General features: G+C 36.9%; 4 protein-coding genes across 5 annotated transcripts in view; all 4 read right to left on the reverse strand.

The window, feature by feature from the left end:
- The window catches only part of LOC306885011 (uncharacterized protein), a 4,001-nt gene extending 1,224 nt beyond the window's left edge, over positions 1–2,777 (reverse strand). Inside the window, exons 1-6 of the mRNA XM_079441317.1 lie at positions 2,701–2,777; positions 2,176–2,216; positions 1,384–1,800; positions 1,002–1,253; positions 867–908; positions 1–780 (exon numbers count right to left, since the gene is read on the reverse strand). The exon at positions 1–780 is cut by the window's left edge and continues 1,224 nt beyond it. Coding sequence (XP_079297443.1) covers positions 710–780; positions 867–908; positions 1,002–1,253; positions 1,384–1,408 — 390 coding nt within the window. The 5' untranslated portion in view covers positions 1,409–1,800; positions 2,176–2,216; positions 2,701–2,777 and the 3' untranslated portion in view covers positions 1–709. The remainder of the gene's footprint in view (positions 781–866; positions 909–1,001; positions 1,254–1,383; positions 1,801–2,175; positions 2,217–2,700) is intronic.
- A 5,165-nt stretch (positions 2,778–7,942) lies between these two features.
- On the reverse strand, positions 7,943–10,960 carry LOC306885541 (uncharacterized protein). Its single transcript, XM_079442139.1, has 4 exons — positions 10,943–10,960; positions 10,335–10,697; positions 9,445–9,474; positions 7,943–9,358 (listed from the first exon to the last, which is right to left on the reverse strand). The coding sequence occupies exons 2-4, from the start codon at positions 10,663–10,665 to the stop codon at positions 9,174–9,176; spliced, it is 546 nt and encodes a 181-aa protein (XP_079298265.1). The 5' UTR covers positions 10,666–10,697; positions 10,943–10,960; the 3' UTR covers positions 7,943–9,173.
- Positions 10,961–14,399: 3,439 nt separating this feature from the next.
- LOC306885639 (uncharacterized protein) lies at positions 14,400–24,768 on the reverse strand. Of its 2 annotated transcripts, none has more exons than XM_079442302.1 (7): positions 24,328–24,768; positions 20,041–20,182; positions 17,061–17,095; positions 16,686–16,964; positions 16,296–16,541; positions 15,269–15,340; positions 14,400–15,158 (listed from the first exon to the last, which is right to left on the reverse strand). In XM_079442302.1, exons 2-7 carry the CDS (start codon positions 20,064–20,066, stop codon positions 15,037–15,039), a joined length of 780 nt encoding a protein of 259 aa, XP_079298428.1. In that variant the 5' UTR covers positions 20,067–20,182; positions 24,328–24,768; the 3' UTR covers positions 14,400–15,036. The 2 variants fall into 2 exon arrangements, with proteins under 2 accessions (XP_079298428.1, XP_079298429.1); XM_079442303.1 differs by lacking the exon at positions 24,328–24,768 and adding an exon at positions 23,836–23,965.
- An 11,858-nt stretch (positions 24,769–36,626) lies between these two features.
- On the reverse strand, positions 36,627–38,623 carry LOC306885644 (uncharacterized protein). The gene is made up of 3 exons (XM_079442310.1): positions 38,285–38,623; positions 37,850–37,894; positions 36,627–37,741 (listed from the first exon to the last, which is right to left on the reverse strand). The coding sequence occupies exons 1-3, from the start codon at positions 38,586–38,588 to the stop codon at positions 37,575–37,577; spliced, it is 516 nt and encodes a 171-aa protein (XP_079298436.1). The 5' UTR covers positions 38,589–38,623; the 3' UTR covers positions 36,627–37,574.
- Positions 38,624–55,647: the final 17,024 nt, after the last annotated feature.

Genomic DNA, 55,647 nt, shown 5'->3' on the forward strand with positions numbered 1-55,647 from the left:
AGCCTCCGACAAAAATACCAGCATTACCCAGGAAAACACTCACTGCTGTTGCTCGCTGGAGCGTTGTTAAAGTCACCGCTGAATGCACTTTGATATCAGGCAACGAGTGGTTTTTAAAATACAAAAATCTGTTAAATATGACCTGGGGGCCGCCAATCGACTCACCCTGCCGTAACTAATTTATTGTAGCCTTTTCTTTTTTATTCCTATTTATCGTAGTCTATTCATCTAGTATGCACGTCTAATGTCAGCTGCGAGCTCCGGTCAGAAGTCTATGGGAATCCCAGTAAGTTAAAACATGACGCCAAAGGGATCCTGACCAAGCTTCAATATGTGTTGACCAGTTACCATTCATTGCTCGGCAGTGGTAAAAACAGGATTTAAACAATGAATTCTGAATTGATCCCATCTTGTAAACTCATATGTGGATACGGATGGCAATTAAATTACAACATGACTTTAGTGTTGGTAAAAAAAACAGTAGGTAATTCGGACAGGGATTTTTACACAAGTGGTGGGAGAAAAATACAGATATTACAATATGATATTATAATACAGCAATAAAATCACATACCACCATAAATACTGAAAATAACTTACATTTCCATGAGAAATAATTACCTTCTGAATAGGGTGTTAAACTTATAAAATAGTTCTTCATCAAAGTTAGAACCTACTCAGACCTCCATCAATATGTATCTTTGTTTTTTTAAAAGAGGCAGAACCACCAAAAAAACACCCAAAAATACACAGGCAGCCCAGACGGTCCAATCCAGTGCTCTAGAGAGGGAAGGAAGACGTATTTTAGTTTTAAGCTCACTGTATAAATATATTGTAAAGCTCTTAATGTCTCCAGTTTAACTTACTGAGTTGTTTGGATCCATTTGGTACGTTATTTCCTGGGGATTCTGTACAAGATAATAAAATGTTAGTCAGTTCAAAATGAAAAACAATATTGCTTAAAAAAATAATATTTCCATATATCCTGATTTTTTTCTCACCTTCAACAGTCACTGTGATCAAGATCTCTCCTTCAGGGTCCAAAACTCTGTATGTTCCTGCATCACTGGCTGTAAAGTTACTGATAAACAGGTCTCCATCTCTGTCATTCAGCTGATCATTCTGAACACCATGGCCTCTCTTCCAGACCTCCTTCCACTTAGTGCTTCTTCTGCTCTGAAACAGCACTTTATCAGCGTTTGACAACAGAACATCCAACTTCAGCTTCTCACCGATTTTCACATAGATCTTATCTAAGGTGAAACAAAGACATTATTATTATTGTCTCAATTAATCAAGGCCATGAGCACATGTTTAGATTCATGGAACCAGATGCAATCATATAAAAATCAGCCATTGAAAAGCCTATTGGTGACCACTAACCAATATTATTCAGGATGCGTCGCATTCACTGACTCTGATGGTTACAGTCCAGCATGCAATACCACAAAATTAGGAAATCCAGAAAGTGCATGCTGATGGTTTGATCAGTTTTGACTTTACCATAAATATGAAGCTGGTACTTCAGCTCTGTCAGAGCATTTCTGTAATTAAATCTAAAGATGTATTTCCCCGCATCACTGAAGATCAGATCCTTGATGACGATGTCACATGCTTCTTTTTTACATACTCGGGCATGCGCACGTTTATCTTCTTCATTCGGACAAACGGGGATGATAGCAAAGTGGATGCGTTTTCTGTGACGAATTAAACGAATATCTGAAATCTCTCCAGCCTTGTATTCACATGTCAGTGTGGCGTTGCCTCCTCTTTTCCCCGTCACAGGTATAGTGGTGGTTCCTGCAAATACAGATTCATTCAATACAAAGTTTCAGTAATGAAAAATATATGTTTCTGTTCATTCTCTGAAATCAGTGTCACCAGTGTCTTAATGGTCTATCAGAGCAAACAAACAAGCTTCATTCATGACAGCAGATCCTGACCAAACAGTGTTATAATGAACTGGAATGAACTGCATGGATAGATCAATGATGTCATGATGAGTAATGATGACAGTATGCTGGGGAATTTCCAGCATTAATCCACAAACATCAACAAAAGAACTTGACTCAGTGGTGCAACAGAGAAAAATAAAAATAAATAACAACTAGAATAACTCTAGCTGGAACTGAAAATCAAAACAACTGACATTTTATAAACACAAATGACACTGACCGCTATGATAGATGAAGCAAAACAGCAGCAGAAGATTCAGCCTGATGAGAATACAGACAGACAGCTGTTACATACCGTAACACATAATAAAGACATTTACACACGAATGCCTCGCTGAGTGATGAAATGTTATATTAGGTAATTGACCATGCACCATACAGTCGATTACAGCCTTCCGTTTCAATTCTAGATTTAACCAATATGAATATAATATCCGATAAGAAACATCGAACTGTAATCTGAATGTTTGTAAGGCTATAAAAAATTATTTAAGTGTAAACTAATACTTAAAATGATCAACCCAACATAGAAACAATATGCAGTGACCTGCCGCCAAACTATCTTCTCGTCGGAGAAATCAATTGAAAAATGTAGCAATTAGATTAATAACCGCTAGAAATAAAAATCATAATAACCGTTACCATCATAATCTGGCTAAAGGACACATTCATTAATATGTTCACGATCATAAACACAACAAAAAACATACAATTCGGATGAATATTTTAAAACATAAATACTTACATTGTGAAAGTTATATGGCTCTCTTGTTCTGGCGTCAAAATTCCACTCATTTCATTTAGCGAGACTCAAACAAAACTGAAAGTATCGAGCTCAGCTGGAAATATTCGTGTTTCCCACAAAGGAGCAAAATATGATGAGTCATCATTGCCATCTACTGGTTATTCCCACACGGAAATAACCTATATAAACATATATGTTTTAATATAGGTTTTGATATATGTTTTTAATATATGTGACATATATAAAATTGGCCGTTTTCCTATAATATATGTACATATATGTACATATATGCACATATATGTACACATTTATATGCGTACATATATGTACACATATACGTGCATACATGTACCTATATAGGTACATATATGCATGTATATATATGTGTGCATATATGCACCTATATGTTTACCTATATATTAGTAAAATTATTAAAATCCATAGCTGCTAGACAACATAAATAAAAGCCCAAAATGTCGAAATTTACATTTACATGTACATATAGGGCTTATATGTGGCTATAAAGAAGCAATACAGGAGACCTATATGGCCTTTATATGCACATATATGCACCTCAATTTTGCCTATATGTGGCATATATACGCATATATGCAGCATATATGTTATCATATATGCGCATATATCCTCATATAGGTTCTTTCCATGTGGGTTCTTTTAAAGCAGATCAGAATGAATGAGCTTTTTCAGCTAAGGATGCTTGCTAGGAATTTGTCTCGATGACAGAAGTTTCCATTGCATAGAATAACAGCGACTCGACACAGATTAAAATAAATAAAATAAGCGAATACATAAAATACATAACACATGCATGTTACAAATGCAAGGGAATGTGAATAAGAGTTGTGTGCATGCCAAATATAAGAATAAGTAGTGTTGTGTATTGCACATGATTATAAATTTGTTCATAGAAGTGCAACAATACACAACACTGTTCTGGTGTTCAGTGCTAACAACACCAATCAGTTCAAAGATATGGTATCCAAACCAGACCTACCCAACCCCCCCAATTGCATTACCAAATCAATAGATTACTCAAGTTTAGTAGCTTTGATGTTTTTGATAATTTAAAATACTTTCCTGATGTAACTGTAATTTGATTAGAACACATTTAGAATTTAACTGTAACAAAACACACTTTCTCATATTTTATTTTTTAAATAAGCAACGTCACATATATTCTATTAATTACCAACACTGAATATAATGATGCATAAATGTATGAAAAGCCATAATCTATTTATTAGCTTCATGTTTCATATGTGTTAGTTACTGGAAGGTGAGAATTGTGATCATATTGATTGATGGATTTGCAGGGAATAGTCATCACTCCCAAGAGAATGAGGCACTTCTTCCCCTCCCACCTACAAGGAAGGAAATACAACCTCTGTCTGCTACCCAAAAGTGTATTAATAGTCTTCTATCAGCAAAGAAGTTAACAGAGTTTTTTCTGAGGTCAGGTATGCATCTTTTACTCAGATTTATTTTTGAGAATTTTATGTCTTGTATTGGTTATAAAAGTAAAGTTGGTCTGCTTATAGCTTAGTAGTGGTCGTGACCTCTGACTAGAGATAATGTTGCTTTATTCAAGTGTGTACAGATCTAAGGGGACTAAACCAAAGTACTTTTAGAACGAGCAAGCCTCGAGAAATTAACCACTTTTCAACACATCTGGCTTCAAAGCTTCATCTCAACACAACTACCTACCCAGTGGCGGTGACTCCCTGTCTTAGGTTGCCCTCTGCTGGGCAAAAAGATCATTTTACCCTTCATTGAGAAATAATTTCATGCACACTGGTTAAAGCTTGTTGCCAATTTAAAATCTTTAACTTTTTTTTTTTTTTCTTCAACAAACTCAGGTATTTTCTGCAGCTTAGGAGATGTGGACTCAAGAACCATCAGAGCCAGAGGGACTTAAATTATGGTTTTTGGATTTTACATAAAAAATGTATTAAAATCATGGTAAGTGTTGTGATGACTGTGATATTTGTTGTAAAAGCACATTATAGTGTTAAAACCATAGTAAGTTTGGTGGTTATTGAGCTACTACTATACGTATCACAGTAAAACTAAAGTTATGGCAGTAAAAACAAGATAAGCGTTGTAATTATTGTGCTTTTTACCAAAACTACTACAGCAAAACCACAGTTACCGTGGTAAAAGCATGGTAAAGTGTGTCGTGTTTGTGTTTTAACTTCAAATATCACAGTAAAACCACAGTTACTGTGCTAATAGCATGGTAAAATGTGTCATGTCTGTGTTTTAACTTCAAATATCACAGTAAAACCACAGTTACTGTGGTAAATAGCATGGAAGGTATTCTGTTTAATGTGCTTTAACTTCAAATATCACAGTAAAACCACAGCTACGGTGGTAAATAGCATGGTAAAGTGTGTCATGTTTCTGTTTTAACTTCAAATATCACAGCAAAACCACAGTTACTGTGCTAAATCATGGTAAAGTATGTCATGTTTGTGTTTTAACTTCAAATATCACAGTAAAACCACAGCTACTGTGGTTACCATGATTTTAGTACAAATACAACTTATATCTTTGAACCCGATATGAATAATTAACTGATCAAAGATCACGTCACGTGACAGATAGCGTTTAATCACCCTAGTTAGCAGGTGTTCATTTAGTTAAATGCACAATCAGCCTCGGCTGACAGATATAATACAGCGAATAATAAGGTGCTAATGTGATTAATCAAAAGACAATAGATTTTATAACAAACATGTGTTGTACACATAAACTGATGCCAAATATCGCTATGTGTGCTGAATGAGACTTCTTGAATGTGATTTCATAGCGATAAACATCTCATGCCCTTCAGGTCCGAGTTCGTCGATATAGCGACGCCGAGGGGCACCTTTGGCATCTTCACAGTGAGCCTAAAGGCGCTTGACCATGCTTCGGTTTTTGACGCCTAGTGAGTGAGAATGGGTTGTGTATGATGTTCAGCGACTGATATAATCTTGTGAATTATTTATTTAATAATCCACAAATGAATTTAATAATTAACTTATTAAACACTCTGACTTTTATTTTGAAGGAAACACCTGTTTCTCTGCCTGACAGGTCCATGATCATGTGATCTGATGCGCGTTGAAATCTGATCCTAAATCAGCTGTGCTGGATGGGTCATGTGACTGCTGTGAAACTGTAACACAGAATCCGTGTTTGTTCAGAGTTTAAAACATGTCGAATTGATGTTTATATTTTATAATCAGACCACTGTGCAGAGACACTAAACCGCAAAGTCTTCCACTTTTATTCCAGAGCAATGAAAAGCATTGAAAAATAATCTCTATATCAGTACACGTGTTGCTACTTACTGCATCAAACTACTATGTGCAACATATAATTGGAAATTTCTACCATAGAACTGTAATTATGAACTTTGATATTTATCAAACAACACTTAAGCTTTAAAAGTTTCAGTATCATCTGATACAACCCCCTGGCATAAATTATGGAATCACCACACTTAGAAGATGTTAGCCCAATGTTTTTACTTTATAACAAATTAACCAATTACAGATATGACACAAAACATACAGGCAGACCAAGGAAGACATTAAAGAGTCAAGATAGAAAGCTCAATAGAAAATGCACAACAGAACAAATGAAGAAATGGGCAGAAACAGGAGTCAAGGTGTGTGACATAACTGTAAGAAACCAGCTGAATGAAATTAGATTTACATCCAAATGAAAACCAGCATTAACACCTAAACAGAAGACAACAAGGTTATAGTGGGCTAAAGAGAAGCAGTCATGGAGTATGGATGATTGGAAGAAAGCAATATTCAGTGATGAATCACAAATCTGCAAGAGATGATGCTGAAACTTTTGTCGTGTGCCGTTCTAATGAAATGTATAAAGATGACTCCCTGGAGAAAACAACCAAATTTCCCAACTCATTTATAATATGGGGTTGCATGTCAGGTAAATGACAAGGGGAAATGGCTATCCTTACCTCAACAGTCAATTCACAGGTTTACATTGAAACTTTGGACACTTTTCTCATTCCATCAACAGAAAATGACATGGCCAGTAAACAGTCCGGATCTTAATCCGACTGAAAATATATGGTGGAAATTGAAAAAAAACTGGTCCATGACAAGGCTCCATCCTGCAAAGCTGATCTGTCAACCGCTATTCAAGAAAGTTGGAACCAGCTTGATGAAGAATATTGTTTTTTGTTAGTGAAGTCCATGCCCTAAAGAATTCAGGCAGTCATAAATGCCAAAGGAGGAGCAACAAAGTACTAATTGTGTTTTTTTGTTTAATGATTCCATAATTTTTTCCTGTACTTGATATTGAAAATAATTTTCCATTAATTAAAAGAGTTTAATCTAATTTGTTTGAGGTATGTTTCACATAGCCAGAATGTTGAATTATTAAACAAAATTTATTTTGTGTCATATCTGTGATTCGTTTATTTGCTTTGAAGTAAAACATTTGGGTAAACAACATCTAAGTGCAGTGATTCCATCATTTTTGCCAGGAGTTATATATCGCTTATCTCGACACACAGGAATGTTTCATAATTTTTCAATTCTGTGCTAAAAGAATTAAATCGGCCAATGTTTCCATTTAATACTTGCAATAATACACTAATAATGCATCATTCTGTACATACTAAACATCTCTAAATATATTATAGTGTAGCTGTAAATACACACTGTTCTGAAGAGGAGCATCTTCCTCCATCTTTCCATATATTCAGTGATAAACTCTTACTAATGTTTTTCTTCTATTATACTTGTTTAAATGATTTTTTTTAGAATGAATAATACTCTTCTTTTGTCAGTGATACTCAGTTTGTTTTCACCTTATATTTCTGTGGTTTTAGTTGCATGATCTTATTACAGTCAGTCAGGAAATCAAGATTATTCATTGTACAACTGATTGTTTTTCTGAAACTGTGAGAACAGATCTGACATCATTGCATATATACAGTTGTGTTATATATATATAATACGTAAATATACAGTCTAATGATATTCAAGCATATATTTGCTGTTATGTTTGAGCTTATTCTCTAAATATAAATCTGCAGTTGTCTAAAACATACTACTGTAACTTTAAGTTTGAATACTGATTATGTATGTTAAATTTCATAAATGCTGCATTAAAGAAAGTGACCGTAGCAACACTTGCTGTTTATCTGAATATCGCTGATAAGCACAAATGAACTGCACAAACCTGAATACACACAGACATTAATCACAATTTATTTTTCTTTTCTTTTTTTCATGTACATTTCATTTATAGGTGCTTTACATGACACTCAAGGAACCTTACAATGAAACAATCAACGTTAAACAATAATAATCATTATTACAGCCGGGACAGACCTGATACAAGCATACAAGCAATCTCATAAAAGCCTGCCTAAAAAGCTGGGCCTTAAGGTGAGATTTAAAAACACTAACATATTCAGTGTTTCGCACATCCTGTGGTGTTGAGTTCTGTAAAAAAGGAGCTGCATGACTGAAGGCTCAGAAGTGAGTACTGTCAAAGATGACACCCACAGGTTTAACCTGTTTAGAAACAGACACTGGAAAATTACCAATGTTCACTGAGGAACATTTAAACTTGGCCAGATAGTTGTTTTGAGCCAACAAGAAAAATTTCAGTCTTACTACTGTTATTTTAGGAAGATTTGATGTAAAGCACTCTTTCATCTCAGCTACACAATCCGAGAGGATAGATGGAGGAAGAGTGGAGTTGAGTTTGGAGGATAGGTAAAGTTGGGTGTCATCAGCATAGCAGTGGAATTGAATATCAAACTACTTAAAAATATTACCAAGAGGTTGAAGATAAATAATAAACAAGAGTGAACCCAGAACTGAGCCCTGCAGAACCCCAGTAGTAACATACAGTAATAAGGCTTTGTTAACTGCTTCAGCTGTACAAACTGACTCCAAGAACAACATAGATTGAGCTTGTATACAGGTAAATGAGCATTAAAGGACATCAGTATATGATCTGATTTGGACACATCAAAAATAGTGCAATTATAAGGAAATAAACCTGAACAACACACGCGATCCAGCGTATGACCTTTTAAATGGGTAGGAGAATGTATAAATTGTTTTAAACCAAAGCTGTCCAGGCTTGATAAAAAAAATCTCTTGTAGATACACTACCTGCATTATCAATATGAATATTAAAATCCCCAAGCAAGATCACATTAGGTGACAATGAACAAAGATAACTTAAAAATGCTTAAAATTCAAAACAGAAAAACTGAATTTTTAAGATTTAATTTTCACTGGTGCTGAAAAAGTTGACATCTCAGCTTTTCTAAAGTGAAAGTAGATCTGGTCAACAGGAAAAGATATTTGAGCAACAGGCTTCTATTTTAATTTGTGGTAACCTACAGCAATGCTGATTTTACTGGCAGTGCAAAGTTCAGGGACTTTAAATTAAAGCACATAAATGTGTCATTTAGCTGATTTGTGATGATGAACTGAGCGTAGATGAGATGAGCGTCTGGCTGCAGCCCATCCTTTCTGCCTACCGTGATAGTGAATGATTCCTCCTGCAACGACTGTAGCCACAAAAAACACAGCAATAGCAAGTCCAACACCACCGAACATCAGCACCTTCTCCGTCAGTGTCACCCCGTCTAAAGACAGACAGGAGAATTACTGTACAGGTCAGTTACAACATGAAAAATGAACTAAACAAACAATATAACACTCAAAATGTTACCTGTGTTGTCAATGTCTTCTACTGGCAGTTCTGTTACAAAAAGACATGTAAATATGCCACTTTATCACAAACACAGAAAGCCATCAAAACAGAGGTCTTAAAAAGTCTTAATTCACCCTCCCACAAATTAAGGCCTTAAATTGGAGTACAAATTCAATGCTGCATGTACTGAAAAGAGAATATTTATGTCAGTATTTTTGTGCAAAATGAAGATATAAAGTGATGTCTTTTGAAAAATCAAAATTGAGTAAAAAAAAAAAAAAAGTTCAAATCCAAAACAAAATTGAGTTTATGCTTAAAGCAAGAACAAATATCTGCCAGTGGGGAATGAAAACTTAAGCTGATTTTTCTGAGCCGATTGGCAAATTTGTCTCTCCCAAGGTTTTTTTTTCTCCATTTTTGTCACCATTGGAGTTTTGGTTCCTTGCCACTGTCGCATTAGTTGGTGATGCTTAATTTCTGGCAATATCGTCGACTTGTTTGCACAGACACTATTTGCTCAGAAATGGGGCCAGCTGCATAACCACTATGTTAAGACTGTGTCTTAAGAACTAGTTTGACCAACTAGTAGTTAGCCAAAGTAATTTGCCAAGGACTTACTTTTTGGATTCAAATTGGACCATTCTCCCTTTTATAACTGACTTTAAAAATTTATGACCAGTCTTAAATATTTTTTTTTTTAGATGATTAACTTTTTAAGACTAGTCTAAGTAGTTTATGCAACCGCGACATTTTGAATAGTGTATGCTTGTGATCTGACAATTTACACTATGTGCAAAAAAATAAAAAATACAAATCTCATCCTGGCTGGCTTATCTTACATACTGTATTCCTCCCTTCACTAACAACTCAATGAGGGTGTAAATGAAAGTCAGAATGAAATCTTTTACCAGTACACTGATCCTCAGCATGTCGACCCTCGATCTCTAGGCTGATGGGTTTGTCGAAGAACATCTGTGGTGTGTTAGACTTTGTTCCACAGAAATAAAGACCCACATCTGACTCTGTTACTCCAGAAATAACCAGTGCGGTTCTGGTAATCCATGTGTCTGCAATAATATTCAGACGAGTAGGATTTTGATTGTAAGTGGTCAGAAATTGTTTCCCAGTAATGTCTGTCTGTGCAGAAATCAACAGATTGAATCGTTTAGATCTGAGGTGATACCAGGCGACTTCATGTCGGTTTCTCATGCTGCAGTTCAGACTGATGCGTTCTCCCATCTGAACCCTTAACAGATCAGAAGATGATGCATCTGAAGAGACATTGATAAGAATTACTATCTAGCCTATGGTTTAAAATAATAAATGTTTTCATATGTTTAAAATAATTATAATTCAAATAATTACAAGTTTTATTATTTACCACTGGATTTAATTAGCATATTTCCAAACCAAAGTACACAGAAGAAAATGATTTTTTTCATGTCTCGTAAGGGTTCTGCACAAAGTGCAAAGCCTTAAACCACACTGCTGTTCATTTCCTTTAAGTAGCTTCTACCTGCTGCTTTTCCGGTGGGGTTGTGAAAACATCTGCGTGCAGCGCCATCATAAAATGTGTTGTTTTCTCAGTACAGGTCTCGTCAGTTGTGGTTTGCGTCAGATACACTTAAAGCACTACCTGTAAATGCTTATGTAACAGAAAGAATATTTCAAGCTACAGTACACATCGACAACCATTTATCTTTCTCCCATCTCAATTTAGTTTATTTCCATTTACACAATCCAATTTTTTTCGTAATTATATGTACTATTCAAATCCTACACACAAGTCAGAGTTAAGTATTCTCTTCCCCATATTTGACCTTAAAATTGTTAGCTTCAGTCCCTTTACCAGATCCCATCGGAGGATTCATTACTGATCTACTATTTCTTCTTTTTGTTCTGAGACATATTTAGTTAGTATCTCCTCCTAGATCTCAGGCTACAACCATCAAACTCAGGTCAGTCCTTCGGACTGGTCTGACCCTGTTTGCTGTATATTTTTTCTATCTGAACTAACTAATGGTTTTTGTTAACCAGAATTATTAAAAGTCCCATAAGCATTCATAGAGGGGTCAAAACTTTTGTACAGTAGCATAAAGTATATTTAAACACTAGCACCATATCAAAACATGCCAGCAACATGCTAAATCATGTTAGTAGCATTGTTAAAACAAAGTTATTCCAAGTTATTTCACCACCTACACTATCAGCAGACCTAATATAAAGTGTGAATCCAAACTCAAAATAGAAGAAAAATAACAGTCATTTCTCACTATGCACCAATAGCTAAAGCCTGTTGTTAGATTACATCATATCGATGAGTCTCAGAAATAAGATACGGTTTGTCCAAGAAGTCACCAGTTTTGTTGCTAAATTGGCAACACCTCATAAACCAGTTGTGCTCAATTATTTTCTTGGAGATCTACCTTCCTGCAAAGTCCAGCTCCATCCCTTATTAAACGCATCTAAACCAACTAATTAAGATCTTCAGGAGCACCTGATAATTACAGACAGGTGTGCTGGAGCACTGAAGATAGATGTCAGGGCACAGGATTGGGCACACCCCTGAGGTGCCTTAGTGCAAGAAATGGCTATTATTTTTCTACTTACTAGATTACACCTCTTGAAAGGCCTCTGAAGTGAAATATCACATTTCTGTAATGTTTCATATGAGGTGTACATATGGGGTGTCTCCTATAAGAACAGTCCATTCATTTCTTCGATTCATTGTAAGTCTGTATTGGCCTGGGAAGTGGAATAATATCATGTATCATATTGTCTAGTAAATGGAAATAGCTGGCAGTTGTGGCCTAATGGTTAGTCTTTCACTTTGTGTGTGTTTAATATTCAGTTTTATTAGTCTTTTAAAAGAGTTTCTGTGGCTACTGTTGTGCTGTGGAGCGGTGCCCGTGGTACATGCATTATTGGAACATGTCCACTGAAGTCGAGTTGTGATGATGAACCCAAGTGCAGTTTATTTAAACAAGGTGAAATCCAAACATCCAAACAAACGAAGAAAGACTTTACTTGACATGACTACAGAAACAGACTTGGCTTGAGTAGACTTGGCTTGGCATGAAACGGAAACGAACTTGAAGAGAAACAGAGACATGTAGGGATGGGTAGATCGACACCTAGTGTCGACACACGTCTGGAGTTTTCGACATACTAGTGCTTCGAACAGTGTTCTGGAGCATTGCTTGAAATGAGGCTGAGGCTGTTTATTTTTTTATTGCATAACAGGAACAGTAACACAACATACATATATAGAGGATCACATTGTTTTAAACTATTATCACTTACATTCATAATAGCATCAAAGGAACAAAAAAAAAAAAAAAAAAAAAAAAACTACTACAGGGGATAACTTACAAAACAATAATTTAATAATTCTATGTATCCTTTTTTATTTTTTAGATCTTTTAAATCTTCAATGTCATGCTTTAGTTCAATTTTAAATAATGTAATGTTAGGTTTATTGTTAGAACATTTTTGTTTGTGTAGGGGTAATACATTTATAATATTAATATGTAATTTAAAGAAATAGTTTAATTTAGCTCAAAGGGAATCATTTGTGATTTTATAGGGATTTGAACAGAATCAGTGTTACGGCGATTCACTAAACGAGTGAAATCCAAAATATAGTGCAAACACTATTAAACAGCATTGTAACTAGATCGGCAGATTAAGATTCCTTTGTGTTTCCCGACATTTATTTTTAAAATGTGAAATGTGTTTTAAATACGTTTCCTTCAGATAGCACCTAGCAACAAATGTAGCTATTTTTAACATTTTATTTGGTAACTATGACTCAAAATTCCCTCTAAATTACACAAAAAGCAGAAATTAAAGGCGTTTAGCAGTACACGCATCACATGAACTAAGTTACTAGATGCAATTGTTCAATAATAATGGTTCATTTATGAAAACACCTTGTCATTAGTTACCTGCTCTTGCTGAGCAGTTAAAAAATATGTATATAAGTGGAAAAGGTAGGCTACTGGTAAACTTCTGCCAGGACATTATCCCCTAAGTTGCACATTGTGCCCTATTTTACAGACTTTTCTTTAAGTGTATCATACTAACTACTATAACTACCAATACACAGCTTAAACGTATAATTGTTCAGAATGTGTAGTTTATAAGAAAACACATAAAATGTCATTATTCAAAAATATGTAAATGTTCAATAATTTAAAAATAAATGCATGATATATGTATGTATTTGTGATTGATTTGTCGTGTGTGTGTGTGACTGTTTTTTTTTTTTATATATATATATATATATCTTTATGTAAAGCACTGTGGTTAACCTGTGTGGGTTTTTTTATTAGTTCTATATAAATAAAACAAACCATTAATATTTTAATATTATTATATTTCTTATTTAGTTTTAACAAATCTAAAGTAACATTTTAAATCATATTCATAATCTTAACTTTGCTGAGATTTGTGTGATATGATTGTGTATTCAAAGCAGTTATGCGTTGTGATTACAAAATGTAATTTAGCAACTTTCCTTGAACATTTGTGGTGTGTAAACTAGGTGGCCGAGAGAGCTCAGTGTGCTGCAAATAGAAAAAAACACCTGCAAATTAAGAAAACAACTTCATCAATTTGCCCACACGCGCGCTGCAAATGCTCACAACACAACCAAATAAAGAAATGCACTGCAAATAAAATGATTTATTTGGTTGTGTGGCATTTGCAGCACCTGCTGTCAACCTGATGAAGATATTTTCTTGAATTGCTGGTGCTTTTTCTATTTCCAAGTGTTTTCTGAAGTTGAGCTCTCTCGGCCACCGTAGCAAACAGCTTCAGGAATCTGCTTTTGATTAATCATTTTGACCATATTACTAAAAATCTACAATAAAAATTTTACACTAAATTTTAACAAAAAATTTACAATAATTTATTATTTAAAACAAATGTCTGTTCTTGGTTTATCCTGAGTTAAAAGAGTGTATAAAATTGGCTGTGAAATTTGAAAAGCAGCAAGTTTGTTACTGCTTCTGTTTTTAATGCAACAATTCAATATCAGTACACACTATTTAAAGCACACATGTTAAGCAAGTGACATTATTACTTTAGTCAGAAGTCAGAAAGAGCTTTATTGCCAAGTATGTTCACACACACAAGGAATCTGACTTGGCAACAGGAGATTCCAGTGCAGAAGAAAGTGCAAACGTACATGAAAGTGCAGACATACATCAGTAGAAATCAAATATAACAATAAATTAAGAGAAACAGAAAAGTTCAATAATGCACTGTATACAGAAGTAGAAATATAGAGAAAATATTAAATTGTTAAAATGGATGTACAGATATATTATTTACAAGTGTGCGGTTTACAAATGTACAAATTTACGATGCTATGAATAAATGTGTCAGTTACTGATTGAGCTGATGTCCTCATTCAACGGTTTCTGAACAGCCAATATGAGCAAACATATCATTACACCAGCAGGACTCATATTACAAATGTGTCTGGCTTGACCAGTAGATGGAGACATTTAATCGACTGCTTCGGTCAGGAATGATGTGCTAACAGGATCCTCTGCAGATCTGTTGGCACTGAAGGCACTCTAGTACAGGCCCCTGCTCAGTTTCTTACATTGGGACCCCTTTGTAGGAACGGTGTTCCTCGTTCTTTTTCCAACATTGACGTTTCATGATGACAGCAAACACAATCAGAACCACCAGAACCCCAATCACCATCCAAAGCCAAACATCTGGAGAGGGAAAGTGGGAAGAGAGCACATTTTTATTTAAAATGTTTTTCTTTTTTAAACTCACTGCTGAAAGAGTTTGTAAAGCTCTCAAATCCTCTTGTTTTACTTACGAACTCGTTCAGTGTCATGAGTTTCGTCCTCGTGTGTGCTGTCCAGTTTGTCCTTCGAGCCTGTACTAGATTCTGTAGAGAATGTTGAAAGGTCAGTCACACAGTTTAGTATTAATTTGCTGCTCAAGTCATGATAATTAAACCTCACCTGTCCACTTTATAATTAAAGGGGTCATATGGCGTTGCTAAAAAGAACATTATTTTGTGTAATGCAATGTGTTTGTGGTTTAAAGTTAAAAAAACACATTATTTGCCCCATACTGTACATTATTGTTGCTCCTCTATGCCCCGCCTTTCTGAAACGTGCCAATTTTTACAAAGCTCATCGTTCTGAGAAGCGAGGCGTGCTCTGATTGGCCAGCTATCCAGTGCGTTGTGATTGGCCGAATACCTCAAGCGTGAGACATACATGTAGCATAAACGTACTTACAGGCTGCGAGTCAGAAGCACCAGACTGTCCTTGCAAAGTTGGAATTGCCCCACTTTATAGAAACAGCCTTTGTGCGAGCCAACATTGTATAGCTTCCAAGTTCAGGAAACAGTCCTCTGTAAAATGCGCTGCACACACTCTAATATTTGGGTTGAACTGTTCTGGAACAGTGATGTAAATACAACTTAACCACTGATTTCTAGTTGTGTCCTCCTTTGGAAGCCCAAACAAAGTAGTTTCTCTTTCATAACGAAACACAGCGTCTCCAGGACATGGCAACACTACACTACAGCGACAATAATAGTTCCACCTTCTTTCATTGCGTATACATTTGGGCGGTGTTATGAAAATCTCCCCAAATTCGTGACGTAGACATGTGGGGGCATGTTTTAATGAGCCATTTTAGGGGGCGTGGCAGAGTCTTAACTTTTATAAAGAATATCTGTTTATAAAAAAGACTTTAGACTTTAGTCTCTGCAACTTCAGGGATCTTATCTATCCACAAACAGCTTGAAACACTCCAAAGAGAAAAGAAAACTTGAAATTGCATCATATGACCCCTTTAATATTTCTAAACATCCATCAAATTTCTCTCACCTGTGACCATCATGGTGACGAGGTCTTCTCCTGATGAGGTTAGAGCGGTGTAAGTTCCTTCATCACTGGATGTAAAATTTACAATGGTCAGGCGGCCATTCTTGTCGGTCAGTTGATCGGTCAGGACACCCCGTTCTCTCCTCCACACCTCTTTCCTGCCTGTGTTTGTAAAATGCTCAACACTCTCAGCCTCACGCGGCAGATCATCAAACATCAGCTCTTCATCTTTCAGTCCTGTTAAATTAACTGAAGAGAAATAAAACAAGAGCATAATTGTGACATTGAGCTTTTATAATATTGGCGTGTGGAGTAACACAATATGAAATAAACACTGGTACTAAATGAAAGCAACAAAGCTCAAATCAATATTTAAACCAGTTTTAACCTTACCATTAACATGGACATCATAAGTGTAGTTGGAAATAAAAACACGAATGGCATAAACTTTTGAAACATATCTTCCAGCATCAGTGGTCTTCAAGTTTTGCAGATTGAGGTCACAACTCCCACTCTTGTGCACACGGGCCTTGAAATGTTCATCCTGATTGAAACCATAAGCTGTTTTGGACCCAAATGTCAGAACAGTGGTTAAATCCTCTTTGTTGCTCAAACTACACGGCAGGGTAATATTGTCGCCCTTTTGTCCCGACACGATTAGAGAAACAGCACCTACAAATAAAAAAAGTGTTGAAATCACAACACAATATTGACACTATTTATTAATCTTATTAATGTCACCAATTTTTCTTTGTTACACATACTCACCAGGCAAGACAAACAGTAGAAAAATAGTCAGGCACCTGATAAAAAAGAAAGAAGACAGGGTGGTTATATGGTACTCAAATCTCACCAAAAGTAAAGAAAATAAGTGCAGAAAAAAACCCAGCTTATTTAAAAAGGTAAAAGCACTGACCACAACGCAACTCTAAACTCAATTGTTTCTTGTTTTATTTTTATTCAGCACTTCTTCAAACCATTAGAAGAAACTGCACACATTTTGTCTGCCATCAATGTCGGTTTAAATATTGAAAGTGAAGCAGATTTCTCCCCTTATAACATGCCTCACAATGCCTGTGAACAACTTCCTGTTCCAAACAAGCCAGATCAGTCATGAAGGCCAGTCAGAATGGCTTTATGATCCTTTTAGCTCCACACAGAAACAAAACAGCGTTCCTCCAGGACCATTGTGCTATGTAACACTGGATAATTAAAACTAAAATCTACATAATCAAATTATATTAAATAGACTAAACAAAAGAGTTGTATATAAGCTAAAAATAAGAACATTTATACACAGCCTACATAAAGGGCATGTGTGCATACTCGAGAATTTTACATAAAAACAGGTCAAGTCAAGTCACCTTTATTTATATAGCGCTTTTAATAATACAGATTGTGTCAGTATTACAGAATTAAGTAGGAAAATAGTGTCAATAATGCAAAAACTAAAAACTAAAAGTAATAGAGACAAGGCACAGTAGTGTTTTTTCCCCTGAGTGTTTACAACTTTATGTTCAGGTGCTGATTATTTTAAAGTGGATGCATGTGTATGAGTGCAGGTGTTGTCAGGCCAGTCCCATGGAGTTGAGGAGTCTGAGAGCTTGGGGTAAGAAAATGTCACTGTGAGGGACGCTGGTGGTGGCCTTGAGGCACACTGGGACGGTGGTGTTGCTCCTGAATGTATTAAAGGGATTCCTGAGTATTAAGACATGCATGGCTTAATATAACGTAAATGATGTCCATTACTGAAATATGTAGTAGAAAACCAGGGGGTGCCATTATTTTACGTGCACAGTACATTCTGCATCGATGACGTCAAAGGGTTGCACTCGGTGAGCTACTGCCGCATTTTACCACAACACAACTCAGAAAACAAAATACTGATGCCACATTGTGGCTTTTGGTTTTCAGTCAAAGTGCAACAAGAAAGTGATGTAAGACTTCACAGCTTTCCTAGCAATAAGAAGAGGAGAAAAGAATGGGAAGATGCCTGAGGACAAATAAAACTTTCTAAAGACAGGCTTCTTTGTTCTCTCCACTTTAGCCCTGATGCCTTTGAGCCTTTTAGTAGACCACAGCTACCGAAAAGAGCTTAAAAACGGCTGAGACAAGAAATGCTTTGTCCTGTTAGGATGTAATGCCGACATCTGTCATAACGCCACCGCCACTGAAGAAGTTTCTCAGTGCAGATTTCCCTCGATATTTGGGGCGTTTAGACTCCTTGTGGGGAAAAATCGATGGTCCGGTATTTGGTTAAAGCATATGCTTATATTCACCTCCACCTGTAAGCTCTTCCAGTAGCTGTAGTCTCATATCAGCATTTTATTTTCTGAGTCGTGTTGTGGTAAAAATAGCAACAGGTAGTGGCAGTAGCTCACCAAGTGCAACCATTTTACATTATCAAAATAATGGTGCCATAATCCAAAATATGTATGAAACGATATAATTATATAAACGATATAAAAGGAGATATAACATACAGTTTCACAAAATCTCATGTTAATCTTGAATACCTATAGAGTAGTATTGCATCCTTCATGTCTCCAAAGAGTCGTCAATTTGATCATATTTGTAAAAGAAGGATACAGCTTTATGATTTTCTCAGAAAACAAGCTCCTGGAGGCGCGCCGTGGGCGGAGTTAAAGAGTGACGGGCACTTAAGCGCCGATAGCCAACAAAACAGACATTTGATGCCGTTTCACTTGCTGCCTCCAGTTCTGAATCATGACCGGGATGTTTTTAATCGCTAGGACCGCTCCATCTCCATCAGTATCAAACGATGTGCAAATCCAGCGTCGAACTGGGCCTGGTTTATAAAACATTCGTCAACAAACACACTTGAGAAACTCTGTTGCTGCCCCAAAAAACAAACTGCATCCACTGTTCACGTAATGGTGGGATCTTTGGGAAGCTGAACAAGGCTATCTTTTTCTCATAACCAAAAACACACTTCTTTGGAGACGTTCTTCTCAAGCGAGTCTTGTGGAGTCATTGTTGCTGTCATTGAGTTGGCAGTGTATTTTCTGGGAGCTTTGCCTTTTTGACGGCCAGAGATAATTTGACCCTTGCTGTTCTTAGTGCTGCCAGAAATCTCTGGCGACAACAAACAGTCCAATAGGATAAATAAAAAGGTCTGCGGTTAACATCTGGAATTCTGTCACTGAGCCACATCTCTGTGGCCAGAGTTTGTTTTAGCCTAGCACTGACTCCCGCTCTCTTTCCATGCGTATGCTTTCCCTTACACCGCTTTCGGTATCCCCTTCCTGTCCCTGGCATCAGGCTACGCCCAAGACTTGGTTCCTGCAGTGAGCCGAGATAACAGTTTCTCCAGCAGGCCGGCTTTTGGATGATTTCTGTGTTTTAGAGTCTGGCGATGATGCACATGAACATCGGTTGCTCAGCTGGTCTAAAAATACAGAAATAGCTGGATCCAGAGCAGCAGCTGCTCTTGAAAAGCTCACATCAAATCACCATCCCACATTAAGCTTCACTTTCACCACAAGCACATAACGACTTACTGAACATCATCTTTGATCATTGGGGGGCAAAGCATGAAAATATAACTTCTGTACTTTCAGTTGGTCAGGACTGACACAAATGATCCTGGCTCTTTGACTATACAATTACTGTCACCAAAAATGCTTGAACACCATTTAACAACTTTAACTTTTACTATAATAATTTGCAATTGTTCATTCTTTACACACAGAATATGATCACTAAGAGAGTGTTGACAGGTACTCACCAATGGAGGTTAATGGTCAGCAACATCCTCAGACTCTACTTGGATTTGTTCTTGTTTTCTCTTCTTCTGGCGTTTCTTCTATCCTCACTGCCTCTTTATGCCATGATAGATGGCATCTCTGACGTTCTTCAGATCCTTCCACCTGTGAATACAATCACAAATGTAGAAAAATGTCAAAAACAACAAGTATATCATAAACATTTGAATTTTTCTTCATCTTTGTCATTAAGGACTACCACATATATTTTTTTTACAATTATTAAATAGATAAATTTTTCCAGATTTACTAATTGTTTAAGGCCATTTTGTGATTTCAATCATCATACAGTAACCAGCAACAACCACCCTTCCTCTTCTCATCGGAGACATGAGATGCAGATCTTACTGATTTTACTGATGTTTGCTATATAGCGCCCGTCACCTACAATAACATTCAACCTGATGAGCATCAACTCTGATCAGCTACGGCAATATGATTTATCAGAGTTCTTATAATTATTATTATAATAAAGTATGTAATAATGCCATGCTAACGGACACAGCCTTCATCACTGCTTAGAAAACTATGAAATATGTTGCGAGCCTTATTTTGTGTAAAAGTCACATCATCTCACAGAAGGATTTATTTCAAACACTCGACTGACGTTATGAAGTGAGTTAGGAGTAAAAACATGTTATTAAATGTGGTATTTTTCTACATGCTTTCTGATGGAGCAGCATTTACTATGCAGAGCCGTAGTTCACTGAGAAGCTACACAAACAACTTTATTATGGCAGTGCCATTTCACAATATCGGTGTATAATTCGCTCTGCGATAATGCGATTTTTTTGACTAGCTTGTCAGTGAATTATGGCTCTGTGTAGTAAATGCTGCTCCATTTGAAAGCACGTGATGGAGATTTATTACTGATTACAGAACCGGCTTTACTGACAAGATGCGCATAACTTTCGCACGTGATTTAATGTGCAGCCCTAGTTTGTAATAAGAGGGATTCCTCATTGAAACACATAAGGTGGGCTTAAATTGTACCACAGTGAGTAATGGTGAAAAAAGACAATGTTTTCCTTTAAAAATGTAAGATATGTTTACAAAACATTGTCGGACATTGGAACATAAATATACATCAGTCATTTTCATTGTGCCCACATTAAGAAGTGTTACGTTTTTTTTCATTCAAGGTTAGCTTGTGTTGGCTATAGTTTTCATGTGTTTTGTGGCACTGTTCCATTTAAGCCCATCTTCAAAAAAAAAAAAAAAAAAAGTTGATTTATTAAAATAATATGCTCTGCATAATTTATGAAGCATTGATTTGTAAATGAATATAAAATGAATAAAAATGTGGGGAGGTGATGGCGCAGTGGATAAGACACATGCCTTTGGTGTGAGAGACCCGGGTTCGAATCCACTGTGAGACACCAATATGTCCCTGAGCAAGACACTTAACCCCTAGTTGCTCCAGAGGCGTGCGACCTCTGACATATATAGCAATTGTAAGTCGCTTTGGATAAAAGCGTCAGCTAAATGAATAAATGTAAATGTAAAAAAAACACAGTGTTTGTAGTTCACATGCTTAATTCGTTGGCAGTCTATCTTTCAGCAAGGCAAATGGTTTGACCTTGAGATTAGCTTTGTGTGCAAGCTAATAAAACTCAACTTTTCATTAAGTGAAGTGAAGTGACATACTGCCAAGTTTGGTGACCCATACTCGGAATTCGTGCTCTGCATTTAACCCATCCGACGTACACACACACACACACACACACACACAGTGAACACACACCCGGAGCAGTGGGCATTTATGCTGCGGCGCCCGGGGAGCAGTTGGGGGTTCGGTGTCTTGCTCAAGGGCACCTCAGTCGTGGTATTGAGGGTGGAGAGAGCGCTGGACATTCACTCCCCCCACCTACAATTCCTGCCGGCCGGAGACTCGAACCCGCAACCTTTGGATTAAGAGCCCGACTTTCTAACCATTAGGCCACGACTTCCCCGACTTCCGATTAAGGAAAATGATAAAACGATAATGTACATACACAAAAAACAATACATTTATCTCTTATAATAAGGAACCTAGATAATGGGTAGGTCGGGGGTGCTGGCCCGAAAAAGGTTGAGAACCACTGTTTTAAATGCTGACAAGAGAAAATGACCATGGCTTGCAACGCCTATAGTTACAATACTGTTTGTGAAATAATAATGTGTGCTCTTATTTCGTGGACAAACTCCCCCAAACGGCACCCCGAGGCAGTATTAACACTGACATGGCATCAGACTCACTGAAGCCATCGGCACATCCGGTGACGCTTCCAGTTTGAACTGAGCAGAGAGTGGCATGTGCCGATACATTATACTCCGGCTGACAGCGGTAGTGTCATGCCCCAACAATGACATGTCCCGCAAGAGTATCACTGAGATGTTTCCATCACCCTGTTTTAATGCGCATTTTGAAATATCTCATCAGAAACAAGTGATGGAAATGCTGAATTTCGAATAAAAATGCCTTAATTCACAAAATGTTTACGCTCGTGTGGTTTTGACTTGTGTGAAACAGGGTTAATGCAAATAATGGGAGATGGAAATGCATTTGCCGAATAAATTCCATTCTGACATGCCTGAGCAAAATCAGTCATCAAAGTATTTCTGTATAACTGTCTTACACGACTGCGTTCCCAAATAGCAGGTATCTGCCTCAGAAAGCAATGACCGAATTGTGTCTGCTTGCTCTGAGCAGTGTTGGGCTAGTTACTCAAAGAATGTAATATATTACTACTTACTCCTTTCAAAAGTAATATTGTTACTTTACTTATTACTTTCTGGCAACAGTAATTACTTACACTAGTTACATTACTTTTTCTTCACACCCCACAGTAGTTGTAACTGTGTATCTTCCACATATAATTTGTCTATAATTCGTCTGTTACTAATAACATATTTCTGCCTCATCATTTGACCAAAATCCACATTGGATCACAGTCAGAAGTGATTACAAACCCTCAATAGTGATTGATAGCGACATTCAAGTGTTGTATTAATCTCATTAATTGTCATGTGTAGCTTGAAGCTATAATTGTAATTTCTCCGTTACATATATACGATTATATTTCATTATGCATTTTATCAAATCACATAAGTTTGTAAGAAACTGTTTAATTTACCGAAAAGATTTTTAATTATAGTTATATAATGTACCGCATGCTGATCAGAGGGATGTAATGCCAGAGTAAAGTAAAGCTACAATTTACACAACAGTGTTCAGATCATCTTTTTTCAATATGCAATATAATGCAATATTTCTATCTGTTGAATGTAAGTTTTTCCATAATCCAAGCTTGCCTGCTGCACTGGGGACATCACATGCATGTGCCAGTCCTGAAAATTATGAAAATAAATCTAGGAATTATTTGATTGTTGGATTTTAAATCAGTGGGGTTGAGGCATGAAAAGTAATTAAACTGTTGGATGGTAACTGAAAAAGTTAATATTATTACAGTAACTACTGTCCAACACTGTAAGTTAATTTATGAACATTGTTATAATCAGTGGCTTCTCCTAGTTTTCTTAGTGATATTTAGTGCCGGTTTTGTTCTCTTTGACTCGTTGGATGGAAACGATGCTTATTCGCAAATGTTTTATGAGATATTACAATTTTGCGCACAGGTTAAATTTCGCAACTTTGGATGGAAACCCCCTGACTCTATCGGCACATGCTACGTGAGCTTTATTAAAACAAGACGTCCGGCTTTGGGGAAAAAGGTGGATATAGCAAACAAGGACGAAAAGTAGGCGAAATGACTTACAATCTGTGCTGAGAAAGAGTTTCCGAAAGGACTACGGTGTATTCCCTTTACAGTGTCATTTAACCACGCACTGAGCGAAGAGGTGTGCTCCGTTTGAAGGAACGATGCGGATCTATCATATCGCGAGAGCGACACATCAAAGTACCGCGAGAACAAGATGTTTTCGAATCGCTCTCGCAGTACCGCATGTCGTCCACACCTAAAGGACTATTTGCCAAATTAAATACCATGAAATATGAAGTGTCTCTGTAATTTGTATGGCCTGTTTCGTGAGACAGATTTGACCATACTGATGTCCGGGTTGTTGCATGTTAACATGATTGTTTGTATATCTCCCCCATTAGCTCTTTTCTGCAAAACCGCGTCTTCACACAACGATCGTGTTATGTTAACGAGTATATTTGCCTCGGATTTAGGGATACATTTACTGTCGGCAGAAGAAAATAAGGGGTAAAATGGTGAAATTGTGCAGCATTGGGTCACATTACTCACCCGTTCATCGCTCGACCGCAGAGCTCCGGTTCCTGCAGCATTCTGTGTTCCGCTGGATCTGCAGCCTCGGAGTCCAGTTCAGTCCCTGCATTATACTTAGGCTACTTCACATTTGCTGTAATTGCTTTCATATGAATAACTACACATATCCGACTAATTTATCCATTGCTTTTTAGATAATGCGTCAAAATCGACCTGGCACCTATCCAAATCTTAATTTTAGTCTTTGATTTTCTTGTCCTTGCATCTTCTTTATTAACTTCTTCCTTTCCTCTGCATAATTTCCACCAATGCTCTAGAAAGTCACCCATTTCGTCCTGTCTTTCTGTTTTTCGGCAGAAGCAGATCAACAATCCCGCCCAGATTTGCACTCGTTTCGCAAGCAGTGCTCAGCACAGAGTCAAATAACATCCAGCTCCACCACAACACCTCCTCCTCTCTGGGTGCGGTTGTGTTTAGCCATGGATTTTCTTTTCTTTTTTCTTTTTAATAGGTTAAAAAGGATAGGATGATTCTGACCATATTACAGAAAAGCTTTTTGCAAAAATTGACAATTATGTCTAATTTAAAACAAAACCTGTTTATCTATTATATCAGCCTCATGTTAACACGTGTAATGTTGAAGTGTTATGGTTGCAGAATGGTGCATATGTTTTATGTTGTCTTTTGAATAAGGATGTCATTTTTTCGAAGGTAATGTAAGACAGGAAGCTATACATTGCAATTTTGAACAAGTCAGCCACTTTGTCTTTCGACACCTTCAGTGATCAAAGGAAAGATTCTTCACATTACCTGAGCAAATCAATGTTAAAAATGAGTGGAATACAACTAAAAGAAAACAAAAAGACCATAAACTTTAAATTACACAATAGTAAACACTGATGAATCAATGATGAAGACCATTGTCTCATTTTTAATTCACTTTTTACAATTTTGTATGGTCATACAAAGTTTGACCCGTATTCAGTCAGTCCTACAATAATCAACATTTCACAGATGTCATACACAAAAAACAATTGGTCTTGCACTCGGTTCTTTGGGGTCGTTGAGGTGCTACACTGCCATATAAAGAACCCATTAAGTCCCTGTATAGTTCTTTAAAGGCTCTCTAACTCTCTTATACCTCTTTTCCACCAAGGCAGTTCCAGTGCTGGTTCGGTGCCTAGTTTCAAACCAGTCCTTTGTCTTTCGACACCCAAAGCACCAGCTCCGAACCAGGAAAAGCAATTCGTAAGCACCAAAACATTGCTGGGCTAGAGGAAGAACCGATTGCGTCAGGCGCTGGGTTACCGTGACCAACAAGATGAACAGAATCTTTTGACCGCCATATGGACGCCAAGATGGATGCAATTAAGCAAAAACAGCAGTGGTCCGAGGAGGAAACAAGCTGTTTTCTTGCAATCTGGTCCTCTGCAGAAGTCCAGAATAAATTAGAGGGTACAAACATACAGTATGAGAGTGGAGTAAAATCTAAAATCTAAGAAGGAGAATGGGGTTCCTCTTATGGTTCTATACCATTTGACAAAGTTCTGTATACACCTTTTAAAGATATAACACTTAACGTGGTTCCCTTATGATTATGAGCCAATGAACCACTGTTAGTGCTATTTAGCACCGTTTTTTAGTGAGAAGAGCTTGATTTGCATTATTCATTCATGACAGCCACAAATATATTTAATGTTTAAAACCTTTACAGTCACAGAGGTAATAAGAAGGAATTTAGATATATTTGATCTGAAATTAATATATTTTTTTTAAATTAACAATAAGTGCATAAAGGCCACCCAACATTGTGCTGCTCAGATTGTAAATAACATTAAAAAGTAACAAAGTAACAAACAACATTATGAAATTCTATATCAAAATACATTATAAAAACAATTAAAATTATTTTATCAAAGGCTAATTTAAACATGCAATTAAGCTTAGTTAAAAAAAAACACATTTTGTGCAGTATCTAATACATATTCATTAATTAATAATACATATTATATTAATACAGGTTTACAAAGAATAATACAATCCTCTAGTAAGCAGTAAAAGGCAACATCAGCATGAAAAAAAACTATAGATGTTTGATATGGGAAAAATATTTAGTCAGGAACACAGACTCAGGTTTGGATGCACTCTTTCTCATGTTGGCATATGTAAACAAATGAATACAAACCATATATATTAATGTGAACAAATTCAGTGCAAATCGATACAGTGTAGTGCTGTTTTCTGTACGTAAACTCTTTTGCACAAATCACTGGTGCTACAGAGGTTGAACATTTTGTAGCATAGTACACAGTACAAACGTTGTGCAGTCCATCATGTGACTGGCAAAGAACATTGTTGCACACAGTTTGAAAAAAGAAAAGTTTGCTTGTCAAAATCAATTTAATTCGTTTCACTTCTATTTCAGGGCTTAATGTAGAATAATTACATCTATAGTACACTGCACTTACAAAGAACATAAATAATGCTATAAGTGTCACGGTCCTGCAGGTGTGCCCTGATTGGCCAGCAGATGTCACTGTGTGTTTGTTTGAGCACATGGCTTGTTGTTTGTGGTTTGTGTCATGTGCTCTCCTGTCTATTGTCTGACCCCGCCCTCCTTGTTATCTCGTTATTGTTTCAGTGACTTCACCTGTGTCCTCCTCGTTTGTCTCCCCATTTATTCTTCTGTGGTCTGCAGTCCTGTGCTGGTTCGTTGTTTAATGTCAGATGTTGGTAGTCGTGTATGGGTATGTTTGCATGTACTGCAGTTCTCTACTGTACTGCAGTCTGTTTTTCCCCCTCTGGGTGGTTTTTGTTCAGTTTTTGTTTCATTTTATTATTAAAAAAACCAACCATTCTCCTGCACTTGAGTCCTCGCCTCATCTCCCTTCCGGAGCCATGACAATAAGATGACTGTTTAAAATTTTGAAAATATAAATTTGAAATGATTTTGGGAAAAAATTAAATGCTATGATGAATATAAAACTAAAAGGACCAGTAGATGGACATACATCACTTTTTACAGCATCATTAAATCATTAATTCAACCGATTCATTCAGAAATACACTGAAAAAAATGATACATTGAATTTACAATTTTTTTTTGAGGTAAGTGGTTGCAATAAATTTATTTTAGCAATTTTTTGCTGAAAGTTAGTCAACTAAATTTGTATACGAGTAAGAACTGGACTCATGACAAGCCATTTGTTACTGGTTTGTTACATTTGCATGCTAAAAGAGTTACGTTTAACGTGAACAAGTGCTATGCTGGCTATTGATATTAACTGAAGAAGATAAATGAATAAATAATTAAAAATATATGTCAAATGAATAATTAAAATAAACAAAGTCTTAAACCAGTTTGACTAGTGACATCACTGGTCCGATCAACGAATCACAGAATAAATCAAATGAAATGAGTGTCTTCTCAGTGAATTAAGATGAATTTTTCTCATCAGAGTAGAATTAAGCTAATTTAAGTTCAAATTAATATATTCACCTCTGTGGAAATGTCAAAATTTTATTAAATTAGACCAGCAAGACTTAAAATGATCCATCAAAGCAAATAATAATTTAATAACCCCACATTGTAAGAAATTATTTTTAATGATATACCACAGCTTTTTTCTTTTTGTCAAATTAACGTTCAGATAAGATAATACTGGGAGTTTCTGTTGATCAAACCAGTCTCTTTCTTTGGTTCATTTTAAGGCAACAAAGTTACCTACTTTAAGTTAAACCAACAATCATTTTTGTATTATCGTAATCATCATAACTGCAGTAATAAATAAATTAAGCATAAACACATTGACTCCTTTCCACATCACTTACAGGTTTAAATTTCCAGAGAAACAAAATTGGTATAGAACTCAAAAACAACTTTATATTTAAGCTGTATATTTATATTAAAATGTTTATATATTAAGAAGCATGAAAACTTCTCTTCAAATGTCAACTGTTTGCAGCATATATAGTGAGACTAACAACACATTTAAGTAGAAACAAAACTAAAAGTAGCTCTCACTCGCACACACACGCGCACACACGTACACACACACACACACACACACACACACGCACACACACACACATGTTGTTTTTTGTGGTTTATGGGGACTCTCCATAGGCGTAATGGTTTTTATACTGAACAAACTGTGTGTGCTATTGCCCTACACCAATCCTACACCTAAACTTAGTCCTCACAGGAGACTTTGTGCATTTTTAGATTTTCAAAAAAACACCATTTAGTTTGTTTTTTAAGCCTTTTGAATTACGGGGACATAGGCAGTGTCCTCATAAACCACCTTCATATTGTAATACCTCTGTCATACCCATGACATTATACAAATTTGTGTCCTCATAAACCACATAAACATGCACACACACACACACACACACACACACACACGCAGGATTGGTCACTAGGGCCTATAGTCCTCTGTGTGGAATTAATTCAAAGCAGACTGAGCAGAAGATCAACGTACTACAGCATTATGTTCAGAGACCGACATAATCTTGTGAATTATTTATTTAATAATTTGCATATGAATTTAATATTTAACTTCAACACTGATTTTATTTTGAAGGAAACACCTGTTTCTCAGAAAGCCCCGTGATCATGTGATTTGATGGGTGGTGAAATCTGCTAGAGCTGAACAGTTCACGTGATTGATGTGAAACCGTAACACAACCTGGGGCACGCTCAAGCTTAAACCGGTGCGTAATGCTTTGCTCTGGTTTCCGGGTTGAACGACATGCTTCGTGGAAACGGTGTGCAACCAGGTTTGAGATACGTTTTCTCTTGTTTGGTGGGTGTCTCAAAAATGTCAGTCCAATCAGCAGCAACGTGTATATAAACCACACGGTATTAAAGAGACAGCTGCACTTGCAGTGCAATTGCCTTGTCTAAATATCCACACTTGCGGTCTTTCCACTTGACCATTTGACAACTTGTATGACGTATTTCCTGTATTTGGCTCAAGTGTTCAATTGAGGATGAAGACCACAAGTGTGTGTCGAACTTTTCATTACCAGATGTGACACACTTTCAGTGTTGTAAAAATGCAAGTGTTTACATAGCTTTATTTACATTTTAAATACTTTGCAATTTAAAATCAACTTCTAAATGTCTGTTCAGTAGTCGCTATAACATGACACAATTTTAATTTGTGGTGCTTCTAATTAAGTGATTAAATGCAGTTGCAAATGTTTTACAAAATAAATATCCCCTACTCATCTTTGCACCAACAAAATGTAAAAACACTGTTTTTCTACTAAATTATATGTAATATCTAATATTGATATTTAACTTACATTGAAAAGGTTTCTGTGACCTCTCGCGAGATCTCGGCAAAAAGTCTTACGATTTATTTCCAGAACATGATGCATGATGGGATACGCTAAGCCTCTAATAGCGCTCCAGAGCAGTATTCTAGAGAGTGTGGATTTAGTCAGCGTTGAGGGCACTGCTCTTTGCTGTTTTTAAGACCTGGGACAGTCTTGCACACTTAATTCCTGTCTTGCACTCTCAAGTTGCCAAGATCACAAGTGTGTGTAGGCCTATTTGGATAAGGCAAATGTCTTCTGGTCCATATCCTTTCCTAAGGAAGGTGTGCTAGACACTGATTAATGTAACATAAAAATACTATACATTTTTATATATTTTGCTATTGAATTGTGTAGTGACACTTTAATACACTTTTCTATGCTGCTTTGATTATATAATGGTAAATATTACAATATCATAGCACAACAACAGTGATCAGCAATAATGATAAGCCTAATACGCACAATAAAAATAATAAGGTCATATAGATCATAAAACAGTCTCAGAGGTAAGAAGTGGATTATCCTTCACCTGAAATGCGAGGCAAATGTTGGATCCCAATAATTAGGAACCAGTTTCCACAAATCCCTTCACTCGACTGGGATGTTCTCTTTTATTCTGGATGGCAAGGGCAGTGACTGTAACATTGAGCGTATTTTGCAGTATTAAAAATGTATTTATAACAATTTCATCAGGCTCTGAAAATTCTTCAAAAAGAACATAAAGAATGTCCTTCTCAGCTGCCATAGTTGCAACTTTTGAGTCATCAGAACAGGGTGTGCAACACACCACTGTTTCCGTTTAAAAAACGTTTTGCAACGTTTTGTCAGGGCTGAACGCAGCCCAGGTGTGTTCAAATTAGCGGCGCTGCGCAGAACGATCTGTGTTTGACATCAAAATACCGCGAGAGCAATTCGAAAGCATATGGAGCATCTGCTCTCCAACCGCTCACGGTACTTTGATGTCAAACATGTTGATGCATCTCGAACAAGCCTATATTGTCATTTCTCAATTCCGATTGTTCAGAGTTTAAAACGTGTCTATGTTTATATTTTATCATCAGATATCTGCAGATACACTAAACTGCAAAGTCTTCTGTTCCAGAGCAATGAAGAGAATTGAAGAATAGTTTTTATATCAGTTCAAGAGTTACTACACACTTTGATTCATTGCATTAAAATACAACGTGCAACATAATATGATAGGAAATTTCTACCATGTGATTATAAAAATTAACTTTTATTTTGAGGAAATGTCTGTTTCTGGGACTTAATCGTTTATCTCAACACAGAGGCCGCATAAATGTTTCATCATTTTTAATTTCGTGCCATAAGAAGTAAATCAACAATTTCTTCCATTCAATGCTCAATATTGAATCCTGTACATACTAAACATCTCTGAATATGTTGCAGTTAGCGGTAAATACACACTGTTCTGAAGAGGAGCATCTTCTTTCATCTTTCCATATATTCAGGGATTTAAACTAATGTACTAATGTTTTTCTTCTATTAAAAAAAAAAAGCATCTAAAGGACCCTCAGACTGTGAGAAACAAGATTCTCTGATTTGGTGAACCTCAATTCAGTTTGAAGGGAACCAGCTCTGCTCATCTCCTGAAGAGTATCATGCCAAAGGTAAAGTGTGCTGGAAGCAGCTTCATGCTGTAGGGCTGTTTTTCAGCTGCAGGGACTGAGGGACTCATCAGAGTAGAAGAAAAGCTCAATGCATCAAAATATTGAGATAGCCTTAATGAAAACCTAGTCCAGAGCATTCAGAACCTCAGACTGGACAGAAGGTTCACCTTCCAACAGGACAGTGACCCTAAAATGTGCGTCTGCACCCATCCAACCTGACAGAGCTTGAGACGTGAAGAGATGAGGAGAAGAATGGCTGATAATTACCTAATTCTGATGTGTAAAGCTTGTCGTATCATACCCAAAAATACTTAGTTAAGAGTATGAAGACTTATGCAAAGTACTTATTTCATTTTTTTTTTATTAATTTACGAAGTTGTGACGATTCTGTTTTTGCTTTACCATTATGGTGTATGGAGTGTAGATTAATGTGGGAAAAATGTCATTCAAAGCAGTTTAACATAAGGCAGCAACATAAAACGTGAACAAAATGAAGGGTATGAAGACTTTTTATAGGCACTGTAGGTAGATAGATAGATAGATAGATAGATAGATAGATAGATAGATAGATAGATAGATAGATAGATAGATAGATAGATAGATAGATAGATAGATAGATAGATGTGTACATACACACACACACTGAATATGCATATAAGCCAAGTCAGAAAGTCATCTTTATTTATAAATCACTTTGTACAATATAGATACAATGTAAACAGATATGCAAATGGGTCAAAATTATTTTGTTTTGATTACTAAGTGAACAAATGCTGTCTAAGTGTTTTCACACATGATCTCTGTGTGTAGGTCATCAGTAAATGAGTGTGGCATTAAAATAGCAGTGTTTCCCTGAGGTATATGAGTGAATGGTTCCACAAAGTGGGCCTCAAGTATCATTTTTAGTGACCAAGCAATTTTAAATTAACTAGTTTCTTCTTAACTAGAAGAATATCACAGTGCAGTAAACGTTAAAAACGAGTGCGTTTATAATTATGAAAATACATTAAAATAATATGGTAAGAAATACCAGATGCAGTATCATGCAGCATAACTAATGGGTTTGTACGGCTATAAATTACTGGAAGTGACTGAAACGGGAAGCTTCACCCATTTAAGTTACAGCAGCCGAGCCCGTTATACATTATAAATAAGGTTAATAACTTGACCGAATTTAGCAATGTTTCACCTTCTTATTGGTTGCTTAAATTATTCAATGCAATTAGCGAAACATTTCCAGAATACTGTAACTTTATGTTTAATAGAAAAACATCAAACACTGTTACTGAACATTTATAGTCAACTAAAAAGTGTGTGCCATGTAATAAATAAAAATGACAATGTAATAAATTACAAAATGCAAAACAGCAATATCTAACACTTGAAGCTGAATTATCGTATTAACCCTGAAACATTGTAACATTGTGCATTGACTTGATGTGCATCTGCAAGTGACTGAACACAAGCAAAGCAACATTCAATCAGCAACACGTGGCCGATAAATGTGGCAAAAATCCTCCTATTATTCGGTCTTGTTTTAATAAAAAAATAAAAATATGAATGTCGACTCCCATGGTTCACTGAAAGGAGTCGGCTCATAGAATCACATCACCATACTGTAAATGTTGTGCAGAAATATGTTGACAGAATCCTCTGCAGATCTGCTAGCTCTGAAGGCCATTTTCAAGGAAAATGGGCCTTTTTTCTTTTAAAAGCAACCAGAATCAGAACCAAAAGCACAGACAGTCCAACAGTGAAAATCGAAAGCTTTACAAGTAGAAGGAGGGAAGCTGGGAAGAGAGCACATATTATTTTATTATTATTATTATTTAAACTCAGTGTTTAAAGATTTTGTAAAGCTTTGCGCCTAAGGATATCGAAAGGTTAGCCATATACGTAGTTTAGTATTAATTTGCTGTTTAAATCATGATGTTTTAAACATAATATTTCTAATCATCCATTGAGTTTCTCTCACCTTTCATTGTAATTAAAGTTTCTCCTTCAGAATCCAGAACAATGTCTGTTTCTGCGTCACTGTCCATATACTCATTATTGATCAGGTTTCCATCAGTGTCTGTCACTTGTTCACTCTGAACTCTGTCGTTTCTGCTCCAGTCCTCCTTTCGCTCTGTGATTATGCTCCGATGCTGCACTTTATCAGCGTCAGACATCAGCAGCTCCTCAGCAATTTTCACAGAATTCTCATCTGAGGAGATAGAGAAATGCATTAATTATTATTATAATGGTGTCAATATATCAATGCCATGAGCATATATAAAACCAAATTAAATCATTTAATCCCTCGCCATGGCAACACCATTCCAGATATGCAAAAATAATTCCCATTTAGAATCCTCAGTATTTTGGCATTGTGTTGACAATGTCTGGTGTGAATTGTACGATTGGAGGAGTAGTTAAAAATTCACAGGCTGAATTGTCAATGGCCAAAATAGCAGACTTGCTGTTGGTCGTAGCTAATGACTATAAATTATAAAGTTGTTCAGATTGATGAGCACAAAGGAGCCGCCTCCTCCATGCCCATTTCTGAGCTTTTAACAATTTCTGATAGTACATAATTTAAAGCATATGAAGAGCCTCAAAAACACCCAAAAAGGGTATTGAGGTTTAATGCGAAAGATTTTGTAAATCTCTCAGTGACTCCTGTTTTGCTTTCTGTGTATTTCTCTTTCATTAGGTTTGTCATCATTTGTGTTGTTTTGTCCATTTGAGCCTGATTCTGTAGACACAGTTTAGCATCAATTTGCAGTTTAAATCATGACGAATAAACCTCAGCTGTCAAATTGATTTTAAAATAATATTTTTAGACATCCACTGAGCTTCTCTCACTTGTGACTGTAAGCATGATCAAGATGTTTCCTTCAGAGTCCAGAACTTCATATGTTCCTGCATCTCTGGCTGTAAACTCATTAATGATCAGGTTTCCATCTCTGATGGTCATTCGTTCACTCTGAACTCCATCAGTTTTGCTCCAATCGTCTCTCCATCCTGTGCTTCTTCTGCTCTGATGCTGCACTTTATCAGCGTTTGACAGCAGAACATCCAACTTCAGCTCCTCACCGATTTTCACAGAAATCTCATCTGAGGAGAAACACAAAGACATTAATCATTATTGTATTAGTGTCATTTATCAAGGCCATAAGCACACTGATCTGAATATTAAGCTTGTCCCATTCAGAGTCTCTATTGGCTACATGCTGTTACTAAAAGAAAAACAGAAAACACATGCTGATGGTTTGATCAGTTTTGACTTTACCATGGACACAAAGTTGGTACGTCCTGGTTTGCTCCAGCATTGTCTCATCATAGACTCTCAGGATGTATTTCCCAGCATCACTGAAGCTCAGATCCTTGATGACGACGTTACAGGCTTCTTGTTTAAATACTCGTCCACTACATTCTTCAGTCTCACAAACAGGGATGATTTCTGACCGACTGAACTCAATTTTAATAATCTCACTGTCCTTAGTTTCACATGGCAGTGTGACTTTGTCTCCCTTTATCCCTATCACGGATTTAGGGGTGGTTCCTGAAAAAAAAAACAGCATAATATTCATTCAATACAAAGTATCAGTGAAAAAATTGTGGTGTTTCTCTTTGATCTCCGTAACTGGCAAAAAAAATAAAAAAAAATCTAAATATTGAGAAAATCGCCTTTAAAGTTGTTCAAATGAAGTTCTTAGCAATGCATATTACTAATCAAAAATGAAGTTTTGATATATTTACGATAGGAAGTTAACAAAATATCTTCATGGAACATGATATTTACTTAATATCCTAATGATTTTTGGCATAAAAGAAAAAATTTATAATTTTGACCCATACAATGTATTGTTGGCTATTGCTGCAAATATACCTGCTTAAGACTGCTTTTGTGCTCCAGGGTCACATATGCTGGAGAATGTCAAAGTCACTTGACTGAGTGATGCAATAGAGAAACAATCAGCTAGAATAACCAACGCTATCTCACAGCAATTCGTACGTATTTTACGAGGTGGATAATTCGTACGACCTCACTCGTACGATTTGTCTTAACCCCAGTGATGGGTAGATTTAGGGGCGGGGTTAGGTGTAGGTCATTCATACAAATTCATATGAATTGGCAACTTGTAAAATACATACAACTTAGCAAAAATCGTATGAATTTGTAGGAGTGAGGTCGTACGAATTAGCCACTTCATAAAATATGTACAAATTGCCGTGAGATCGGGCTGGAATAACTGACGCTGAAAACCAAGAATGGTTACATTTTATCAACAAAAATGACTATACTGACCGCTGAAGAGGCAAAACGGCAGCAGAAGATAAAAGCAGTTCAGCCTGTTGTGAACACAGAAGAGATGCTTTATGTGACAGATAAAGGGACAAATGCTTTCCTGAGACGAATAACTTTCACTTTCATTTCATCTGAATATTTCACTTATGTGGATCTTGCACAAGAGTTGTTTGTTACTGGAAAGGCTTCTGTTATGCTGACATTGTGGTTAGCATTGTGTTGAAGAGATTACGTTGTGGATGTCTACATCAATGCAAACTATGTTGCTTTTATTGAGTAAAAACTGTACTAATTCCAGTAGCTTTCTTACTTGTTTGTCAAATTTAAATGCTAAAATGTTATAATTGGTACATGCCTCCCTAGTCTAGAATGAATGAATGAAAAACTCTTCTCTCCTGAGAGAATTATTTATTTGGCAAGTTCAATAAATGTCTGGGACATGGGCAAAACAGTCTCAGTAGGCAGGAAGGATGTGCCATGCTGGCTATTAATGTTAATTGTAGAAGATGCATAATGAAATTAAAACTAGATGAATTCTAGGGCTGGTATGCGATATATGGCCATCGGTCCTGTTCGGCACAATAATAACCACAAAAAGTCATAACCCCGATAAACTCTTAAATGGCCAACATTAAACACGTAAACATCTCTTAAACCAGTTTGTCCAGACAGCACTGATTGGATCAACAACAGTGAATTATGTTCAGGGAATAATCACAGAATACCTCAAATGAAATGTGTTTTCAGCAAATCAAGATGAATTTTACTCATCAGTACAATTAACCTAGTTTAAGTTCAAATGAGTACATTCAACTAGATATGTGTCAGAATTTTTATTAAATTACACCAACAAAACCATAAATTGTTTTCCTTATTTGTAACCACAACTTTTTTCTTTTTGTCAAATCAACTTAATAATGTGAGAATTGATGTTCATGTAAGATAAAGCTTTGAGGTTATGTTGATTAAACCAGTCTCTTTCTTTGTATTAACTCATTTTTTAGTTTTATTGAACTCATTGTTTTAAGGCAACCAGGTATATATATATATATATTTTTTTTTTTACAGTGTTCATAAAAAAACAACAAAATAATAGTAGTAATAAACAAATTGAGCATAAACAGTATGCTGTAAATCTAGTATTTACAGAGAAGCAGTATAGGACACCAAAACAAGTCGGCATAAAGCATGAAAACTTACATGGTTCTGCTGTATGAGTCTTATGTTCAGGTGTCAATGTTTTGTAAGCCAATGCACGATTAACTATACATTTAAATAGAAACAAAACTGAAAGTATGACACACATATGAATGTTTGGACAGTGTGTGCAATATTTGGTTAAATAATTGGTCATTAACTACTGTGTGAGTGACTACAGCAAATTAATATAATATTATATGATGTTCAGTGACTGAATAGTGAATTATTTAATAATTTGCATATGAATTTAACATTTAACTTTTGTTATTCTGAAGGAAACCCCTGTTTACCTGACAGCTTCATGATCATGTGATATGATGGGCGGTGAAATGTGATCTCAGATCACCTGTTAGAGCTGAACAGGTCATGTGACGGATGTGACACTGTAACACAACAGCAATGTCTTTTCTCCATTCTGATTGTAAAACATGTCGATGTTTATATTTTATCACCAGACCACAATGCAGAGACAGCACTGTAACAACAGTTGGAGTCATTCAGGTTCCTGGGCACCACCAGTGGGACATTCACATTGACTCTATTGTGAAAAAGGCCCAGCAGAGGTTGTACACATTGCCTATTTGAATATTTGTATTATTCTTTATTATCTGTGTCCTGTTGCTGTCTCTCTGTTGCACTGTGGAGCTTCTGTCACTAAAACAAATGTGTATGTGTAAACATACTTGGCCAATAAAGCTAATTCTGATTCTGATTCTGATAGTTTTGCTGTTTTATGAGCATATGCGTATACATATTAAAACAAAGCTCAGGGATATACTGAGTTAGACTGTAAAATATAGCAGAAATGGAAGTTATTTAGCTGATTTGTGATTCATGACAGATGAGTGATTGGCTGCGCCCCATCCTTTTTGCCATCCGCAATAGTGAATGATTAATCCTGCAACAACTGTAGCCAGAAAAAACACAAACGCAGCCAGACCAACACCACCGAACATCAGTGCTTTCATAGTCACTCCACCTACAGACAGACAAGAATTATTCATGTTTGTGCAACAGAAAGTGTTAACTGAAAACTAGAGCGGTTAAAACATGAACAATGATTTAAACATAACATTCAACATGTTACCTGTGTTGTCAGCTTCTTCTTTTGTCTCTTGTACTACAATAAGACCTGTAAATATATGATAAATGTACACACACAACTGTTTTTAGTTGTTAGTTGTATATGGAAGACAGTTAAGGTGAGCTTTTGAAGTTTTGACGTTTCATGGCTTTTAGGATTTTTTAATTTTTTTTATTTGTGGTCTGAAAATTTGTTCTGATATCCAGTATAAGGAATATAAATATGAGCGGGGAAACTGGTTTTATTTGAATGAAAAGAAAAACAATTCAGTATCACTGAATCATCTTAAATATATTCATTTATGCCAGCAAAACTAGTTTAATGGATTAAATAATAATAAAAAATGCTATGTAAGGTCTTGGCTGACTCATCTGACCCATTCCCCCAACAAACAAACACACAATGTGAAGATATGATATAAAAACTGAAATCTGTTACCCTCGATCTCTAGTCTGATGGGTTTGTTGAAGAACATCTCTGGAGCATCAGACTTTGTTCCACAGAAATAAAGACCAGAATCTGACTCCGTTACTCCAGAAATAACCAGCGTGACTCTGGTGACCCAAGCGTCTGCAGTAAGATTCAGTCGAGGGCTGTTTGGATTGTAGTTGATCAGGAGTTTTCTTCCGGTTTTGTCTTTCTCTGCCGCAACCAGTAGCTCGAGTTGTTTGGATTTGAGGTGATACCAGGCGACTTCATATTGGTTTGTCATGCTGCAGTTCAGACTGATGCTTTCTCCCATCTGAACTCTTATCAGATCAGAAGATCCTCGCACTGACGCATCTAGAGAGACATTTATAAAAAAATAAAAAAACATAATTTCATGCTATTGTATTTGAGGTTGATATGTTAATGTAGTAATGTTTGAAATAGAATATATATACCACTGGACGTGATTTGCATAATCCAACAAGAAAATACACAGAAGAAGAAAATGATTTTCTCCATTGTGTCTGTCGTTCATAAAGTGTTAATCAAACTAAAGGTTCCAGCACAATGCAGTGGAGATGAACCACAGAAACATTTCCATTTCCTTTCCTGGCAAGAATAGTCTCTGTATCGATCAATATGTTGTGTCATACTTCTTTGTGTTGTAATGAAACTCTTCATGGTTTCACTGGATGTGCTTTTACTTGCTTTACTTTGTATTAAAAAATTTTAGGTAGCTCTAAAAAGGAAACTCCCTGTTTCCACGGAGCAATTTCTGTATTTCCATACTTATCTGTAAATTCACATAGTTATAAAAACAAAACTCCCTGTTTCCACAAAAAAAGTTTCACTTTTGATTAACAGTACACCACTCCAGAATGTCATTTGCCCAATGTCAGGACTGTCTGAGTTTCTATTACAATATAAAAGCCCTCCAACATATCACATATATGACCAGTTTTGTCTTTGATTTTAGGTAGCTCTAAAAAGGAAACTCCCTGTTTCCACAGAACAATTTCAATTCAGATTAATAGTCCACTACCCCAGCGTGTCACTCAACCAGTTTCAAAATGATCTGATGTTGCATTACAAAAATTTTAGGTAGCTCTAAAAAGGAAAGTCCCTGTTTCCACGGAACAATTTCTGTATTTCTGTATCTCGGGTTTGTTTACGCATTAAACAGCGTATATAGAAGTTTTGGCAGACTTTCATTTTGTAATACAAAATCAGACCGTCCTGGCATTGGCCTGGTGACACCCTGGGGTGGTGGACTGTTGATCTAAATTGAAATGGGTCTGTGGAAACAGGGAGTCCCTATTGATACTCCACTGACCACAGTACATTTCTCTCATGGCCACGAGTTTAATGCGTAAACAAACCTGAGTGACCATAGCAACCTGGGATTACCAGAGATGGACTCATTAATATTTAATTTTGAATTAAGATATTATTACACATTGTAACATTATTAAATTATTTTAACCATAGGCTTAGGATACCAGACTGTAGCGCGCAATGTAGAAACCTTTCGAATGAAGTTTATCATGAATAAATTACATAAAGTACATAAAATAGGCTTTCAATAAAACATTTTTATCCATCCAAGTCCATTAACTGATCGTCTTTTTCCATTACATTTGTTTATTATTATTATTATTATTATTGGTTATAGCCTACAGCCTTCTGTAAATGCTGACAAGCTTTGATTATTATATATGACTTGGGAATTTTTTTTACTGGAAGCGCAGTTTAAAGGTTGAATTTAACATATATTTAATTTTATTCCGGCTAATTAATAGAATATTATAAATATAGTGATTAGTTGAGGAATTACTCATTTGCGTAGTTTCATTTGTAAATGCAAACATAACACGCTCATTGTCACATATGGGTGCAAATACATGCAAATGCGCTTACATTATTTGCAAAATATGGTAGCGTATTAATAATAATTATATATAAAAGCATCTGGCAAATGCATGAATGTAAATGCAATGTAAAACAAAACGTATTTTGGGTTACCTAATTCTGCCTTTCTGTAAAATGGACAGCTGGCTGTATGATGATTCTGCCCTCATATTCAGGATCCTGTTTTTGCTTGGAGAAATCTCCTGTAATAGACAGTCACAACACCCTTTCAGTGTTACTATAGTTTAATAAATAATTTAACTGAAAACTGCTGCCGTTACTCCTATTTTTAAAAAAACAAATCTGGACCCAGCAGATTTCACCAATTATCGTCCAATCTCCAATTTACCATTTATTTAGAAAATTATGGAAAAAGTTGTTGCCAATCAGCTACAGTCTTTTCTAGCTCTCAGTGATCAGTTCGATGCATTTCAATCTGGTTTTCGCTCTCATCACAGCATTGAAACGGCTTTAGTTAAGGTTGTCAATGATCTGTTACTCTCTAGACCAGAACCAAGATGACACTGATGATGGCAGCTATTGTGCATTGCTCTTTAGTGTTTGTACTGTTTTTGTTTGTTTTTCCTGTTTTTTGTTTTTCAAATACGATCAGTTTTAGCAGGGATGATCTGCTGAACATTCGGCAGAACACACCACAAAATCTTTTACCGGTTTTTGATTTTTCGGATGTTTTGCTGGACATTGTAGCTGGCGGAGCCATAGCTCTGGTCAAACGCTACAGGAGGCGCAGACGGCGGGGCAAGCAAGCTGGAGCACTCGTGAAGCTTCGTCAGCGCGGATTTCGAATGGCGTTGCCTAGCATCCATTTGGCGAATCTCCGCTCTCTACCCAACAAAACGAACAAACTCCTTTTGCTCTCCCGGACAAACAAGGATTTTTCTAACTCTGCTGCTCTGTGATTCACGGAAACCTGGCTTAATGGCAACATACCGGACAGCATGCTACATCTGCCTAATTATCAGCTGATCAGAGCAGATCGGGACGCAGAATCAACGGGGAAATTGTGCGGCGGTTGTAAAGTCTTGTACAAACAGGCTAAATACACACTGGAAAAGGAGATCAGAGTGGTTATGTTGCAGGGCTTGTTGCTTTTGGCTTGTTGTTTCTAATTGCACTTTAACCCCAAGGGGGAAATCCAGATCAAATCCCAGAAGTGAAAATCAAAATAAAATTGTTAAAACTTGTTTTAAACAATTTCTTTGTCATCAGCAGATTGATTTTAAGTAGGGTATAAAAAATCGATTTAAATCGTAAATCAGATTTTTTTCTTAGGCCATATCGCCCAGCCCTACTGTGCCTAGTAGGTAGTAAATTTCATTTATCCTCGATGGGTGGCAGATCATTTTTCGTCATTGCACCTAAACTATAGAACTCTATACCTCTGGCACTAAGGACAATAACCTCTCTCTCTGTATTTAAATCACAACTCAAAACCTACTTGTTTACCCAATATTTTCAGTCATATCATGTTCTTTAGACACTCTGCTCTAATATGTTAGCATAATGGATATACATGCTTGTGTTTTGTGATTTATGATTAAATTTATTGCGTTTTCACAGTTTTGTACAGTAAATTTTTTTTAATAAATCATTGTCTATGGAGTGTCTCCACAAACCAAATGCATAGTAATACTTCAAATGCTTGACCTGAGCATAACAGCTTTTTGAATTATACTAAATTATGTTCATGAATATATATATAAAAATAAATAAATAATGTTTAAAAAAAATGTAGAAAGAGCTTTATTGCCAGGTATGTTTACACATACGAGGAATTTGTTTTAGTGGCAGAAGCTCCACAGTGTGACAGAAAGACAGCGACAAGACAGGACACAGATAATAAAGAGAATAAAAAGAATAATATACATATATACAAAATAGACATTGTACAAAATAGCAAAAAGGGGACACAAACCCAATGTGTAGTAATATATTATATTATATATAATATTAAATAATGTCTATGAAAATATAAAATGCAGAAAGTTTACTGCGATGGGTAGATTTAGGGGGATGATAGAGGATACAATTCATTAATATAATGTAAACATGAATATAAAAGTTTGTAAATAGGATGCAGAAACTATTTGTTTTGTGAAAAAGTTATACAAATAAATGTGAATTGAATTTAAATATGTGAAATGGAAATAAAAAATAAAATGTTTATGGCTTTCAAACATAACAATGGCATCAGTGGTGTAGTGGTGCCTGAAGAAGTGGGTATACTCTCCCATCCCTCAATGAAACGCCAACTAAACCTGTTGCCTTGACTTGCCTGTACATGCTACTATACCAGGGGTTTGCAACAGGGTTTGAAATTAACTTTTTCACTCACCATACAATTTTGCAAATACATTTTTAAGTTACCGGCCATTAACAACTTCTACTAGCCAAAAAACATCAGCAACATATATAAAGGTTTTATATAAAGGGCAGTTTTTTTTCTTAACCTTATTAATTGTGTCATCAACCTTTGTTTCATAAAAAAATCCAGTTAATATAATACGACATGCAGGGGCGTAGATTACACGGGGGACGCGGGGGACGTGTCCCCCCCCACTTTTTATCAAAAGTAAATTCGTCCCCCGCACTTGTTCATCGGACAGTTGTGTTCTCGACATGTTGAGGTTTTAATGGAGCAATGTATATAAATGCAGAATGATTTAAAATTCAAAGAGACAAGATAATTTATACATGACGTTTTCGTTTCCATGGCAATCAATCACTCAGTTTGTGACGTCACGACATGCCCAGTCTCGCGCCCGCGGTCCCGCGCTGTATCCATCATTCATTAGCGGTCGAGATGAGTTCAAAGTGGCAAGAAACTCTTCACTCCTCTTTTACGAAGAAGTCAAGCAGCGTAAGTTGGCATGTGGGATCCGAATAGTGTTGCACAATGTTGAGTGACTCTGCTTATTGCTCTCGTTGAATAATTAGCAAGTTTTGATGTTCATTATATGGAGAAAAAAAAGCTGCCTGGACAAACATGCACTTATTTATTTTCAGTGTATTTTTCCGTAACTCTTTTGTAACGTCTTTTATTTTAACACGTATGTATGTTATCAGAACCCTTCAAATAAGAATAAAGATAATGTTGAACTGAGATTTTACAGCGTTTGCAGCATTGTGACATGTTTAACTCTGCCAATCCTATACATGATATATTTCAATCAAGTATGCAAGCACTGATCTGATACAGGACCGATCTTCATTTAGGGGTGCTCTGTCATTATTGCACTAATTTGACGTTTTTATCTGTTGTCAAGAATGAACAAGAAACAGTCAGCCTAGGTTTGTTAGGACAGAATCAGGACGACACACAGTGACAGGTGAGAAGAGTGGCTTTTAACACCTGGCTGTTTTTACATTGTATAACGTCTATAATACACAAGCGTTTGTAGGATTATATATGAACCAATCATAGAAAACACATAATTAGTCAAATATAGAAAAATAAAAAATAACATTAGTATGATGAACAACTTCTCAGCTATCATTTTTAACTACAGTAGGTAATTATTAGCTTGCATATTGGATGTTTATTAGTACTTAAGCACATATTAATTCTGTATTCTTCATGACCATATTCTGCATCCCATAATCCTAAACTTAACAACTACAACGACTACCTTACAAGCTATTAATAAGCAGTAAATGAAGAGTTTATTGAGGCAAAAGTCATAGTTAATAGTGAATATGTGTTCCCCATTCTAAAGTGTTAAAAAATAATTTAGGATACAAATGATTGGTTATTGTCCAGCAGTGTACTTAATGTGTTATTTTCTTCTGTATTTCACTATTCCCTGTATGTACATGTCTCAAACACTGCTTTATTTGCTATAGACAGAGGCAGAAGTGAATTCACAGTTGAGAGTGAATGAGTTTCAGTGAGGCTTCAGAGGTAAAGATTATTTACAGCATTGTCTATGATAAGATATTTCTTTTAACAGAGTAATCAGATTAATGTATAATAGAACAGAACAGAATAAAGAAGTATGTGAATGTGCAATTATCCATTACTGTGTGCCATGTACTCTACATACAACACTCACAAAATACAATCTGAAATATGTAAACAATAGTACCCTTATAAGGACATCGTTGTAACTTATACTCAAAAAGGTGCATATTAGTACCTTAGAGTACCAGTATGAACCGTAATGTACAACTATGAAACTTTTTGGGGTAAATAAGGTACAAAGATGTGCTTTTAATGGTACTGTCCCAGTGACAAACTGTTGTATTTCTTTCTTTTTCTTTTTTCTATCTTTCTTTACTTCTTTTTTATAATCACATATAATAATATAATCATAAAGCATATTAAGCAAAAAGGTATAATTAAAATACTAATAAATAATACATAAAACCTGTCAATTAGACAAGGGTTAACTGAAAAAAAACAACAACAAAAAAACAGATATAACACTAGACATTCCGTCCCCCCCACTTTTGAAATGATGGCTACGCCCCTGACGACATGAATAAAATGGAAGAAGCAGAAGTCAATAGCATTTATTTGCATTTACACAGTTTAATGATACTGAAATGTAACATGAATGCTTTTTCCAAAATTACAACTGCATAAATAATGCTATGTGTTTTAAAATAATTTTTTTAATATACAAAATATGTTGGGGAAAATACAGTAAGCTACTTTTAAATATGAAAGTAAACCGCCAGTAGGTGGCAGTAAGTGAGCCATTGAGTTATTTATTCAAATGATTTGATCAGATGACTAATTCATTGAAGAATGAAGCAAGCGCCTCTATGAATGGTTTATTGAATCAATGACTCAAATGATTAATTCAGTAAAGTGTGTTGCTCTGAGATGCGCGACTGTTCTGCTGTGATCTTTGTTTTGAACTATTTTTTTTTTTGTTAGGCTAACCAAATCGAGTAGAAATGGTCTACATTGACTGTCTAAATCAGGGATCCTCAAATCTGGACCATTCCTGCAGAGTTTAGCTCAAACCCTTATCAAACACACCTGAGCATGCTAATCAGAGTCTTCAAGATCATTAGAAAATCACAGGTATTCAGGGCCACACCCGGAGCAGTGGGCAGCATTTATGCTGCGGCGCCCGGGGAGCAGTTGGGGGTTCGGTGCCTTGCTCAAGGGCACCTCAGTCGTGGTATTGAGGGTGGAGAGAGCGCTGGACATTCACTCCCCCCACCTACAATCCCTGCTGGACCTAAGACTCAAACTCGCAAGCTTTTGGTTACGAGTCAGACTCTCTAAACATTAGGCCACGAATGATGCTGAAAATTCAGCTATGACTCATAGAAATAAATATTTTAAAGAATGGCAAAAATAGAACATTATTTAAAGTTTCACAATATTATCGTTCTTTCTGTATTTCTGATCAAACAAATGAAGACTTGATCATAAGTGACTTTCAAAAACATTAAAAATAGTAATGTGTTCAAACTTTGTTACTAAGTAAAAATAAAAAGGTTAGGAATCACATTTGTTTCAAGTGCTTTTAATTGGGGGGCCTCCAACATGAATTTTGCCTAGGACCTCCTAATGTCTAGAACAGGCCCTGCAGGTAGGTGAGTTTGATCAGGGTTGGAGCTAAACTCTGCAGCAGATTGGACCTCCAGGGTAAGATTTGAGGAACCCTGGTCTAAATTATACAGCACTTAACGTCATTTGAACTCTTGCATAAAATCAATGCCAAATTTGCAATTTTATTGGTTTTCAGGGGGGAAAATTAACTCTCGTGTTGCTTAACTAGGCATCATATGTTATTCATTAAAAAAAAACCTGTCTTTTTACCGCAGTATGTTTCATCTTTGTGCAGTTATGTTAATTTGTTTTGATTTCTCAACAATATTCTCTCTTACCGGCTGCGCAAGCCTCACCTGGCGCGTTGTTTTAGGCTACTTTCAGTAGATTTTCTCTGTATTAGAGCTGTTTTGAACTTACTGTTTGAATGCATTCGTATACTGGATCCTTGACTGAAACGTTAACAGGAGATCATCAGTTTAAGAAATTTCTGATCGTTAAAACCTTCTTTTCATTTTAAGATATTGTTTTCGTTATAATGTACTGATTCAAATTAGTCAATAATTAATTATTATTTTACCACTCTGCGGACCTCTCGCGCATGAACAGGCAGCAGTTCTGTCTCTGTCGGCATTCTCTCGGGAGCGGGTGCGGGGGGCGGGAGCAACCATATTTCAAAGCAAACCGCGGCGCCACGGTCCTGACCGTCTTTACTAGGCGTTTTTAGAGAATATTAGCATTTATTCACATGCGACTGGATTAGCTATACATGTGGTGGACTGTCATGATTTTGGTTAATGCAGGAGTCAGGACACTATACTGAATGTTGCGCATCAGAAGGGATTTAGAAGTGGGTATACGCAAAGCCAACTGATAAAGAAGTGGGTATACGCCGTATACCTGCGTATACCCTCCACTACACCACTGAATGGCATGCCCTGACATGTTGAGTCCACTATATCCCTTACCATTTGCCTGTTAAATTTGTATTTTTTTCCCCCCTTTACTTGGCTCGACCCTCATTACAAATGTGTTACCTAAAACTAGTGCCAATGTTTTGCTTTGTTTCATGTCGTATCAGAATCAGAATCAGAATCAGAAACTTTATTGCCATTGTCTGCAAACACAATTCACAAACTAGGAACTTGCTTCGGTGACAGAGTGCAACATAAAAACACTGAATAATAATAATAATTTACGAAGTAAAAAGCATATAAAAAATGTAAAAAATGACTTATTTAAAGTGACTAATGTTATAAAAGTGACCAACTGATGCAAATGTTGTAAAATGTCCAGCTCAGTACAGATGTTATGTAGTGTCCAGCTCAACAATTGTTATAAAGTGTTCATGAGACCAACATGAGACCCACACGTATGTGTGATCGCATAATTTATTTATATTCAATTCATTCATCTTTGTTATATGCCGCAGCCTATCACTACTGAGAAGGCACTGCTTCCACTGATGGCCCACCACTGCAAATCTCATAGGTTACCTATTTTGATCTCAAAAAAAGAGTTGTTGTTAGGTGATCTGGGCCCCTGTACAGTTTATTGGAATGGGACCTCTTGGTAGGAATTGTGTTCCTTTTTCCTTTTCAGACGTTGACATATCATTATGACAGCAAACATAATCCAAACAGCTGGAAGAGGGAAAGTGGGAAGATAACAGTTTCCACACACCTCTAAGTAATTAGTGCTGCCATCAGATGTTCAGGGCTCATGTGCAGTTTTATCACATTCAGTTAAGATCATCAGTTTACGGGGGCACTGGATTCTCCTGGACTTGCCCCTGCATGTAACCTCTGCGCCGACATCGCTTTATGATGACAGGAATCACAATCACAGCCACAAGCAGAATCCCAGAACACACTCCAAATGGCAAAATCCAGTTCTCCACAGCTGGAAGGGTAAAGTGGGAAGAGAGCACAATTATTTAAAATGTTTTTTAGTTTTTTTCATTTTTAAACTCACTGCTTAAAGATTTCATTAATCTATCAATAGCCCTATTCGGACGGTAATTGTTTCACACAGGGTAGTCTGTGATTAATGTTATATATTATTTATTTATTTATTTATTTAGTCATTTAGCAGACGCTTTTATCCAAAGCGACTTACAAATGAGGACATAAGAAGCAATCAAAACCAACAAAAGAGCAACAACGTGCAAGTGCTATTACAAGTCTTGGTTAGCCTAACGCAGTACAGATAATTATTATTATTATTGTTATTTTTTAATAAAAAGACATAGATAAAATACAATTAGAATAGATAGTGCTAGAGTTAGAGGATCAAGTAAAGATGGAACAGATGAGTTTTTAGCCGTTTCTTGAAGATGGGTAAGGATCCGGCTGCTCGGATCGAGTTGGGCAGGTCATTCCACCAGATGGGAACGGTTAATGAAAAAGCCCTTGAAAGTGTTTTTCTGTGTTTTTGGGATGGTACAATAATTCGTTGTTCACTTGAAGAACGCAAGCTTCTAGAGGGCACATAAGTCTGAAGTAAAGAATTTAGGTAAAGGGGTGCAGAGCCAGTGGTGGTTCTGTAGGCAAACATTAATGCCTTGAATTTAATGCGAGCAGCTATTGGTAGCCAGTGCAAATTGATGAACAGAGGCGTGACGTGCGTTCTTTTCGGCTCATTAAAGATTAATCTTGCAGCGGCATTTTGGATTAATTGTAGAGGTTTAATAGAATTGGCTGGAAGACCTGCCAAGAGAGCATTGCAATAGTCAAGTCTGGACAGAACAAGAGCCTGAACAAGGAGTTGCGTTGCATGTTCCGAGAGAAAGGGCCTGATCTTCTTAATATTATATAATGCAAATCTGCAGGACCGGGCAGTTTTAACAATGTGGTCTGAGAAATTCAGCTTATCATCAATCACAACTCCAAGGTTTCTGGCTGTTTTTGAAGGAGTTATGGTAGATGAGCCTAACTGGAAGCTGAGATTGTGATGAAGCGATGGGTTAGCTGAAATTACAAGCAGTTCTGTCTTAGCTAGGTTGAGTTGAAGGTGATGGTCCATCATCCAGCAAGAAATGTCTGATAGACACGCTGAGATGCGAGCAGCTATCGTCAGATCATCAGGATGGAATGAGAGGTAGAGTTGAGTGTCATCAGCATAGCAGTGATATGAAAAGCCATGTTTCTGAATGACAGAACCTAGTGATGCCATGTAGACAGAAAAGAGAAGTGGTCCAAGAACTGAGCCCTGAGGCACCCCAGTAGCTAGATGTTGCGACTTGGATACCTCACCTCTCCAAGATACTTTGAAGGACCTATCAGAGAGGTAAGACTCAAACCACTGGAGTGCGGTTCCTGAGAAGCCCTTTCTCAATAGGGTTGACAAGAGGATCTGATGGTTGACTGTATCAAAAGCAGCAGACAAATCTAGCAAGATGAGTAATGAAGATTTGTCAGCCGCTCTTGCAAGTCTTAGGGCTTCAACAACAGAAAGCAAGGCAGTTTCGGTCGAATGTCCACTTCTGAAGCCAGATTGGTTACTGTCCAGGAGGTTGTTCTGTGTGAGAAAGACAGAGACTTGGTTGAACACAACTCGTTCAAGTGTTTTTGCAATGAAAGGAAGAAGGGAAACCGGTCTATAGTTCCCAAAAAGAGTTGGGTTAAGAGTGGGTTTTTTAAGAAGTGGAGTTATACGAGCCTGTTTAAATGCAGAGGGAAAAATTCCAGTGTGAAGGGATGTGTTAACGATGTGAGTGAGTGCAGGTACGACTGCAGGTGAAATGGCTTGAAGGAGATGAGATGGAATAGGATCAAGCGGACAGGTAGTAGGATGACTGGAAAGGATGAGTTTGGAGACTTCTGCCTCAGAGAGTGGAGAGAAGGATGTGAACGAGTGTATGTTTGCTGGTAAGATATGTTTGATAGATTGTGGTGTGGAAAATTGTGCAGTGAGGTTTGTAATTTTATTAATGAAGAATGTGGCAAAGTCATCAGCTGTTAGAGATGATGAAGGAGGGGGAGGAGGAGGACAAAGGAGGGAGGAAAATGTTTTAAATAGCATGCGAGAGTTAGGTGAGTTGTTAATTTTGTCATGATAGTATGTCCTTTTAGCAGTGGAAACATTAGCAGAGAAGTCAGAGAGGAGTGATCGATATAAATTAAGGTCAGTAGGATTTTGTGATTTGCGCCATACCCTTTCTGCAGCCCTGAGTTTAGAACGATGTTTTTGGAGAACATCAGATAGCCAAGGGGCAGAAGGGGTACTACGGGCTGGCTTGGATGAAAAGGGGCAGAAAGTATCTAAACAAGACGTCAGAGTGGAACAGAAAGTATCAGTAGCACTGTTGGCATCAAGAGAGGATAACTGTTTATGGGGAGGAAGCGAAGATGAAACCATAGCAGATAGCCGGGAGGGTGAGAGTGAACGCAAGTTACGTCGAAAATTGACATGTGGAGGGATATGTGATGTGTCAGGAATCATGTTGAGGTTAAGAGTAAGGAGGAAGTGATCTGAGGTGTGCAGTGGAGTAACCAGCACATTATCAGTGGAGCAGTGCCGTGTGTAAATAAGGTCCAGTTGGTTCCCTGATTTGTGAGTAGCCGTAGTTAGCACTCTCTTGAGATCAAAAGACGCAAGCAGAGTGTGGAAGTCTGCAGCCTGAGGTTTATCTAGGTGGATGTTGAAGTCTCCAAGTAAGACAAAGGGAGTACCATCCTGAGGAAAGGTTGAGAGCAATAAATCTAATTCTTCCACAAAATTACCTAGTGATCCTGGAGGACGATAAACAACTACAAAATGGATTTTTAGAGGGTAGGTAATAGTAACCGAATGTGATTCAAAAGAGTTGTTGACACTCAGAGATGGTAAAGGAGTAAATGTCCAATTATTAGAGATGAGCAGACCAGTACCTCCACCTCTTCCAGTCAAACGGGGGGTGTGGGAAAAGGAGAAATTATTGGAGAGTGCTGCAGGTGTAACATTGTCCTCTGGTTTGATCCAGGTCTCTGTCAGGGCCAAGAGGTTTAACGTTGAATGACTAGTAATGGAAGTAATGAAATCAGCTTTGTTGACAGCAGACTGACAATTCCAGAGACCAATAGAAAAAGAAAATAATGTATTAGCAGACATAGGCAAAGTGCGCAGGTTGATAGGATTGCGTTGATATTATATATAGTTATATATACATAACTGTATTGCATATAAGTGTATACAAATATGTCATGTCTATTTTCCCATTTTTAAACAGGAGATTTAAATAATCAAATAATTAATGGGATTATATTAGTGCTTCAAAATTAGCACGGTAACGCAGGCGATAAATTTTTTTCAGTTTAAAAAATATTTAACACGTTAACACAAGGGGCGGGGCTAGTGTTGGCCACCCCACTCACAACTGCTGCCTCTGTCTCATTTTTCTTGCTAAGAAGTGCATTTATTTAGTCACAGAACGTCTTGACAAACACATCAAACAGCGCTCCAACTTCACCTCAGAGCCTGGCGTGAGTCAAACAAGCATGGAAAACGGTACTGTACTCGGCACGCGCTCTTCAATTGCACGCACAAAGGTGCTGGCATGCCCTGTAGCCTTTATAATTACATATCAAAGCATGGAAGAAATGATGTGCATGCAATGTCGTGGTCAGTTAAGTCATGAAGGTGATTAAAGCTGCCTTAAAACTGTGCATACATGTATTATATGTTATATATGAGTCACATTTAAGAACATGCCTCTGAAACGGTTTTCAAAACTGTCCTGGAGCAGCCCCGCACTGTCTCCTCATCTAACACACTCGATTCAACTCATCAGCTCCTTAATAGAGACTTTAAGACATGAAGTGGGTCAGAAAAGGGATAGGGAAAGAGAGTTAAGAGAAAATACGATGCATGAGATCTGCGTCATGTTCAGCAGTGGCAGCTCTTAAAAAAACAGCACCCAAAACAACCTAATAACCAGCTGCTGTGATGTCAGTTCATCAAAGAATAAAAGGAAAAAAATGGGAAATCAATAACTTTTATAGCTTTAAGGATTCATGATCTATATTTAATTTAGAATTTAGTGTTTGATAACTTTATAAAATTTCTGTATGTGTCCTACTTGCTGAAGAACACAGGTTGATAAATATGACATTTGTTATAATGGGTTTAGGTAGAAGTTGTTTTATTAAAGTCTAATAAATATTTGTCACAAATCCTGTCTATGAACTTCCGTTTCCTCACCACCAGAGGTCACTCGCTCACCACATTGAATCTTGCACTACACTACTGTTGCAATTCCCATCATCCATTGCATCCGCCAATCGCCAAATCTATGAGTTTTACCACTGAGGTGCAATGTAAATTTATTTTTACAGACATCCACAGAAGGAACAATTACTATCCGAATATAGGGCTAATGCCTACTGTTTTACTTACTATGCTGTCCCGTGCCGTCTAGTCTTTCCTTTGATTCTGTAGAGGATATTGAGAGGTCAGTCACGCTGTTCAAATCATGATAAATAAACCTCAGCTGTCTAAACATTATACAAATAGTATTTTTAAACTTCCAAAGAGGTTATTTCACCTGTGACATTCACTGTGATCATGATTTCTCTTTCAGGGTCCAGAACTCTGTATGTTCCTGCATCGCTGGCCGTAAAATTATTAATACTCAGGTTTCCATCAGTGTCGGTCAGTCGTTCTCTCTGAACCCCGTCACTTCTGCTCCAGACCTCCATCCACTCTGTGCTGTTTCTGCTCTGATGCTGCACTTTATCAGCGTTTGACAGCAGAACATCCAACTTCAGCTTCTCACCGATTTTCACAGAAATCTCATCTGAGGAGAAACAGACAGGCATTTATCATGATGGAATTTAATCAAAGCTATAAGAACATATTTAGGATTGGGGGACAAAATGTAGTCAATTAAAAATCAGCAATATTGGAAAATATTTAGTGTCCCATTTAGTGTGTATGCTGCTGTTTATGAAATACTAACATAATTATTAAAGGAAAGCCAGAAAGCAAATGTTGCTGGTTTGTTCAGTTTTGACTTTACCCTGAATATGAAGTTGGTATGTCTTTTGTTGCACCTTCTCTGTTGGATCATTTGTGTGACTGTATCTCAGGATGTATGTTCCAGCGTCACTGAAGCTCAGATTCTTGATGACGATGTCACAAACTCCTTCTTTGCATATTCCTTGTACATTTTCCGTCTTTTTCTCACATTTTCCATTCTGACAGTCAAGGATGCTTTTTGACCATCTGATTAAATTAATAATTGTATTGTTCTCCTGCAGGGTGATGTTGTCTCCCTTTTTTCCAGTCTCAGAGTGCGTTCCTACAGGGGGTATGGATTACTGTTTTCACAATTGTTGGAAGCCAAAATCAAAACTCACACATCACACCCACGGAACGTTGGCTAAACGTCTGATGCATATGGCACACTTTTCTGAAACACTTCAGGAATGTCGAAGTCGTCATCTGACTGGTTGAATTAAACCAGTCAGATGTGTCGAGTGTCGCATTTATTTTCGGTCCGTAATAAATCTAATAGGTAGAAAATAAATGTTCTACCTATTAGATTGTGTTTTATTAACGTCTACACCTACCCCAACCCTAAACCTACCCCTTACAAGAATCAAAATCGTTGTTGTACAGTGTGACATAAATTTTGCTGTATTGATGTGCGCATGCCCAGTAGCCCCATACTTATCCCTTCTAGCCTTAACCCCTTACCGCTAGCTCACAGTTGACTCGTTCTTCAAATACATCACCACGCATGAAAGACGCATGATAAAGACCAGTGATATAATTTGGCCAATGAGCACAGCCATCTAGCGGGCAGTCATTAGGTTTGTTTGAGATGCACCTCGCCTCTCCTGAAATGTAGGCGTGAGTGAGTTGATGTTGTTATGAAATGAATTTGGAGCAAAAACATCATTAAATGTTTTTAACGCACAGCAGGTGTGTCATCTGTATGTATTTTCAACTTAAAGGGCTGTTGCAGATCGATTGCTGCTCTAAGTACTGCGATAGGATAGGAAAGCATGCAATGCTGTCCATTAGTATATAGCTCTCGCGGTATTTGGATGTCAAACACCGATCTGTCTGCTATAGCGCCGCTTTAAATCAAACACACCTAGAAATTTAATTGACAACCTCGCAGCCGCGGGGCCCTCCCCTTAAAGGTGGGGTATGTAATATTTCAAAAACGCTTTAGAAAACTAAGTCGGGCCGAGTACCAAAACAAACTTGTAGCCAATCAGCAGTAAGGGGCGTGTCTACTCATGAAATGAAGGAGAGAGCGTTCAGTGAACAGCCGAGCTGAGTGACAGAAAGATAGAGATGGCGAATAAAAAACAAGAAGTAGAAAATGTCTGCGGAACGATAAGGCAAGAAGTAGGACCCATGTAAATATCGGATCAGCTTTCCAACATTGGAGAGAACTCAAGGAGCGGAAGGCCTGCGATCGGACCCTGAGGTTGTTTTGTTTCTTCCCGATAGGTGAGTAACACCGTGTCTACACTGGACGCAGCGCGCCGCAACAGCTGAAGTCTGCCTACACTGGACACGATAAAGCAACCGTTGAAAATCATTTGAAATTTGTGTCAGCACGTCACAAATAGAACGCGGCAGCATCCAGTGTAGACACGGGGTGCATCTCAATCAGCTCCCTAGCTCCCAAGCTCGTGAATCAGTCGATCGCGTCCACGAATTCAGTCTCTGGTAAGTTCCCTGACTCACTGCACGTTGGGACAGTGATCACTTCCAATTCCAGTGACATGATTACATACAGCGTCAACGGACAACATTGTAGAATGTCACCGCTTGAATTAATAAACAACAGACAGGACTGATATTTTTGATATTATTTTTTATTCTCTTTAAACACATTGTTTTGCTTTGTTTTACAGAACTAATTGTTGCCTGGGTTGCATAGATTACGTATGTGTGAGGCGGAGCTATTGAAATAGGGGCGAGACCCTTTTGGGGTAGTGGCATGTTAGTTTTGGTAACATTAACATTTTCCAATATCAACATTGGCTTCCAGAAATCGCTTACTCCACCTTTAAGGCAGAGCCCCAGGTGACCGCCTGTACCGCCTGTTAGACGGCCTGCATCTCGCGGTGACCACCAGTGATCGGTTCTGCGCAGATTTGATAATCTCAAACAAGCCTATTATTGTTGTAGTTTTAACATTATTGCGGGAACATAATCTTTACAATTCGATTGTAAAGTAGATCGTGGAGAACGTTTCTCTCTCTGTACCACTGCAATACATGTTTCTACATGTGTAAATTCAAAGTATGTTTAAAGTAGGCCTATATGTAAAATATATTTGATTAGGCCACTTTTTTCAGTAGGTTAGCTACATGTGTAGCACCCTGATCTGTGAGGCACGGCATTTCCATCCTTTATCTCTACATAGAGCGGAATGACAATAAAGCTCACTTCACTTGAAAACGGCATTTTTATGTTCAGACTTCTGAAAGAACTTGGTGTTTTACTTGGTGTAATGTGCTCTGGTTTCAGAAATGGAGGAAATACAGCAAGATCTGAACAAAACTATAAGAAAATTAGGCAATCAGTGATTTCAATTAGGGGATGCATAATCGGCACAACACCGATGCTTTGGGTGCGTAAAACCACTATTTTTTTAAACTGGGTCCCAGAGTGGATAAATCTGAAAATGACACCCTTGCGTTTTCTTGTGTACAGCCAATCCGTATATTTTTTGAAACAATGATGTCATCAGCCCACGTCTGGCCCCAAGTCAGACACCGCTACATCATGTAACAGCAACAACACTGAATGATTGTCTTATTAACTAACATTAACACAGATTCATAAATGTATTGTTCCATGTTTGTTTGTATACCGCGCGCAAGGTTTATGTGCATAGTCCAAGTCGTCTTCTCTGTTTTTAGTGTATCTCTGTGGCAGAATTACAGTGCCACATACTGGTCTGGCATGTATACTACATTGTTTTATG

This window comes from Barbus barbus (genome assembly GCF_936440315.1).
Source record: "Barbus barbus genome assembly, chromosome: 19".
NCBI lineage: Eukaryota > Metazoa > Chordata > Actinopteri > Cypriniformes > Cyprinidae > Barbus > Barbus barbus.

Excerpts from the sequence above, each read along its gene's own strand:
- LOC306885541 (XM_079442139.1), bottom strand. The coding sequence starts at position 10,665 with ATGGGAGAACGCATCAGTCTGAACTGCAGCATGAGAAACCGACATGAA. Across the intron at positions 9,475-10,334 it reads TGCTGAGGATCAGTGTACTG|AACTGCCAGTAGAAGACATT; the intron begins GTAAAAGATTTC and ends TTTTTGTAACAG. Across the intron at positions 9,359-9,444 it reads AGAAGACATTGACAACACAG|ACGGGGTGACACTGACGGAG; the intron begins GTAACATTTTGA and ends GTCTGTCTTTAG.
- LOC306885639 (XM_079442302.1), bottom strand. The coding sequence starts at position 20,066 with ATGTTGCTGACCATTAACCTCCATTG. Across the intron at positions 16,965-17,060 it reads TCTACTGTTTGTCTTGCCTG|GTGCTGTTTCTCTAATCGTG; the intron begins GTGAGTATGTGT and ends TTTTATTTGTAG. Across the intron at positions 15,341-16,295 it reads CGTCACCATGATGGTCACAG|AATCTAGTACAGGCTCGAAG; the intron begins GTGAGAGAAATT and ends CATTCTCTACAG.
- LOC306885644 (XM_079442310.1), bottom strand. The coding sequence starts at position 38,588 with ATGGGAGAAAGCATCAGTCTGAACTGCAGCATGACAAACCAATATGAA. Across the intron at positions 37,895-38,284 it reads CATCAGACTAGAGATCGAGG|GTCTTATTGTAGTACAAGAG; the intron begins GTAACAGATTTC and ends ATATATTTACAG. Across the intron at positions 37,742-37,849 it reads AGAAGAAGCTGACAACACAG|GTGGAGTGACTATGAAAGCA; the intron begins GTAACATGTTGA and ends GTCTGTCTGTAG.